Here is a 65,581-nt window from a genome sequence, read left to right as displayed (position 1 = left end):
CACACACACACATATATATATATATATACATACATACACAGTGGGTTGCAAAAGTATTTGGCCCAACTTGAAGTTTTCCACATTTTGTCACATTACTGCCACAAACATGCATACATTTTATTGGAATTCCGCGTGAAAGCCCAATACAAAGTGGTGTACATGTGAGAAGGGGATCGAAAATCATACATTAGTCGAAACATTTTTTACAAATAAATAACTGCAAAGTGGGGTGTGCGTAATTATTCGGCCCCTGAGTCAATACTTTGTACAACCACCTTTTGCTGCAATTACAGCTGCCAGTCTTTTAGGGTATGTCTCTACCAGCTTTGCACATCTAGAGACTGAAATCCTTGCCCATTCTTCTTTGCAAAACAGCTCCAGCTCAGTCAGATTAGATGGACAGCGTTTGTAAACAGCAGTTTTCAGATCTTGCCACAGATTCTCGATCGGATTTAGATCTGGACTCTGACTGGGCCATTCTAACAAATCGATATGTTTTGTTTTAAACCATTCCATTGTTGCCCTGGCTTTATGTTTAGGGTCATTGTCCTGCTGGAAGGTGAACCTCCGCCCCAGTCTCAAGTCTTTTGCAGTCTCCAAGAGGTTTTCTTCCAAGTTTGCCCTGTATTTGGTTCCATCCATCTTCCCACCAACTCTGACCACCTTCCCTGTCCCTGCTGAAGAGATGCAGTCCCGAGCATGATGCTGCCACCACCATATTTGACAGTGGGGATGGTGTGTTCAGAGTGATGTGCAGTGTTAGTTTTCTGCCACACATAGCGTTTTGCATTTTGGTCTCATCTGACCAGAGCACCTTCTTCCACATGGTTGCTGTGTCCCCCACATGGCTTGTGGCAAACTGCAAACGGGACTTCTTATGCTGTTAACAATGGCTTTCTTCTTGCACTCTTCCATAAAGGCCAACTTTGTACAGTGCATGACTAATAGTTGTCCTATGGACAGCATCTCCCACCTGAGCTGTAGATCTCTGCAGCTCGTCCAAAATCACCATGGGCCTCTTGACTGCATTTCTGATCAGCGCTCTCCTTGTTCGTCCTGTGAGTTTAGGTGGATGGCCTTGTCTTGGTAGGTTTACAGTTGTGCCATATTCCTTCCATTTCTGAATGATCGCTTGAACAGTTCTCCGTGGGATGTTCAAGGCTTTGGAAATCTTTTTGTAGCCTAAGCCTGCTTTAAAGGAGTAACTGTTAGGCAGAAAATACACAATAAGTTCTCTACTGCATGCTAATAGAGCAGTAGAAAGGATGCTAACCAGGCAATGTAAAAGTTTCAAATCATTCTTACTTTTGTAGATTTCTCTCCTCATGCCCCAGGCTCTATAAGTGTACGCAAGCCGCAGAGAGAAGTGACAGGCATGCTGAAAAAAACCTGATTGGCTGATGCCTCTGTCACTCATCTCTCTGCACTGCGATTGGCCGCCTGGTCTCCCCTTGGCTGCCTGGTCGCCGCTGCTGTTAGAGCGCACGGAGGGGGGCCAGAGGCTCTCTCCTGTCACTGTCCTCTGCCCCCCTCCTCCAGTGGCATGTCCGCGCCCCCCCCCCCCCCGCCGTTCTGCCGCCCGCCGCATTCTCCTTTTTCCCCGCACTGAGCTTTGGGGAAGGATAAAGGTGGTGCACACACACAGACTCCCGGAATAATGGTTCCAGGCGCTGCAGTATCCTACACTCTGCACTAGTGCAGAGAATAGATGGGAACGACAGCGCTTGGATCCATTATTAGGTGAGTCTGTGTGTGGCTGCTGCATTTATTCCTCCCCGCTGTGCTCAGAGTCAGTGCGGTGAGGAGGGGGATGCGGGGGGGGGGGGGGGGGGGAAGAAGATCTAGCCGGACACAAGATGGCCCCTGCCAGCAACAGGAGCCTTCTAATATATAAACATGAAAATAACAGAAATCAAAACGTGGACACTACGATACATCTGTCATGTAAGTAGAGCATGTATTTATCTACTTACATATGTGTTTTTTTGAGGGGGCATTTTAGAGCTAACAGTTGCTCTTTAAATTTCTCAATAACTTGTCTTGTGTGTTCTTTGGACTTCACTGTGTTGTTGCTCCCAATATTCTCTTAGACAACCTCTGAGGCCCTCACAGAGCAGCTGTATTTGTACTGACAGTAGATAACACACAGGTGCACTCTATTTACTCATTAGCACTCATCCGGCAATGTCTATAGGCAACTGACTGCACTCAGATCAGAGGGGGCCGAATAATTATGCACACCCCACTTTGCAGTTATTTATTTGTAAAAAATGTTTGGAATCATGTATGATTTTCGTTCCACTTCTCATGTGTACACCACTTTGTGTTGGTCTTTCATGTGGAATTCCAATAAAATTGATTCATGTTTGTGGCAGTAATATGACAGAATGTGGAAAACTTCAAGGGGGCCGAATACTTTTGCAACCCACTATATACATATATATATATTATGTTCTATTTCATGTAGGTTTTCTTGTCAAAAATCCTAAGTTAACCTAATGAGTGCAAATGTATGTCCTAAAAGACTGGCCAGTAGATGTTCATGTTCAGGCTGGCAGGGAAAGGGTTAAACAATATGTAGCCAAGCTTTCCGGCTTTAGTTGTTTTGAGTCACACACCTGTAACAAGCATGCAGCCATCTAATCTTCACAGTTTCTCGAATTACATTATGCTGCTGCTGTGTAAAAATTTGTATTTTTGTGTGGAAAAGTAAATGGTGTTCAGAGTAATGCGTTAAAAACTAGATTGCAAGTGGAAAGGCAAAGCAAACATCTTGGAGGCTGAAATGCTTACCCCCGAGCGTGAAGTTCAACTAAACTGTAGCCAAATTCTGATGCTATAGCAGCTCAAAAACCATAACACCCCCCCCCCCCCTCCAAGCTAATAATCTACACCCTCCCTCAGGCCAGGCTGATAACACCCCCCTCCAACCTGCACAGGCCAGGGCCCATATCCTAGGAGATAAAATTTCATATAAAACTTTTAAGCATTTTAAAATTGAAAAAGTACCTACAAATTTGGAGAAAAGTTTTTTTTTTAAATCAAAATTTAGAGTATTTTCTTGTTTGCTGGTGGTTTAAAAGGCATTTTATTACAAGGGCCTCAATTCATAAAAATGAGTGCGGTAGTTCAGAGACGAGCGGGAAATTACCGCTAGCGGTAAATGAGGGTTTTTGCAGTGAATTCATTAAAAAAAATTCGAGTGCGATAGCAGTCGTTAAGTGTGCGGTAAGGTGCGGAAAGCTGTCGGTAAAATTTGCTGAGTGCGGTAGTTTGCCGCTGACTTCCCAATGACAAGGTGCATGCTGGGTAGAAGTGGGCAGTTTTAGACACATGTGACTTTTAATTATATTTTTTATAAATTATATTTTTTATAAATATATATATATATATATATATATATATATATATAGATAGATAGATAGATAGATAGAGAGATAATTATTCTTATAAATTATATAACTCTGTACGATTTCTAACCCTTCCTCCTCTGTATCCTTAAAAATTCCATAACATTAACCTGCAAGGGCTCCATTTGTCACCTAAAATGCTACCGTGTAGAGCAAACTCGCCAGGTCTTTGTTGGCGATAACTAGCTGTTATTTATCGCTTCCTTACTCCCCCTTTTTTTTTCCATGAATACACTTCATTCACTTTACCGACAACGTTTACATTACCGCACCATTACCGTACTAATACCGCACTATTACATGCGGTAAACATGCGTTAAATTTTATGAATCCACTAACAAAAACATACCATGCTGTAATTTACCGCTTGGGCGATAACACATGCGGTAATGCTTTATGAATTGAGGCCCCGGTGTGAAAATATCACCTAGAAGAAAACTCAGGTGAAAAAGTGAATTGCATATGGGCCCAGGCCTACAATCAACACCCATCCCCTCCCAATAATTACCACTTCCAGATGATCGGAATGTGCTCTGGCGCTATCCCTGTAGCAGGAGCAGAGTCCCACTACAACTCCACCGCTATTTTGTGAATATCTGCATCCAAATTCACTGCTTCATATCTATCAGATTAATCCAACTGATTATTCATCCAACAATCAGTGAGTTGTATCTCATTGATTTTATAAGATCCAAAGGTCTCTCTTGAATGATGGGGGCTGCAAAATCAATATAGGCTGCTCTAGAAATGACAGGGGCAATTCCAGACAATGTAATGGGAGGTTTTTAATAAAAGCAACTGCTTCTCCTAATGACAGTTGGAGCCAGTGTATAATTGTATCACATTGTACGTTATTTTCTTCAGCAGCACAAGGCATTGTTCTAAATATAAAAAGGACTCTTTTCATACCATGCCTAAAATAAACTAGTACATTGTGTATGCACACTAGAATTTCACTATGACAAAACCACATGTGAAATTTGTTGTTGCCGCATTTGTTTATTTTGTACTTAAATAGAACGATTTGTTAAAAGGGAGTTATTTACTCCAGATGTGCAAACCCACCCCGAAGAGTATTTTATACCCATTTTTGCCTCACGTGTAATCCACTTTGAAAGAGAACTTGAGGGCTGGAACCCACTAGAGCGATTTTTTGAGCATTTAGGGAGGTTTTCAAAAGGCTAGCGATTTCCCTTTTTTTTTGATTAACGAAATCAAACGCAGGACATGCAGCATTTTTGAGCGTTAGCCTTTCTGCAATGTAAAGTATATAAACGCTGGCGTAATCGCTCATGAATATCTATACAGAGCGATTTGCTAGTGTTTTTAAAATAATTGAAAGGACCGTTCAGAATTAAAAAAACGCTAATTGCAAATCACTACACAATCGCTGATTTTTAAAATCGCTTCCAAAATCAACAGAAAATGCTAATTAAATTGCTTACAAAGACGCTCATTAAAAACACTAGCGATAGCGATTTGCAAATTGTAGTGGTTTCCAGGCCTAAAACTGCCCCCTCTACCCTGAAACATCTGTGTGGGCCTTGGCTTCAGTTTAAATTAACTGATCCTAATTTCAGGATGATCATACAGTAATCCAACTACCTTTAAAGCGGACCTGAACTCAGAACTTCCTCTCTGCTCCAAAAGATAAGCAACAGCATAATAACCTTTAAAGTAAAACATTTGTGTTACAGCTGATACAAATCATGCAATACATCTGCAGTGTGTCTACTTCCTGCTTTTATGAAGGCAGACATATTGTAAACATCCTGTGTTCCTGTGTTTACCATTTAGCTGCTCTGCCATGGCAGCCAGCTGCAAGATCAAATTAAAACTTGTTATTAGTGACAGATGGAGGGGGGGGGGGGGGATTAGACAGGCTAAACTCTAGAAATACATACAGGGGGCATTTCTCTATGCTTTCCTTCTGTCCTGTGCAAGAGTTCAGGTCCACTTTAAAGCTGTACTCGACCATTTATGTGATTGGGCAAACCCATAAACACAAACTAAAGCAAGAAGTTTTGCTTTTACTGATGGCTAACACGGTGCAATACTCAAGTGCTACGAACACCCACTAGTGGCAAATTATAGGTGAAGGGAACCTCCTGGAAAGTACACTGTAATGAGTTTCAAACCTGCCAATACACCATAAGCCCTCAAAGCAAATGATAGCTAAAAATAGCAAACAAAAAACAGAGACATGCTTTAAAATTAAATATTTTAATTTTAAATATTTCAAAAAGTTACATTTCTCAAAAGTTTACATACAGTGCATTTAGTTGAATGTTCTGTACAGGGATGAAAATGTACATATCAGCTCTTAGGACTGTGAACTCTTTTCTCAGTGCAAATTAAAGTGCTAAGAGGAGAAAGAACAGAAACACCAACTTCTGTCACTGGTTTTACTCTATGCATTGTAATTGCTTAACAGAGGAGAGATGCAAGCCTGAAATAAATAGCCAAACATTAACAAAAACACACAAAATGAAGATTGATTAAGATCAGATCATTGAGAAATGAGTTAAATATAGTATAAGGTACTATTAATGAGCAAAGGTTTAATTCAGAATTAAATCGTTACAGTTCAAACCTAGAAAACCAAACAAAGTTTCATATTTAATTGACACTTCCAAAATCAAGGGAAACAGGATTAATGAATGTCCAATATATAGTAAATTGTAAAGTGGTCACTTTTACACGGTATTGCTCTTGTGGTGCCAGTAATAATGGTACCACTACAGCTCTTGATCCTTCTGAGCATATACGGCAAGGATTAATGCGCTTTCCTCCCGAATATATATATATATATATATATATATATATATATATATATATATATATATATATATATATTATATATATATATATTTTTTATTTATTTATTTTTTAATTTGTTTTACTGCTCTGATGCAACTATATTCATAAATACCAACAAGTACCTCAAATCCCTGCTAAACCCTGCAAATAAAATGCTGTCAGGGTTTGTATGGCAAAGCTGGTCTCACTTACCATAGCTCATGTCATTGGACAACCTAACGCTAGTCAATGGAAGTTGAATATCTGCAGGCCAGATGGAAATAGTTCCCAGTGCAGTGGTTTTTCTCCCAAATAGCCACTTCTGCCTTGCTGCACTATATGAGTTGTGAAAGACTCAATGGACTATAGCAGGCAAGACCTGCTTTATTGGGCAAAAACTAGAGGGCACATCCTAGCTATGATTTGCTGCTAGAGTTTGGTATAGCTATATCTGCTTACTGCAGCTTAGCCCAGATTTGTTAAACAATTCAACTTCCCATTGTACAAATATATTGGTGAAAAATGACACTAATTTAATACAAACAAATGAGTAAAGATGGACTTCTCTACTCTCATGGCAGTCTTAATTCCATTACTATCACTATTTAGTGAAGTTCACAATGTAAATTTCTCAACCCAAAACAAGTGTTCTCAAGTGTGGCTCATACACATGTCCAATATAATACATAACCAACCGCAGAACAAGTGGTTTACACGACGAGTACATACACACGCCAACCAACTCACTCAAATACTGTGCACACAGGTAAAACGACAAGCTGCGCAACATATCCACATTCAAAACTTGTTCAAACGACCGGTACACGTGGCCAACCTGCAAGTTTGTTGTGCAGGTTGATCCGACGGATGGATCTAGCAAACCACCTGTTAACAGTTGGTTGTCTTCTTGTTTGCCAGCCGTATACACACCCAACTGTCGTCCAACAGACCAAGTTTAAATGATAGTAGGCAGATTTTTAGGACGTGTGTATGAGCCTTTAGATAGTTTTGGAACGATAAGTGCACAGATATGCTGTTAGGCTGTCTGCCAAGCAGCCTGTTTGGTGAAGTGGGGAGAACAAGTGGAAGGTACCCCACTGTGGTAACTTTGTAGTAAATTGTAGTTTGGTTGTTCATGATCCAACACAATGAATCACTTATGACCTAACAATGTCAGAGGAGAAATGTCTAATCAATCTGTAGTCAGTCTAGACTTCCACCCAAGGCAATCAGGAAAGATTGTTTCAACAAATGGAAACCTTAAAGGGGCCCATACACCTAACGATTTTCACAGTGATCGAATCGGCTGTGAAATCGCCGTGCACACCGCTGACAGAACAATCGATTTCCGTCCAAAAATCGATTGTTCCCGTCGATTCTTCCATGCGGAAGATTTCTCTCGATTGCCGGCGGGTCGGGAGTGCGTCGATAGCGGTTTTCGAATGCCCGACGGCCGACGCAATACAGCGGGTATACATAACCTGTTCCGGCCGGCACGAGTCCCATGGTCCTCGCTGTCTTCTTTCCGCGCTGGGTTCCGGACCGACTGCTACACAGAACTTCCTGTCCCGGCAGGAAGTTTAAACAGTAGAGCGCCCTCTACTGTTTAAACTTCCCCTGGACAGGAAGTTCAGTAGCTGCAGGAACGGACTGGAGCCCGGAGCAGAGAAGACGACAGCTGGGACCAGGGGACTCGCGCCGGCCGGAACAGGTAATGTATGCAGGGGGAAGGGGGGGGGGGGGCACGGAAGCAGCGGCAGCTCTACAGATTGTGATCGGTTTCAGGCTGAAATTGATTCACAATCTGTTTGCAGTAAGGTGGCCATACGATCCCTCTCTGATCAGATTCGATCAGAGAGGGATCTATCTGTTGGTCGAATCTGATGGCAAATCGACCAGTGTATGGCCACCTTAAGACTCACTTAAGGTCAGCATTTTTAATCATATAATTCCTTAGCCAACAGGCAAGCAAAATGATGCTGCATTTGCACAGCACTACACTATAAAGGCTAAGGCTGGTCACAATTACAAAACCGTGGCCAAAAAAAAGGAGGAGGAGGTGCGAATAGGTGTGTAGAATCATTGATTATCTCTGCAGTTCTGAAAAGGTACACCTTGGTTCCCACAACAAATATTTATATTTAAATCTCTACCTGTGTGGTTTTACATCAAACAGCTCAGTCAGGCTAAATAAGTCATACATTCCTCCCAATCTCCATAGGGTAGAATTTGGTCAGCAGTTAGCCAAGGATTACATACCGTATGTATAGTGTGTTTTTAAAGACTGTTTGCACTTCAAGCATGTAGTCAGCAGCCAAAGTTGTTAACTGTGGCAAATTGAGTCATGTGTAGTACAATTTTAAGTGGACTATATAACACAACTTTAAAAAAAAACAAAAAAAAAAAAAACACACTTTGGCCACAGATCAACTTTGAAAACATTCCAAATAAAAATTCCATATGCTTAATTTTTGTGTAGTACTGCATTCCCTCAAGATCAGAGGTTACACCCTCAAACATTGCAGCCTGCAGCTGAAATCTGTAACCCAACTATTCAGATATTGCCCTGTCCACAAAAAAGCTGACCACCACATTTTGTACTGTACGTCCCAATTCAGATTTCTAGCAGAAGTCTGCTTATAATCAGTCATTATGCAGTAGTTTGTAGTGTTGATACGGTACAAAATCTTTGCTCTATCACCCCAAAGCTGTTAAATTCTGAAGCTGATTACATGTAGACCATAGGCAACTGGGATAACCCTAGTAGTAGGTTTCTAATAGGAAGAGCAACACATATTAGGTAGTGTTTCTGTTTAAAGTTCAGCTTAATAGGGTAATTTATAGCACATGCACAGATCCTGGTTAGTAAGCAGAACATTCTGCTCTGTTCATCTGTGCTAACAGCGGATTTCTCTCCTCTCTGTGCTGTGAAATAAAAGCAGCCTCAGTCAGCAGCAAGTATGGTTATCTGCTGTGGAAAGTCTAGGTAAATAGACAGCTTCCTGTTTATTTACGTAAGATATCAGTACTTGCTGACAGAGCTACAGAACCCAGTTTTATCTCACAGCATGGAGAGGAGATAAATCAGCTGTTAGGACAGCTGAACATGGGAGGGCGTCACTTGCATATGCAATAAATTTCCCTATCCAGCCAACCTTTGTGAACAGAAACACTACTCAATATATGTGTTGCAGTTCCAGTACAAAAATGCTGCTAGGGTTATCCTAGTAGCCTAAATTTTGCTATATTGCCCCTTCAACTGAATGTGTCGCTGATCTGAGTCTCCATGAAGTGGTCCAATTGTCATTTTCCCTGGAAATCTTAAGAAAACAGACTGCTAAATCAATTTGTAAAATATCCTAAACAATGCATCATTTTCCATAAAGATAACAAAAATAAGACTAAAGCAATAAAACAATTCACTGACAACAAAAAGTTAGGAGATCAGTCAAGAACAAGATCACTAACCCTACTAAGAAAAGGAGGTAGCGAAGGTTGCTTTATAGCTTCTGGGAAATGTGTGCCTGGAAAGAGCAGTACCATTTCTGTATGTTGTGATAAACAAATCAAACATTAGTTTGGAAGTATTAATACAATTAACGACACACCATCATTACAAATATCACCTCTAGAAGGCAGAGTGACAAGACTAAACACCTCAGCTGTATTCAGATGATCACACAGATTTTTCAATCTACATTCAATGTTCTAGCTTGCAAATAAACTGAAGGCACATGAACATTACAGATATGGAGAACTTTAGCAGACACAAAGCCCCATACTGACATTTTATGAAGATTTTGGACCGTTATTCCCAATCTTCTGCACCCAACATATCCTAAGTAAGTGGCAGTCAGGTGGATGAGAGTGTTTGGGCCACTTGTTTTGTTGCCACCTGCAGCAGCAAGTCTCCTGCTTCTCCTCCCCAAGACACTACAAGCCACTGGGTGGAGCTAAGTACACATCTGATGAGCAGAGAAACATGGAGATCTGCACAGAGCTTTATAGAGAGTCTATGCTGTCACTGAAGTATTCGAAAAATGATGGGATCTTGATAAATGATGCCCAAACTTCTAGCATGAACTAATAAGTAATAGGTTTTATAGAAAAATGCAATAAACTATTTTGCTGAGTCACTCATATGCTCTTACTTCTAGAAGCTGAACTGCTCACACAGAACTTACAACACATTAGGACTGGAATGTCACAGGGAGGATTTACTGAAAGGGTATAAGAAAAGATATGCTGTGTTCATTACAACTATTCAGACAGGTGCAGAGAAATTCCTGCTCTATTTTTTACTCCACTGTGCTTGACTGGATTCCAGAAGATCACCTCCCCTTTAGTAAAGCCCCTCCTTCTCACAAACAACAGTAGGCAAATTTCCATTTAGGAAATGTCATTGATCTGCTAGAAAAAAAGGTCTGCAGTGTTGGGAAGAAATGAGCAAAGTTCTGCTGTAGTGCTACAGACTGACAGCCAGAGGCACAGAAAACATTTGCTCTTCCACAACCTATCATAAGTAACACATGGAAAGTACAATTTGAACATTGCTTTCAATATAACTTGAAGCCTACAGCTTCAGCAGAGAAAATTGAGTCATTCACTAAGGTGAACTTTGCATTCCGTGTTAAAAAGTGCATGTAGCATGGATCAGGCAATAGCCCTGTCTCAGCTGTACAAGGAGTATGATGTATGATGTATTTTAAGCACTGCACCAGAGGATAAACATCACTTAAAGGGAACCTTAACTGAGAGGGATATGGATGTTCCCTTTTAAACAATACCAGTTGCCTGGCAGTCCTGCTGATCTCTTTGGCTGCAGTAGTGTCTGAATCACAGACATGCTTGTTCAAGGGCTGTGGCTGAAAGTATTAGAGACACAGGATCAGCAGGAGAGTCAGGCAACTGGTATTATTTTAAAAGGAAAAATCCATAACCTTCTCAGTTTAGGTTCCCTTTAAAGATCTATAGTCCAAAACAGGCTTTGTATCTGAATACAGAAATCACATGCCTTTTACATCTGGACCCTTTCACTATCTCATATTGCCCTGTTATCCCCAATTTCAAAATGATGACCCAGTAAGGAACATGGCACCACCAACAGAAGCCTGTAAATCTGAAATACATAGTTATGCTTAAACCATCTGTTGGGAAATGTACTTATTCTACAATTAAAAAGGACAGACAAACATTTCACAGTTTTCCAGTGCATTTCACCACAGGTGATAGAATATTAAGAAGGCAATGATCAACCAAAGTACTGTAGCCCAAGTGCAGACATGCAGATGCATAAAACTGAGAATGAAGGGATGACATACCAGGCACTTTCATAACATAAAATTCATAAGTTGTGCTAACTTAATTGACCTATATGGCACAACTAGAGAAATATACAATCAACCTACCAATGGGCATACATATTTGAAATGCAGTTCTCAATAGGCCAAACTGCAGCTACAAAGCTGTAGAACGTTGGCATGGTGATCACAGGTGCCTGTACATACTCCCATGTTCTATAAAGTAAAACTGCCAATATGGAAAAAACTATGAAGCTGATCAATGATGGACTGCAGTGCACTGGCCAGTTGTGAGGTGTCCTAGCCCTAGATGAAAAAATAAAGGACTGTTAAAAAAAATGAATGCAAATACTACTCAACGACACTGCCTGCATTCAGCCAGACCTCGAGATGAACCAGGTTCTTCAAAAAACAAATCACCGTGTGGGTTTTTAACAAGAAGAAGCAGCCCAAGCTCCCCATTCCTGTTCAATAAACCTTGGAGTTTTTTCAGGATACTATAATAATGGATGCTTTTGAAGCATTATTTTTCATTTTTTTTGCAGTGGCTTTCGACTACTGTGGAAACATCAAATCAGCCACAATATTTTATATTAAGAGTCAGGGAAACTCCACCACTTGGCTACAAAAGCCAATATGATGCTCATTGGCACCAGAAGTCCTTCAGCAACAAATGAGGAGGAGAGGTTTCCCTGCCTTCACATTATAAAAGAGCAGAGATGATTGGTGTACGATCGCTGTGGAAATAAATGTAAGGCCACTCAATTCAGGGTATTTTCACACAAAACTTGGATTTCTGGCGTGGTATGCACTGAACATGCCAGTATTTAAAGCGAACCTGACACCAACCAATTCTTTGCCTGGACAGTAAGTTACTGCCACCTACAACAATCATTCAAGAACCTCCTGGTTGACCATTTAGGAATAATTGATGTACAGACATATGTTTTTCAGTACAGACATGTGGAAGAGGAAGAGCAGGAGTCTTCCCCACCTGATATACAATAACAGCAAGATGGATTAAACACAATACTAATGGTAATGTCGGTGGCATTGTGGGATACGTACTAACAACAGATTTTCAGGTTTCATCCCTGGCATTGAAAATGGAGCGTGAAATCATAGCTTAAATCTGGGGACTTTTGTAATGAAAGGGACACCATTTAATGCAGCAATTAAGTGATACCCTCCTCTGATCACACAATACCAGGTGGAGGTGCAAATGGAGTACTAAAAATCTGACTCTTTGTAACATTTTATGATTTTAACAAGTGTGGTATTAAAACTCAAGAACATAAAGCAAATAAAAAATAAAAAAGGGGGGGGGGGGGGGGGGAAGAACCCTGAATACATACATTCCCTTTAAAGTATACGTGAGGGAAAAACAGTTTAAAACTATACTTACCTAGATTACCTATAAGTTCTTCAGACATCTCCAGGCTCCTTATTGTGTTTGGCCTACCCTCAGTCTTTCAGCTGTAGACTCATTCGTAGCTCCGACTGGGACCAGTTAGGGCACGGCACATGCGCCGTCCATTTATATCGTGGTCCTGCATGGCTGTGCACTGCAGCCATTGCTTAGAGCATCCTGGGAATGCGCACTTCGGACACAGTTAGAACTGCGCATGTCCAGATCACTCAGTGTGATTGTTTATACACAAAGTCGTGCTGAAGCACCTGGATGTATTGTGCAAGCGACCACTGGAGTTCGGAATGGAGACTGGACACAATAAGGAGCCCAGAGAGCCTATAGATCATCAAGGAAAGTATATATTTTAAAATGTTCTTCCCCCTCAGGTTTTCTCTGAGGAGTCAAGGCACCTGAAGAGGCACCAAGAGACAGCATTATAGGATATTGTTTTCACTATTCTACAAATGTTGTAGGTTTGTGCCATGGAAGTCATGTCATAGTGACCAGGGAACATACAACCTCAAAGAGGAACCATAATGACATATAGTAGAATATAATAAATTATTCAGGATAGCCATGTTTACCTTAATTATCCTGGGTTCAGCATCAGAAATCTTCATATAGCCATATATTGCTGTATATTCATATGTAGCCCCCCCTCCCGTGATGTTTAGCTTAGGCAATGAAGTCATACAGCCTTCTACTCCAAAGCACTCAGAGATCAACGGATGTTCCGGTTCCCTTTACAGAGGGGGGGAAATTAAAAAAACATTCCACAGTGACTCACCTTACCAGCAATAAAAATGCCAGTGTCTCTGATACATGTAAGAATGTTACCCAAGGTATGGTAAGATTTTATAATGGGCAAAAATTTATAAAGGATTATAGTAAATAATTAGAAATTTTACTAATTAACTTAAAGTTCGTAAAGTTCCTCTAATATATTGGGGACTAGAAAAAGTTTATAATCTGAAGTCATTTTACAAACTATAGGATTTTAACTATTTACAAATTCTTAAATAAACATATGTTGAAGACCTCTTCATGAAATCACTATTAATGTGCACAGTGACTATTACAGTTTGATAGTCCATTCTCCCACCGGCTGTAAAAAATATATATCTTCTGTGTAAGTAAAGGTTGCACTATTCAGAATTTGTGTTTTCTTAATATGTCCTGTAGATCAGGGTTATGGATTAGCTGAAGTAGGTTAATACAATCATCTGGATTGGCTGCCTGCAGACGGGGCAAGGCTTGTTCCTCTTCTTCAGTTTCTTGGCACAGGTAAAGCACGCCATGAGGTGTCCTGTTCTGCCATGCACAATACACCCATTCTTTGGCCTTGTCTGGCAAATGACACAAGGGTCTATACTGGACAGCGGCAGTCTTCGTTCTGACCTATCATCATACGCTTGCTCCTGCTCATTTTCTCTACGCTCCTCCTGACTGCAGTAAGCCATACTTCCAGATGTGGAAGGCTGGGAAAAGTATTCTGTCTCCTGGGATTCTGAGCTTTGGATTCCTTCATCATCTTTTTTGTCTATTCCTTCAGCTTCTTTAATTTTTAGGCTTGACTCTTGTGAATCTGTCGTTTTTGCCTTTTTGCCATCTGGTACATCTATGCCCTCATCTTCTAGGCAATCTTCCATCTCTTTCCTCTTTATGGAGTGAGTTTTTTCCACCTTCTCATCAGGAAGCCAGTCTTGGCGGAGAGACCAGCACCTATGACAGTACCTTGGTATAGGAGGATTCATCTCATCACACTTTGAACATTTCCAATAATCCTGAAATGACATTTACAAAACATATTTACTACAGAGCAACCCAACATCGGTCCCAAGATAAAACGCTTTGAAAAGGGGCATTCTGACCGAAGGTGTAGATTTGGGTTGGACTTTATCTCAGATATAAAATTCTGTGTTCTGCCCACCAATAAGAAATATACCCATACTCATAAGTTCTAGTGGAGAAGAGTCCATACATACTTTAAAGCGGTATAAAACCCTGACATAATATTCAATAAAAACATGTTTTCCTAGTTTTTATATGCCATACGGTTATATTTGCTTTTTGCATAAGCATTATTATTCATTTAGAAATTACAAGTTCCCAAAGTACAGTTTTTTGCTCTGAGGGCGGACATTGCATTTTATTCATAACTGTTTTTTGATTTTGTAATATAAGCAGAAATGCTTTCCGAGTGTCTGACTGTGTTCAGGAGAGTCTGCAGTGTCAGAAGTATTTACTTAATTGTATCAAGTGAGCAATGTAAACCCAAGATAACATTATCTCCAGGTCGAATGCGTCCAGCTTTCTCTATAGGGAACTTGTAAGTCCTGTGTTTAACTAACTGAATGCTGTTCTAGTAAAAAAATAAAATAAAAAAAAAAGGCGGTAGTATATATGCTGTAAATCTTTTAGAGCAAAGAAGAAATGCTGGGTTTTATTCCGCTTTAACACAAATGGAGTCAAAAGTAAACAGAGAATATTTGTTGTTGAGGTATGGGCACAGCCACAGCATATCTTTCAACACCTAAAAGCTGTATGTATATAGATAGAGATAGATAGATAGAGAGATTGAGATTTTTTTTTTTAAAGCCTGGTAACAGCTCCTGTGAACATATTCAGGGGCTGCATAGATACACAAACTTCTGACCTAAAAACGAAGGCATCTCCAGCAGTGTGTACAGTGGCGGAGGTGGCGCAACCATGCAGATTCTCTAGAGATTTCATGCTGAAATCGATCCGGAACCAGCCTGTGGTTTATGGGCAGCGAACAGATCTCTCGCCCATCAGAGACAGGATGTGTCTCTTGGTCAATCTGCCCATATATAATCGCTAGATATACCTCTCCAGAGATGTCCAAGAATCCTCAGTGGCTCTACTAGAAATATATAGGAGAGAACAGAGGCGCCAAAAGGATAAAAGGAGTTTTAAATGAGCTTAAAAGGCAAACATTTGGTAATTAGAGGAGGCAGTGGTGGACTTACCTCCTCCAAGCAGCCACAACACGACTGTACATTCAGTCTATTTATTAACCAACTCCAGATAAAACAAAGCAACGCGTTTCACGGGTCAGTGCCCGCTTCCTCAGGCAATAGAAAAAGGAGTTACAGCATCTAGCAAAACAAACAACACTCAGCACCTCTGAGGTGCTAGATGCTGTAACTCCTTTTTCTATTGCCTGAGGAAGCGGGCACTGACCCGTGAAACGCGTTGCTTTGTTTTATCTGGAGTTCGTTAATAAATAGACTGAATGTGCCTCCCTTTGAGAAAGCCGGAAGTGGCCGGCGAAACATGTCAGGGCATCTGGCGTGACTCTACCGCACTGCCGCTCTGCCGGGCTTGCCCCCTGCTGCTCTCTGCCAGTCCGCTACAACCATCTCACGGTCCTGCTGTGTCCAGTGCTAGCCATTGCAAGCAGTGGCGGGAAATTACGCCTGGGAATCCGTATCTGCATCAGCAACATCTGATCTTGGTGAGACTCCTTCCTGGTTCCTCCCCTAGCCTTGGGCCCTGGCGGTGGGTTGAGGAACCTTGAGCACAAGCAGCAATCTTGGAGTGCCGTCGCCCGGAGTGGGTACAGTATATGGCTTTTTATGCAATCAATACACCTGTGAACTAAACTCAATGCTTGACCTATATGCGGATTTGCCGCTACAATCCACCCTGCTTGCTTAAGCCTTACCTATTTCTGGACCTGAACTGTATCTGGTCATCTGCTGAATCTTCTGGCTGGCAAATTAACACTCTGCATCTGTTGCTTCTACGGCACTATTTACAACTTTGCTTATGCTAACCTTCTCCGAGCAGGACACCAATCATCTGCCATATTGATACGGTTATTTTGAACTTTTTTTGGGATCCCTAACCACACTAGGTGGTTCAAGCTAGGAGTGGTGGTGTGTGGTGATGTAAGAGAGCTGCGGTGTGGCGCGTTCTGGCGAGCGGCTGATGTGTGGGCTGTTTTTAGGGGTAATTCTTTGGGGTTTTTGACAATAATTAATAAAGGTTTTGTATTTTTATAAATCTTGTGTTTATAGTGAACTTATTACACATGCCTCCCAACCCCCCTTTTCCCTTGACCTTTACGCTATTGAATGTACAGTCGTGTTGTGTCTGCTTGGAGGAGGTAAGTCCACCACTGCCTCCTCTAATTACCAAATGTTTGCCTTTTAAGCTCATTTAAAACCCCTTTTATCCTTTTGGCGCCTCTGTTCTCTCCTATATAATATTGTATCCACCCTGGGTGGAGGGTTGCGACCCTTTTCTACTATCTACAGAGAGCGACTTCTTATTCCTGAGTGGGGTCAGGATAATCTCCCCACCTGCCTTTACAGTGGTTGCCTATTGGTGACCCATGCTTGTGAGTATAACAACTATTACTCTTTGTCATGATCCCCTTTGTCAATACATACTACACTATTGGGGCTCTTGGTGTTCCTCTGTTTATCTCTACTAGAAGTAATTCAGCAAAGCCTCACCAGGATTAAATATTGTCAGCTAGGGTTGCTGAGTTTTACTAAGTAGTGGTGGGTGATGTGATTACAGCTGCATGTGGTATCTACAGTATTTTTTTAGTTAAATAAATCCAGCACAGTGAATTTATTAGAAAAACGTCTCACTGCGGGTACCTGCATAAGACTAAAAATCACACAATACCCTTCAGCTATACCTCCTGCCTCAATGTGACAGGTAAGGGCCCACTCACACTGGTGAGCTTTGAGTGATTTCCACGGTGCTTTAAATCGCTGGCAATCGCTAGCGCTTTGAAAATCGCTAGCGTAATGTATAGTATATGCAGTGATCTAACTGCAGCAATTTGCAGAAATCAGAAACACGGTGCATGCAACACCTTTCCATGAACGATGGACAGAACAGCCATCTGTCAGGTAAAGATCCAGCATGCCGGATCATTAAGAGACGTTGAGGTGTACACAATAGATTCTCAGCTAAGATAGCCTGACCAGCCACCTCGATCAAGAACACTCTAGCTTGCGTATACAAGGGTTTAGAGGTGTTTTCTATGTTGTCAAGCATCTTCGGTGTGTGAGTCTATCCCCTATCTAGGCAACTGCTAAATATATTTTAACATGGGAAATGTAAACACGTTTCATCTTGGGTTCATGCCAATGTGTAAGATGGTAAATGGCTAACTATAAACACAGCAAGCAAGAGAGGAATTTACAAGGCACGCAATGGCAGAGCAAGTCCTGTTCATTCCTCAAAAACATCATTAAATATGATCTGTTCAGTGCAGGTATGAGGTTTCAACACCATGGTATTTTAATGTAAAGCCAACAAGAGAGAAATACTTACAGCTTCTGTAATTTCTGTGTCATCTTCAAAGGAGTCAGAGTCACTTTCCTCAGCTTGGTATATGGTCACTTGATACACCTATATTTAAAAACCATAAACATTTATGAACAAGAAAGAGGATTCATTTACATGCCATCAACTGTGAACACGAAAAATAAACTGTCCTTTAGACTCCAGTCATGAAAAGGATTTAGCTCTGTTCACAGACCTACAGATTGATGGATTATGCCTGGTACACAAATGCAATTTTGAGTGGCCAATGATTGGTTAATTCTGCCAATTCCATGTAGTATGAGAGCTTATCTACACAATCTGTTTATAGTATTCAAAATGTGTCAGCACTCGTACTACATAGAGGTGGTAAAGTTGATCAGTATGTGTATGCACCCCAAGTGGCAAGCACTCTTGCAATGTAGTTTTAGAGTTCTTGGCTTGATCCCATTAAGAACAAAAAGAGCCCATTTCCAAAGTGTAAATTGGCACTAGTACTGAAAGTATTGCAGATTTTCACACTATGCATCAGTTTCCCATGTAATGAATTAGACAAAATTCTTCTTTTTACTGTTCATTTGTCTTCAGCAATATGAGCATAGGTGAAACGCCGCATTCCTGCGGCAGAACGATGTCTTTATACCCCCAAATACCCAGGGCAAAATTTGGGGATCACTTCCTGTTAGAGGCAGAGCTTTGTGCTGTAGCTCTGCCTCTGCTGAAGTCAATCTCCGCTGATCGCCGCCTCTCTCCGTTCCTCTCAGTCTTCTTTCACTGAGAGGGGTGAGGAGACGTGGAGATCAGCAGAGATCGACTCTAGCAGTGGCAGAGCTACAGCACAAAGCTCTGCCTCCCCCAGGCAGCAAAATCCACGACATGGAAAGTAGGGCTGCACGATTTTAGGAAAAAGTTGAAATTGCGATTTTTTTTCTCAAATTGCGATTTCGATTTTTTTCACGATTTTCTTCAAAATCGAGCTTTAGCACTAAATTCACAATGCCCCCAGTATAGTTTAGCCAGGTAAGCGCCTCCAGTATAGTTGCCCCAGTATAAGATCCTGCTATAAATAAAGAGCATTTTGATGACAATTGAGGCAGACTGTGTACGAGAGAACTTGTTAATCTGGCCACAGAGCTTCCAGCAGGGTAATAGTTAAAGTGCAGAGTATCATAAATAACAGTGAGAGAAGGCTGAGGAATGTGAGAAGGGCAATGAGGGGTAGGAGTAGGTGATCTATTACCTTCAGACCGTCACCCGCAGCATCGAGACAGAACACCAGCGCTGTGGCATTAAGGAAGTGTAGGGAGAGGGACAGATAACCATCACTGCTTCTATAAGCAAGTGTGCAGAGAGGGAGACATCTGTGTACGGAGCACAGAAGCGGGGCTCAGAGGTGCCAGGACAGGAAAGAGTTCGGAGCCCCTCCTAATAGTCTAACCTTACAGCGCAGCCTTTCCTCCTGGCTAGCTCTTGTCACTTTCAGCAGCAGCTGCTGTTAACACGCTGGCTCTGCCTCTTTCCCTCCCAGCAGTTCCTGGGGCCAGCTGATGAAAATATAATCCTGCATCACTGCGCTCCCCATGTTGTTGGAAGGGGGAGGCGTGGCAGAAGCTAGGACTAGCAGTGAATATTTATGATTGTTAATGAGCCGGGCAGCAGGGGGAGGGCGAGTCCAGTCCAGAGCAGCACACAGCACCACCAATCACTTTGTACCACCCTCTGTACAGCTCCGCCTACCTCCTCCGTCATACCATCTCTATCTAGCTATTGGTGGCGCTGTGTGCTGCTCTGGACTGGACTCGCCCTCCCCCTGCTGCCCGGCTCATTAACAATCATAAATATTCACTGCTAGTCGCAGCTGCTGCCAATCAGTGGCTCCCAAAACCGAAGCTACTGACGATCCTGAAATCGGCTGCACGTGAATCGCGGTTTCGGTTTAAAACCGCAAAACCGTGCAGCTATAATGGAAAGTCATGTCTTTTTGCCTCGGGATTTGGGGAGTTTAAATACATTGTTCTGCCATGGGAATGTGGTGTTTCACCTATGCTCATATTGCTAAAGATAAATTAACAGTAAAAAGAAGAATTTTGAATGGCTTCAGACTCTCTTTAAACATCGGTGGTGCAATGTTCCTGGTTATGTAGAGACGCAACGTTTCTGGAAATTATTTTGAGGATTTAGAAATGTAATGTTTTAGCTAACATTCCATATGTCATGTCCCTGATAACATTCCAGGCCAGGCGATGCAGTGATTGATGTACTTGCTGATGTAGTGGTGTCACATTGTGGTCCCTGATGATGTAGTGGGTGTAATATCCCTGCTAATTGTTCAGAAGATGTAGAGATGTCTGCCCCTGGTTGCACAGTGGTTTATGTCCTGACACTATCCCTAGTGGTGTACTGGTAATATACAGAGTGCAGGCGTTGCTGTAGATTTTAAGCACTCTTCCCACACGGGAATTCAGTCATCCTTTGCATCAGTCAATACACAAATGATAATTTCAGCTTTGTCAAGTTCTGTACGGGTCATTAGCCACAACCAATTAATTGAACAAAATTAAAAAAAAAAAACGAAACAAAAACACAATTTAAAGCATACCTGAAGTGAAAAAAAAAAAAAAAAAAAAAAAAAAAAAAAAAAAAAAAAAAACTTACCTCTGTACTAGGAGGCCTCTGGATAATCCAGAGGCTTCCCAAATCCTCCTACAGTCCAGCATTCAAACGCAAGGTCCCTTTAAGGCTAGTTTTACACTTAGAAGTTGCATTGTGTTGCCTCGCAAATCAAAAACAACATTTGAGGTGGCAAATAAGCAACTGACCTCTGCACACTTTTGACTGACAAACATTGTGCGCATCAACAAATGTGATTCTAGCAACGTACTACATGTTCTGTTCTGTGTTGTAAAAACAGAATCAGTTGCTTTCCAACTGATGGGGTATGAACAGTTCATACCCCTTGAATCGCACCACAATACAGTGCACAAAACAGCGTCCATAACAATGCAACGTGTCAGTGTCAAAGTACCCTATTCAGCAAAAGCTTGTTGAGTAGGTTTCTTGTAGCAGCAATCCAGAAGTGGATGAGTGCATCTGGACTGAGCATGCGTAAGCAGGATCCGCACATGCCCAGTAGAATGCAGTGCTTATCCATGGAGTACAGGAAAAAAAAAAAAAAAAAAAAAAAAAAGTAGTGTCTGAGCAGGTTTGCTGACATGTACAGACTTTACTCATGCATGCCCAGTCTGGATGCGCTTGTCCACAACCAGGAGCACACCCAAAAGCTGAAGGACCCTGTGCTGAAACGATGGGCTCCACAAGAATCCAGGAAGACTCTGGACCATTCAGAGGTACCTAACTACTGGAGGTAAGTATCTTTAACCGACCTCCTCATTACAGGTTTGCCTTTAAAGGATACCAGAGGCGAATAGGTATATGTAAATGGAGGCACGAGTGCCGATACTTACCGCGCTTCCCGCTCTCTTCCATCACAATCTGTTCAGCTGGAAAACGCCCTGTTATCGGCCATGACTTGGCGACTTGCGCATGCACAGTATGTCCATTTTTCGTTTTGTGGCAGCCCTCCCTGAGCTCATCCTTCCTGGCGTGAAAGGGGGGGGGGCATTGGGTAATGGACATACTGCAAATGCGCAAGTTGGCTAAGTCGCGGCCAATAACGGGCCTTTTACAGCTGAACAGAGTGTGATGGAAGAGAACAGGAGGCGTGGTAAGTATCAGCACTCACGCACATAAGCCTTCATTTACGCATACCGATTCGCCTCTGGTATCCTTTAAAAATGTCTGAGAAGTTACATACAGCATCTACTGAAAACACATGATCCAGTGGCCTACCTTGAAGACAATTAGTCTTGTAGATTGGATCTGTTGCTGGCAATCTGTGAGCTCAGTGTGTGTGGGAACAGGCAGCCCATTCAGTATACTTCTCTGCCAGCCCACTCACATCTGAACAGATGAAAAAGTTTGGAGCAATGAAGACGAGGGGCCAATCACTAAAATGCACAATACTATTCACATGCATTTCAGTGATAACAGAAGTCTCTGATCATCTTCAGTACCCAAAATACAGCAACAGACAAGGCTTTCAGCAGCCTACGGGAAGTAAAAAATGAAATACTGCTATGAAGGCATGAAGATTTCAATTGCTTTTTTAAATAAGTACATAGAGACAAACAAAAGCATACAGCTTAAAAATCATAATGCCTTCACATACAATATGCACAAGTGTCTAACTTTACAGTCTCCATTAACCTCCACAGAGGAAAACACAGATTTCTCCAAGTTAATAGAAAAATTACTAGCACCCTTCTCCCCACGTAGACACTTATCTGTACTGGCATAAAGAAGAGATCCCTTTCAAGCATAAGGCCATCTCATATGTTGCAGCAAGTGTATCTAAGAATCCTTGTTTTTTTTGTAAAAAGCTAGTAATGCATGTTTCAGTGTGCTGCAGCACAAAGTGTTAATACAATAATCAAATAGTTGCTGGGTTTTTGTTTCTGTATAGGAGAGGCATCCTGCATAAGTGCGTGCTGAAGGTTAAAAGGAAAATCTAAGTTTGTTGTGAAATCTACAATCACTTTAGTTCAGTTCTATATACTATATTGCAATAATTCATGACATAGTATTTCAGCTTAGTTTGTTTAATGTGGTTATTCCACAGTGTGTAAAAGAAAATGGCAGACAATGTCATAATATGTTGCCAGTAAATGGATTAGTGCAGGTGTTGAAAACAAGCAGCAATTGTTCCATCTTTGTGCGGCTAATTACTCTGGCAGTCTTCAATTCAAACAGCATACTGTTGCCCTTATTGCAAAGTGGTGCCATTTAAGCTTACTGTTAGTTTTGAGAACTCTCCCCGCAGACTGAAATGGGCAGATAATTTTTTTATCAACATTAAATTACTAAAAATTACTTTTGAAGCCCAGATCTGGGTTTATGGCCAATTTGTAACAAAAGTGAAGTTTCTGAAAATTTAAAAGCATTGTTTGACTAGATTGTGTCCCTATAGTACTCCATTTTATTTAAGGTCTCCAGGAGAATAAGAGTCATTGTTTGGAAGTACCTACCGGTATTAGGGGCAAGACAAAGCCTCTACTAACAATCCTGCACCTAATGCCTAAGCAGAGGTGAATGGTATTTACATGCAATACAAGTTGTGCCCCAGGAAAAAAAAACTACAGGTTGTCATTTTCCATGGTCTACTATGAGAGCAGTGGGAAAGGAGTGGGATGGATCAATATTATAACAGGTAGTACAACTTACAGATGCAACACATCCCACATAATCAGTCTCTGCATGGGCCTGTTAACCTGTCAACAGACTTTCACTAAAAAGACTTCTCCCCTTGGTATAATGACACACGAGCTTGAAAACTGCTGCAAGGTGATTTATGTTCATAGAATGCGTGATTCAGTAGCTGGAGGGCATAAGATGGTACTTGCCAAGTTTATATTTATCATATCTCTGCACAGCTAGTATGCTATTGTCCAAGTGCATGTAAAGGAAGATAAAAGGATTTCTATTTAACATACTATTATGCTAGGTAAACAAGATGCAATTTTCTGACAGATCGACTATTCCCAACATGTCCGATCTGATTTTTTCGATCAATTTTCCATTCACTTCTATAGAAAATCGATTGGAAAACAGATCGAAGTGAACGGAAAATTGATTGGAAATCAGATCGGACACGTTGGAAATCAGATCGGACACGTTGGAAATCAGATCGGACACGTTGGAAATACTGTAGTCGATCTGACAGTAAATATGTCAGAAAATTGCACACAAAAAAAAACATTTACTTTACATTGCAAGTGCACACTAAATGGCCCCTTTAGCATCTAATTACTACTTTTTTCTTATAAATGCAGAAGCTCAATACATGCGTGATTAATAACCAACCACTTAATTTTGATTGACACTGATATGTAGGGGCAATTACAGGAACGCTCATCAAAAGAAAAATAAATCACCCCAATTGGGGCATCACCAAAATGTGCAGTGTGGGAAAGGAGCAGGTGGAGGAAGAGCTGTAGACACTAGTTCTTTAATAATTTAATAAGGGAACTTTGGACTGTACAGGATTATTATAAAATCAATTCTAGATATCTGCAGTAAAGGGATCGGTGGTGGATAGCTGTACACCTAACTGGTGGTAACACTGCATATTATTCAGTCTCAGCAGCACCGGGTTACCTGTACCCCTAACTGGTGGTAGCGCTGCATAATATTCAGTCTTATCAGCACAGGGTTCTGCATCCCCATATTCTGCTGGACTCTCACAGATGCAGAAACCAGGCAGAAGTGGTGATTGAGGAAAGGAGAAATGGAGTCAGAATTTTGGTTTTTCATCCAACTTTAGGGACCAGCTCAGGAGAGCCGTTAGTGACAGCAAGCAGGGTTGCAGTGGGCACAAGACTAAATAGGTTAAAATTACAGATGTGCACTAATGGATCGCTTAAAAATGTACAGCACGAATAAGTGGAATTATGAACATTTGGAAAAGTTTATATTGCTGCAATTGACCACTTGGCTGTACTGACATTTTTTATAAGAGATTTCACAAATTAATCAAATCTCAAGCATTGGTTTCTTGCATGGTACAGGTCCAATGCTAACACCAGCAACACATCAAAACAAGCTACTGCTAATCTCTTATCTACTGCAGTGCACACATTTATTTTAGAGACTGTTTATATAGAACACATGTACAGTGACAAAGCAATTCTTGAAACCTCCTAATCACATGAATGTCACAAGCACTGCAGACATTCTATATTCTATCTAATTCTAGACCAGGCATGGGCAAACTTGGCCCTCCAGCTGTTAAAGAACTACAAATCCCACATTGCATTTTCCTTTGAGTCATGACTGTGGCTGTCAGACTCCTGCAATGCATTGTGGGACTTGTAGTTCCTCAACAGCTGGAGGGCCAAGTTTGCCCATGCCTGTTCTAGACCATAAATGACAGTATACATTATCTGAAAACCCACTTTGAATAAAGCCAAAACTGGAAGCATAACATTCACATTCTGCAGAACACTTCTTTAAAGAGACTCTGAAGTCTCTAAAAAAAGTCTTTTTATTTCATAAATGTGTTTAATACTTTAGCCCTAACTAAACCGCTGCATTCCCGCCACTATAAACTATCTAAATCCCCCCAAACTGCCCCCTCCCTTTCCCCTTAAAAATCCACGACTTTTCTTGGTCGTGGATTTTGCTGCCCTGTACACTTCCGTGTGAGCTAGGGCTATGAGCTGCAGCCCTGCCTCACACGTGTCTGTCAGCGGTGGATCTCCGCCTCTCCCCCGCCCCTCTCAGCGAAGGAAGACAGAGGGGCGGGGGAGAGGCGGCGATCCGCCGCTGACAGACGCGTGTGAGGCAGGGCTGCAGCTTATAGCCCCGCCTCACACGGAAGCGCTCTCCGTAGTGTGCCTCGGGGAGTTTGGGGTGATTTAGATAGGTTATAGCAGCGGGGATGCGGCGGTTTAGTTAGGGATAAAATATTAAACATATTTTTGAAATAAAAATAACTTTTTTTTTTTTTTTTTTAGAGACTTCATAGTCTCTTTAAAGAGACACTGAAGCGAAAAAAAAATTATGATATTATGATTTGTATGTGTAGTACAGCTAAGAAATAAAACATTAAGATCAGATACATCAGTCTAATTGTTTCCAGTACAGGAAGAGTTAAGAAACTCCAGTTATCTCTATGCAAACAAGCCATTAACTCTCCGACTAAAGGTGCGTACACACGTCAGATAAAAGTCTTTGGAAAATGAAAGATCACAGACCAATTTTACCCCCTTTCATGTAGTATGGGAACATACTCTACACAGTCTTTTCTATGGAGCTGAACTCCCCATCAGATAAAAATCCTTGCAAGATGCTGCACACAAAGACCGCTGTACACATGCAACAGATCAGTATCTGCAAAAGATCTGTTCCTGCGAAAGATCCATTCCTGCAAAACGCATTCATAGTCTATGATATCTGCAGACCTCATACACACCTTGTTTAACGGACAATTATCTGTAGATCAGATCCACCAGGTTGGATCTTAAGATCGGCAGATAATTGGCTGATCTGCAGATGAATGTCCATTAAACAAGGTGTGTATGGGATCTGCAGCTATCATAGACTATGAATGCATTTTGCAGGAATGGATCTTTTGCAGGAACAGATCTTTTGCAGATACTGATCTGTTGCATGTGTACAGCGGTCTTTGTGTGCAGCATCTTGCAAGGATTTTTATCTGATGGGGAGTTCAGCTCCATAGAATAGACTGTGTAGAGTATGGCTCTCATACTACATGAAAGGGGGTAAAATTGGTCTGTGATCTTTCATTTTCCAAAGACTTTTATCTGACGTGTGTACGCACCTTAAGTCTTAAGGCCCATACACGTCAGATTTCAGCGAACGACGGGTCGTTTGAACGTCCCGTCGTTCGCCCGCTAAATCGGGCGTGTGTACAGACTATCGTTCGTTTGATAAGAGTGAGTTAGAGCGATCCACCGGGCGGATCGCTCAAACCCACTCTTATCAAACGAACGATAGTCTGTACACACGCCTGATTTAGCGGGCGAACGACGGGACGTTCAAACGACCCGTCGTTCGCGGAAATCCGACGTGTGTATGGGCCTTTAGTCGTGGAGAGGGCGGTCATCTGACTTTTTATTATCTCAACTGTAAGTGAACTGTTTACGTTTTCTCTACTAGAGGAGAGGTCATTACTTCACAGACTGCTCTGAAAGACTCATTTTGAATGCTGAGTGTTGTGTAATCTGCACATATTATAGAATGATGCAATGTTAGAAAAAACACTATATACCTGAAAATAAAAGTATGAGAATATTTTCTTTGCTGCTAATCTTCTAGTAATTATTCATAGTACACAACCAATTCACTATATCATATTTTTTTTCGCTTCAGTGTCTCTAAGTTATTTTTATAGTGTTAGCAATTAATTGTCAGCAGTAACATGCTTTTATTAACGCATATTCCTACCTCATCATCTAGATCATCATCTTCATCATCTGAAAGACTATGTTCATCTCCACTTGGGCTATAATCTTCTGAATATATTGACTCAACTTCAAATTCAACACTGAACTGGTCAGACTCAGAATCTTGATCCAGCCAATCGGGATCATTTGAGTGTACATCCTGAAACCAAAAAGGTGAAAAATGAAATTCTGAAAAGAAGCTAAGCTTTGCAGTCTTGAGGTGGTTCAAACAAACAGAACTAGAGAGAGACAGGGCCAAAATCATACCTAAAGTGATATGTAGCATAAGGAGATAAGTATGTACATACGGTACCAATCCTACTCAGAAAGGTTAAAGGAGTACTATCGATTGAAACGACTTTTTTTTAATACTGTATATTAGTGTACACATTACCACTAGTGCTAGGGGCACTTTATTTATTCACCCAGGTCTCTCTCTCGCTATCCCTGCTTAAAAATTCATTTCTCACACAGCTCATAGTAGTTTGGGTCACCCTGAGCTGCTTGGTTACTCTGTCACACAGCTCACAAATATATTTCACTGTGTCACTCACAGCATGCAGCAGACATGAGGAGAAATAGGCTGATCTGAGGTGGTAACAGGTAACTAAATGAGCTGGAATATTGCTGGAATATAACTAGCTATAAACAATAGTCTGTGTTTACACTCAGTCTGGCTGCCTGCTTGTGGTGATTCACTCCAGGCTGCATCCACTTTACAAGCTGCTGAGAGGGGCAGACCACTGTTTACAATTAGCATTATTAGTATCTTTATCAGTCAAGAGAAGCAAAGATAATAAACACACATTGCTAGAATCTTTAACCCCTTACCACCATATCAATAAGATTCTTTCAGCAAGGTGATAATTAAACTATAAACTGAGGAGTTGATAGCAACTCCCCTGTGCAGACATGGGCTTAGCCCTCTGGGAGCCCTCAGCATATAGATACATTTGTATCAAACACTGACGGCCAAAACTGACGGAGGATTTTACAGCTGAGAGGAACAGCTGTGTGAGGAATCAAATTGCTCCTAGTACTTGTCCTAATGTGTGCTACAATATACAGCATTTAAAAATAAATGCATACATCGATAGTATTCCTTTAAAGAACAGTTCACACTATGATAGACAGGTACTGTACCAGTGCAGCACAGATAAGCGGTTTTGCTCCAGGGTCTACTGTGGGCAGGTGTGCCTTCTAAGACGAAAACAATGTGCAAAAACGTATAGAATAGATAATTCTGCATATTCATTATGGTAAATGCAGGCAAGGCGACGTTGTGAATCAGGTCTAATAATCCAAGATCGTAAATTAAAGGACAAGTGCAGTAAGAGGGATATGGAGGCTGCCATATTTATTTCCTTTTAAACAATATCAGTTGCCTAGCAACCCTGCTGATCTATTTGGTTGCAGTAGTGTCTAAATACCACCAGAAAACAAGCATGCAGCTTATCTTGTCAGATCTGACAATAATGTCTGAAACACCTGATCTGCCTATGCTTGTTCAGAGTCTATGGCTAAAAGAGGATCGGTCGAACAGCAAGGCAACTGGTATTGTTTAAAAGGAAATAAATAAAAGGAAATAAATATGGCAGCCTCCATATCCCTCGCTTCAGTTGTCCTTTAAGCTCTCCCGTCTGCGCCTTCCCCCACTCCCTCTACTTTCATTGTTGTCGCTCCCAGGACTTGCATTTCTTTGCAGCTGGGGGAAATTTGCAATAGGTAAGCAGTCCATCCTTTGGGGGGCAACGTAGACGGTCCCTCCCGGCCCTGGCCAAGCCTGGAGGTGAACTCTATGCGGCTCTCTGTTCACCCCAGGTGGACAGCTCTGGCACCTCTGGGCAGTGGATGCTCGTGGGGTGTTGCTGATGCTCGCCTTTTTCTTGGGGTACAAGGCCTACCTGTTGAGATGCAATGTGTTTTGCGTGACCCAACTCCTGGAGTGATGTAGGGAGTTAGATTAGACCTTGCATATTCTGGCATGCAGATGCTTTTAGCAAATGCTATGCCATTTTAATTAGTCAATAGACAATTAGGCAGCCAGTATATATTCAGGTGAACTTAATCGGAGCACACACTTTTTGTTCTGTATGCGCTTTAAACTTTTCTGCAGTTACAGTGATGTGAAAAACTATTTGCCTCCTTCCTGATTTCTTATTCTTTTGCATGTTTGTCACACTTAAATATTTCTGCTCATCAAAAACCGTTAACTATGAGGGCCCGTTTCCACTATCGTGGTTTCCGCCGCGATTCCGCAGAGTTTCCCCGCACATGAATCGCACGGGGAAACTCTGCCATAGGAGATAGCGGCGCCGCGGCCGAATCGCTTGTGGGAGCGATTTGGCCGGAACCCCCCGCAGAATTTGCGGCGGAAGCTGCGAATCCCATAGCCGTGCATGGCACGGCTCATGGGATTCGCCTGCGATCCCGCCCACCCGCTCAGCGCCGGCGTGCGTCTGCGAGACACACGCCGCACTAGTGGAAACGAGCCCTCAGTCAAAGATAACATAATTGAACACAAAATGCAGTTTTAAGTGATGGTTATTATTTAGTGAGGAAAAAATAACTCAAAACCTACATATCCCTGTGTGAAAAAGAAATTGTCCCCTGAACCTAATAACTGGTTGGGCCACCTTTAGCAGCAATAACTGCAATCAAGCGTTTGCGATAACTTGCAACGAGTCTTTTACAGCGCTCTGGAGGAATTTTGGCCCACTCATCTTTGCAGAATTGTTGTAATTCAGCTTTATTTGAGGGTTTTCTAGCATGAACCGCCTTTTTAAAGGTCATGCCACAACATCTCAATAGGATTTAGGTCAGGACTTTGACTAGGCCACTCCAAAGTCTTCATTTTGTTTTTCTTCAGCCATTCAGAGGTGGATTTGCTGGTGTGTTTTGGGTCATTGTCCTGCTGCAGCACCCAAGATCGCTTCAACTTGAGTTGACGAACAGATGGCCGGACATTCTCCTTCAGGATTTTTTGGTAGACAGTAGAATTCATGGTTCTATCTATCACAGCAAGCCTTCCAGGTCCTGAAGCAGCAAAACAACCCCAGACCATCACACTACCACCACCATATTTTACTGTTGGTATGATGTTCTTTTGCTGAAATGCTGTGTTACTGCTACGCCAGATGTAACGGGACATGCACCTTCCAAAAAGTTCAACTTTTGTCTCGTCGGTCCACAAGGTATTTTCCCAAAAGTCTTGGCAATCATTGAGATGTTTTTTAGCAAAATTGAGACGAGCCTTAATGTTCTTTTTGCTTAAAAGTGGTTTGCGCCTTGGATATCTGCCATGCAGCCCGTTTTTGCCCAGTCTCTTTCTTATGGTGGAGTCGTGAACACTGACCTTAACCATTTGAGGACCACAGTCTTTCTACCCCTTAAAGAGACTCCGTAACAAAAATTGCATCCTGTTTTTTATCATCCTACAAGTTACAAAAGCTATTCTAATGTGTTCTGGCTTACTGCAGCACTTTGTACTATCACAGTCTCTGTAATAAATCAACTTATCTCTCTCTTGTCAGACTTGTCAGGCCTGTGTCTGGAAGGCTGCCAAGTTCTTCAGTGTTGTGGTTCTGCTATGAACTCCCCCTTCCAGGCCGCTCTATGCACACTGCCTGTGTATTATTTAGATTAGAGCAGCTTCTCTCTTCTCTCTTATCTTTTACAAGCTGGATAAATCGTCCTCTGAGCTGGCTGGGCTTTCACATAGTGAGGAATTACAGACAAGGGCAAAGCTGTTTGCAGGAAGAAAAGAGCAGCCTGAAACTTCAGTGCATGAGAGATGCAGGGGGAAAGAAACACACAAATGATCTCTTGAGATTCAAAAGGAAGTCTGTATACAGCCTGCTTGTGTATGGATGTATTTTCTATGTGTGGACATACTGTACATCAACCTACTTCCTGTTTTGGTGGCCATTTTGTTTGTTTATAAACAAACTTTTTAAAACTGTTTTTAACCACTTTTAATGCGGCGGGGAGCGGCGAAATTGTGACAGAGGGTAATAGGAGATGTCCCCTAACGCACTGGTATGTTTACTTTTGTGTGATTTTAACAATACAGATTCTCTTTAACCAGCTGAGCGGTCTGGACGAGCTCAGCTCGTCCAACACCGCCAGCGGCTGCCGCTCAGGCCCTGCTGGGCCGATTTTAATGAAATAAAAAGCAGCACACGCAGCCGGCACTTTGCCAGCCGCGTGTGCTGCCTGATCGCCGCCGCTCTGCGGCGATTCGCCGCGAGCAGCGGCGAAAGAGGGTCCCCCCAGCCGCCTGAGCCCAGCGTAGCCGGAACAAAAAGTTCCGGCCAGCGCTAAGGGCTGGATCGGAGGCGGCTGACGTCAGGACGTCGGCTGACGTCACTCCGCTCGTCGCTATGGCGACGATATAAGCAAAACAAGGAAGGCCGCTCATTGCGGTCTTCCTTGTTTATTCTGGGCGCCGGAGGCGATCGGAAGATCGCCTCCGGAGCGCCCTCTAGTGGGCTTTCATGCAGCCAACTTTCAGTTGGCTGCATGAAATAGTTTTTTTTTTTATTTAAAAAAAAAACCCTCCCGCAGCCACCCTGGCGATTTAATCAGAACGCCAGGGTGGTTAAGGACCAGAGCCTTTTTTCCCCATTCAGACCACTGCAGATTTAACGGTTTATTGCTCGGTTATACAACCTACTATCTAAATGAATTTTCCCTCCTTTTCTTGTAACTAATACAGCTTTCTTTTGGTGCCACTTGATTGCTGCTGCGATTTTTAGTATTACATTCATCAAAAAAACATGAATTTTGTAAAAAAAAATGATTTTTTTAACTTTCTGTGATAAAATTTGTCAAATAAAGTAACATTTCTGTATACATTTTTGTCCAAATTTATTGTGCTACATGTCTTTAATAAAAAAGTGAATTTTCCCATTATGAAGCATCTCCGACTTTTCTGAGCACCTGTCATGTTTCATGAGGTGCTAAAATTCCAGGATAGAATAAATACCCCCCAAATGACCTCATTTTGGAAAGAAGACATCCCAAAGTATTCACTGAGAGGCATGGTGAGTTCATAGAAGATTTTATTTTTTGTCACAAGTTAGCGGAAAATGACACTTTGAAACAAAAATAAAACAAAACAAAAAAAAGTTTCCATTTCTGCTAACTTGTGAAAAAAAAAAATGAAATCTGCCACGGACTCACCATACCCCTCACTGAATACCTTGAAGTGTCTACTTTCCAAAATGGGGTCATTTGTGGGGTGTGTTTACTGTCCTGGCATTTTGGGGGGTGCTAAATTGTAAGCACCCCTGTAAAGCCTAAAGGTGCTCATTGGACTTTGGGCCCCTTAGCGCAGTTAGGCTGCAAAACAGTGCCACACATGTGGTATCGCCGTACTCAGAAGTAGTATAATGTGTTTTGGGGTGTATTTTTACACATACCCATGCTGGGTGGGAGAAATATCTCTGTAAATGACAATGTTTTGATTTTTTTTTTTTTTACACACAATTATTCATTTACAGAGAGATTTCTCCCCCCCAGCATGGGTATATGTAAAAATACACCACAAAACACATTATACTACTTTTCCTGAGTACGGCGGTACCACATGTGTGGCACTTTTTTGCACCCTAACTGTGCTAAGGGGCCCAAAGTCCAATGTGTACCTTTAGAATTTCACAGGTCATTTTGAGACATTTGGTTTCAAGACTACTCCTCACGGTTTAGGGCTACTAAAATGCCAGGGCAGTTTAGGAACCCCACAAGTGACCCCATTTTAGAAAGACACCACAAGGTATTCTGTTAGGAGTATGGCAAGTTCATAGAAGTTTTTTTTCTTGTCACAAGTTAGCGGAAATTGACCCTTTGTGAAAAATACCAATAAAAATCAATTTCTGCTAACTTGTGACAAAAAATAAAATCTTCTATGAACTCACCATACCCCTAACGGAATACCTTGGGGTGTCTTCTTTCTAAAATGGGGTCATTTATGGGGTGTGGGTGGGTGAGGGGCTGATTGATGGGTGGCAGTGACGGGGTGATTGATGGGTGATTGAAAGGTGATCAGTGGGTTATTACAGAGGGGATAGATGCATACAGTACATTTGGGGGGGGGGGGGGGGGGGAGTTGTCTGGGGAGAATCTGAGGGGTGGGGGGGTGATCAGGAGTCCCCAGGGGGCAGTTAGGACCTAAACTAAAAAAATAGCGTTGACAGATAGTGACGGAGTGATTGATGGGTGATTAGGGGAGTGATTAGGTGTAAACAGAGGTCTGAGGGGTGCTGTGGGCGATCAGAGGGAAAGGGGGGCAGGATCAGTGTGTTTGGTGCAGACTAGGGTGTCTGCAGCCTGTCCTGGTGGTCCCTCGGACTCTGGGACCACCAGGGCAGGAGGCAGCCTGCATAATACACTTTGTATACATTACAAAGTGTATTATACACTTTGTATGCGGCGATCGTGGGGTTAACAACCCGCCGGCGCTTCCGAACGGCCGGCGGGTTGCCGTCGTGGGTGGGCGGAGCCAGTTGCCGGGGAAGCACGAGTCACCAGTGCATGCCGCGCGCTCCCCGGGCATGCCGAAAGGACGCAACGCCGATGGGCGTATTGCGGTCCTTTCGGCGTCCACTTTGCCGCCGCCCATCGGCTGTGGGCGGTCGGCAAGTGGTTAATTGAGGCAAGTGAGGCCTGCAGTTCTTTAGATGTTGTCCTGGGGTCTTTTGTGGCCTCTCGGATGAGTTTTCTCTGCGCTCTTGGGGTAATTTTGGTCGGCCGGCCACTCCTGGGAAGGTTCATCACTGTTCCATGTTTTTGCCATTTGTGGATAATGGCTCTCACTGTGGTTCACTGGAGTCCCAAAGCTTTACAAATGGCTTTATAACCTTTACCAGACTAATAGATCTCAATTACTTTTGTTCTCATTTGTTCCTGAATTTCTTTGGATCTTGGCATGATGTCTAGCTTTTGAGGTGCTTTTGGTCTACTTCTCTGTGTCAGATAGCTCCCATTTAAGTGATTTCTTGATTGAAATAGGTGTGGCAGTAATCAGGCCTGGGGGTGACTCCAGAAATTTAACTCAGGTGTGATAAACCACAATTATTTTTTTAACAAGGGGGCAATCACTTTTTCACACAGGGCCATGTAGATTTGGAGTTTTTTTCTTCACTAAATAATAAAAATCATCATTTAAAGGGGCTCCGAGCAGTGCAGAAACTATGGAAAGATGCATATCATTTTAAAGCTCTCTTTCTCCTCTTTCCAATGATATATAAATCGCCGCCCTACGCCTTTTAGTTTTCGCTATTTTCGCGATTGAAATTGCCACGGCAGCGATTTCAATCGCAAAAATCGAGAAAACTAAAAGGCGTAGGGCGACGATTTAGGTGTCGCCAGAAAGAGGAGAAAGAGAGCTTTAAAGTGATATCCATCGTTCCTTAGTTACATTGTATTACACAGGGCAACTTTTTCCTAAAGTCAGCAGCTCTATTCTGCTGAATGGAGCTGCTGACACTGGGGAAAGTGTCGTCCTGTGTAATACAATGTAACTATGGAAAGATGGATATCATTTTAAAGCTCTCTTTCTCCGCTTTCTGGTGACACCTAAATCGTCGCCCTACACCTTTTAGTTTTCTCGATTTTCGCGATTGAAATCGCGGCCGCGGCAATTTCAATCGCGAAAATAGCGAAAACTAAAAAGGTGTAGGTCGGCGGTTTATATATCATTGGAAAGAGGAGAAAGAGCTTTAAAATGATATGCATCTTTCCATAGTTTCTGCACTGCTCGGAGTTCCTTTAAAACTGCATTTTGTACTCAATTATGTTATCTTTGACTAATAGTTAACGGTTTTTGATGAGCAGAAACATTTAAGTGTGACAAACATGCAAAAGAATAAGAAATCAGGAAGGGGGCAAATAGTTTTTCACATCACTGTAATCTCGGTTTCGCACCATACTAGAGTGGCAGTATATCTGTAGGGCATGAATACACTCTCCACTCCAGTGGTCTGGTGCGTTGTGCGCTGCATGTAGACAGGTGTGACTGGGTTCATGTTTTCCCACAGGAAAGCATGCGGTCCTTTCTGCATGCCTGTTGGTCGGCTTAGGGAAGCAGACTGGCACTGTGTGAATTCATATTTTTGCTGAAGTCACCTGCAGCTAATACTCCAATATCCAATTATAGGGGTCATAAAGCTTGTGTATGGCCAAAACAATAATTCTGTCAGCAGGGAACAGATATGACAGTGCAATAGGTCATTATTCTGCTTCTGAATAAACAAAGTGCAACAACTGCAGTGGCATAATACAGTCTTCAAACCATGGCCCCCTATTCAATTATCTTTTCTCTCACAGGAGACGTTTACACACCACCTCAATAGAACATCTTTTAATCCACCTGCATGCAAGAAAATGTTTAAAATAAGTTTGATATTACTTTAACATACTTTTTAGTATGTTTTCAGTAGATATGATGTCATAATGTATCTCCTGGACATTAATTGAATAGGGACACTAGATTTTTTTTAAAATACAAAATTAGAATAAATACAAATATTGGATTTCAGAAAAGGCCTGTTCAGGATTAGGCCTTTAGATACAACTATTAATCTCATTTTACTTTCACTCTAGGATAACTTTTAATGCATGGTTGTCAATGAGGGCAGCAAAAAAATCACATTACTAACCAATGTATCCTTTCACAAAGGATTTAGATTAGGACTTTAAAAAAATAAAATAAAAGCAGTCATAAGGCCTGGTACACACCATGCAATTTTTCCATAAGATTGACTAGAAATTTCCCATTATTCAATCATTTCCAGAATGCTGATCTGCATCCATGCACAAAATTCGATCTTTGTCTGTGTGTACCAGGCAATGCGGTGTGTGCTGCATGTTATGGAAAGTTAACGCAGTGGAGAAATCTGGACATGGTGGCAAAAGGCAGGTGCGACTGGGTCCCTGCTTTCCCACAGGAAAGCATGAGGTCCGTTCTGCATGTCTGTTGGTCGGCTTTGGGAAGAGGACTGGCACTAGATTTAGTGTGAACTACCATTTTTGCTGAAGACACCTGCAGCGAATCCTCCCCAATAACCAATTATAGGGGTCATAAAACTTGTGTATGGCCAAAACAAACATTCTGTCAGTAGGGAACAGATCTATATCAGTAGAGAAATACTTGCTCTATTTACATAACATATGTATTGCACTGTCCACATTTTGATTTTAGTGATTTTTCTATAGAGGGGGGAAAAAAAATCCTTAGGATTTTTCATTTTGATTCTGTCCATCTTGAAGCCAATCCTGACATTTCCTCCTTTACGTTGTGTGTCATTGCCCGCCCTCCTCCCAGTCTTCATACTCTCCCACCCAGCTCTGCAGCTGTAAGTGCATTGTCTCAGCATGAAAAATATTTGCCAGAGAGGAAGAGAGGTGTGGGAAGGGAAAACAGGAGGGGAATAGGCTTCAGCCAATCAGGCTGCATTAGTTATGTCTGAGGGAAAAAGTAAAGGAAAAAAAACCCCAGCATGCCTTGCAACTTCCTTTGTGCGGCAGATATACCAAATAAGAGCCAGGGAAACTGGGGAATTATCTTTTAAAGGGGAAGTTCAAGCAAAATAAAAAAAATGAGTTTCAATGCGTAAATTTTTACGCATTGAACCAGTAATGCGTAAAAATGTATGTGTTAATGTTCCTGCACTAGAGGGAATGAGTAAAAACGTACGCAATGCGGCCTGCCGACCTCCGAGGTCGGCAAGCTGCCAGCGGGGGACTGGAGCAGCAGTGAGTGACTACGAGGGCACAGGATGGCTGCATGGGGCTGGTAGAAGCCCCAGGTAAGTGAAACTCTATTTTGCTTAAACCTTCCCTTTAAGGAGAAGTAAGAGCGATTTTTAACTTTTAGATTGTCTGGTTAGCATCCTTATTACTGGTTTACCAGATAAAAATAAAGAATTGATTTTGTGCCTCAAAGTTTTGCTTTAACATTGCTCTTTTTTATCCTTTTCCACTTTATGTCCTTTCCTCCTCTCTTTTCCTATCAAAGTATACAGTTGAGGCTTATTCTTGCCTACAAAGTGCTCTCCAATGCATTGCTACATTGATCTTCAGATGCCATCCAACAAACAACCTGCACTCGACTAATGATGATCTTCATCTCATCTATCCTAGTCACAACTTAGCACTACCGCATACAGGATTTCCTGCAGCTCCACTTCTCTAGAATCCTGGGGCCATATGCAATTCTCTTTTTCACTGGAGTTTTCTCCTAGGAGATACATTTTTAATCTTTGATTTTAAATAACTTTCCAGTACTTTTCAACTTAAAAAGCACCAAAAAATTGGTACGCACTATCAAAATTATTTTGAGCATTTTCTTGCCTTCTGGGGGCTTAAAAGGCATTTTATTGACAAGTTTAAAAAATATCACCCAGGAGAAAACTCAGGTGAAAAAGAGAATTGCATACGGGTCCAGTTCTGAAATCTGTTTGGAATTTGTTCCCCTCTGAAATGAACTAATGCGGTTTAAAAAAGGAGGATCTCCTCTTCATGTAAGCAGAAAATTTGAAAAACTTGCCCTAGTCAATTTCCGCCAGTAACGGCACACCACTGTTTCCTCCTTAACTGTAGAGTGGGACACAGAGGGCCATATTCTCAAAAGTTTCGTAAAGTTGTGACACAATTAAGAAAAATAAATAAATCTCTTTCACAAGGGCTCTTAAAAGGGAAAGTGTTTATGCAAGTAGAATTAATTTCTATCGTAATTTGTACACAGAATTAATATATACAGTACCATGCTCAAACCGGTGGGTAATCACATAATCCAGGCCAAACTTTCATAAACTTCTATATGGACCACACATTTCTTATGAACAATCACACAGACAGTACCAAAACAAAAGTGCTGCATCTTAAAGACACATTCAAGATAAAACGATTATAATTCTTATCTTCCTTATGAACACAATCTACTTGCAATCAAAGCACACCAGAATGTACAGACTAGCTCAAAAACATCAGAACAGATATAGGCACACCTCTTGTCCCAGCACTCCCATAGAAGCCACAATGCTCTCAATGCACACTGTCGCCAGACACCCCTTACTGAAAAAATTACAAGTCTCTCGCACAAACTTGTTCTTAGCCAATAACCTTACTTACAGCATTAGAAGAGGTGTCTGTTGAATCACTGTTATTTTTATCACACTGTAAGCCACTTATCACCCACCACGAAAGGCTTTCATCAAAGGTTAAAGAAATACTGTCTGATTTATGACGCTTTCTTTGATGGTCTGTTGGTTGATCATTTGAAGAGCTTGCTTCTAAGCAAAGTAAAAAAATAAAAAAAAATACAAAATACAGTTTATACAATGCCAAAGCATTCTTTTGGAGGTCTGGCACATGGGTGACAAATAGTGACAATTATAATGAAAGATTTGACTATGCAGTTTTTCTTAGGCCCAGTGCACACCAAAACCGCTAGCAGATCGTCAAAACGCTAGCGGTTTTGGGAGCAGAGAGCCGATATTTGCTGGGTGCACACCGAGCGGATTTTGTATGAGATCCGCCGGCCACATCCGCGTGGCTAATGTATCTCTATGGGCTGGTGCACACCGGCGGTTTGAGGTTTTTAGCAAACCGCAAACGTGCAGCAAGAGGCACATTTGCGGCTTGGTAAAAAGCTCAAACCGCCGGTGTGCACCAGCCCATAGAGATACATTAGCTACGCAGATTTTCAGGCGGATTTGGCCGGCGGATCCGCCCGGTGTGCACTGGGCCTCACTCTGCACTGAACATTCTCTCTCTTGGGCTGAACAGGAACTTGCACAGGACTAATAGGATTCTAAAGGCTAATTATTGATACCTGTGATTTATCATTTAACAGGCAATTCTGCCTCTCCCTACAGAAGCAAAATTCAGCTCCAATTTTTAGCCCAAATCTACATGACCATCTACATGACCTGGATCTCACATCACAGCTTCATGAGTGTTCTTGCGATCAGTAAAAAAGGTGCAGCTTCAAAATGAGCTTGAAGGGCTTCTAGTGGAAACGAAAATTTAGGCCTGGAACCCACTAGCAGTATGTTACTAAGAGTTTGTGAATTTGAAAAGCTCTTGCTAATGTAATGCTATGGATGTGATCCCACTTGAGGGATATGATTTTATAAAAATCCCCCATAGCATTGCATTAGCAAGAGCTTTTCAAATCGCTAGCGCTTAGGCTGCTAGTGGGTTTGAGCCCTTGGCTATATTCACAGTGGGGTGTTGCAGTGCAATTGTAATGCAGCACCTATGCAGTCACAGTGCGGCTGGTGCTGTGCAACGTCGTGTGGTAGCCCAACGCAGTACATTACTACGCACATTAACAGTGAAGCATACTTTTCACTGACTGTATGCTACGCAATGCACGGATAATGTGATGCGCAACTATTTTGTTTCTGCTTTTACAGGTAGCACACCAACTGTTAATTTAGTCTTATAATCATCTGCCCACTCTGTATTCAGGCATCTACTGTAGCTATCCCTAGAAAACAGGTTCTGTGGGGGAAGGAAGCACAGTTCTGGGGGCAGTTAGGGTAAAATGTGCACTGGGGCTAATGTCTCTGTAGCTAAATCACTGCTTGCAGTTACTGCTAATTGCAACTCAACTCACTGAGCTAGCTGTAGTCATCTAGAATACAGTCTGTATAGATCAATTTTTACTGTGCAATGTATCACAAACTATTAAAATGTTAGTAGCTACATTGATATGGACAGCACCAAATCACCACAACATGGTCATCCATGTGCCACAGCTTTGTAGGGAATGCTAGGAACCAACTGACCCCAAAGGAACACATCAGAAATGGAGAATGTCTTACCAGATTCACCGTGGTCCTTCTTTGGGGATGATGCAGAGTCTGGAGTCAATTTTTCTTGCAGATCATAAGCTGTACCCTATTAAAGAGAAGCCGAGTTAATGGACGAACAAGTTCAACTAGGAAACCGTATAAAAAGAACTGATGGTCATTAAAGAACATAAGAGAGCCTGCAAACCTGGCCTGGACTCAGGAGGAACCGTTACATGTGAAGATTCTGCAACCATCAAATGGGCCATATCAAACCATAGAAATGATTGCTATAATGTTAGTGAATTAATAATGCAATTACAGTCCAGTACATAGAGCTGCAGTAAAAGCCTCCACAGACCACACAGCCTATACAGATAATTGAAGAAAAGCTCTACACATTACCATAGAGGTGTGGGTGCCTGTGAATTCAGGCATGTATAATCGCTATGTTCTATTAGGGGTTAAATCCGTTACGAAAATCCATCAGGACTTTAAAAAGCTATGTATCCCTTCGAACAGCTTAGATTAACAACGATTAAAACAAAAAGATGTTCTTGCAAACTACAATATTGTTTGGTGGAAGGGTAGGAAAGGAATTAAAGTGGCCTCTTATTGTCTTATTGTTTTGCCCAGTTTATGGTCATGTAAATGATAATCTGTGCCTTCTGCACAAGTCCACGTGCCTTCCACATCTGTCTCTACATAGTGCGTCTACCCCAATGCCTTTTGTATAGTATTCACCAGTCTGCCCTTTGTGTAAAGGTATTTGCTGTCTACAAAACCATAATTTTTCTGAACCCATTTGTAATCAGGCCTTTTTATTTTTTTTAAACCAACACACCTGTCAGAATCATAAATGAATCCACTTAGCTTTAAAACATACAGGGAGAACTGTACATTCATAGCAGACACTTTTAAAGTCCAGTGCAGGCATGGATAACTACTTATGTCTCCAGCCTCATTAAACCAAAGCCATGGTATTTAGATTCACCTCTGAATGTGTAACCTGCTGTACCTAGTTTTATATACTATAAGATCATTCCCAGAATTATTTTCTCAATAGAGTTCTCTGCTCTCTCCTAAGCTGCCTAGTCGTTTTGTAATGGCAAAGTAAACAAAAAAAAAAAAGAAGAAAAAAGCAAACAATCAACACCAAAGCAGAGAGTGGAATATAGAGCACAGATGAGGGCGGCTGACTTTTTCATAGAGAGGTGTTAATAGCAAAAAAAAAAAAATAAAAGAAAAAAAAAAAAATAACATTATAGACATTTCGGGTTGCAAACAGCTATTTGGAATGTGTTTTTTCACTGATAATGTTCTATTTAACTTATTAATAAAGCAGTGGAGGAAGGGTGTGAATGTTGAAAACGTCCATACAAATTCCTACCTGTTCAGGGCTCTGGTGTGATGAATAGGTATGCTTGTCTTTCTCATACAATGCCTCTCCTAATGATTCTGAAGGGGGAAAAAAAATAAAAAAGTGGTTAACATGTTGTTCAATGAATGATCTATTTCCAAAAAATGATAAATCCTACACAAAGAGTTTTACAAGTCACCCGCACTACACACAGCCATCACTGCAATTCCAGCCGCACCACACACAGCCATCCCTGCAATTCCACCCGCAGCGCACACAGCCATCACTGCAATTCCAGCCGCACCACACACAGCCATCCCTGCAATTCCACCCGCACCACACACAGCCATCACTGCAATTCCACCTGCACCACACACACACAGCCATCACTGCAATTCCACCCGCAGCACACACACAGCCATCACTGCAATTCCACCCGCACCACACACACAGCCATCACTGCAATTCCAGCCGCACCACACACAGCCATCCCTGCAATTCCACCCGCACCACACACACAGCCATCACTTCAATTCCACCCGCACAGCCATCACGGCAATTCCACCAGCACCACACACAGCCATCACTGCAATTCCACCCGCACCACACACAGCCATCCCTGCAATTCCACCCGCACCACACACACAGCCATCACTGCAATTCCAGCCGCACCACACACAGCCATCACTGCAATTCCACCCGCACCACACACACAGCCATCACTGCAATTCCAGCCGCACCACACACAGCCATCCCTGCAATTCCACCCGCAGCGCACACAGCCATCACTGCAATTCCAGCAGCACCACACACAGCCATCCCTGCAATTCCACCCGCACCACACACAGCCATCACTGCAATTCCACCTGCACCACACACACACAGCCATCACTGCAATTCCACCCGCAGCACACACACAGCCATCACTGCAATTCCACCCGCACCACACACACAGCCATCACTGCAATTCCACCCGCACCACACACACAGCCATCACTGCAATTCCACCCGCACCACACACACAGCCATCACTGCAATTCCACCCGCACCACACACACAGCCATCACTGCAATTCCACCCACACAGCCATCACTGCAATTCCACCAGCACCACACACAGCCATCACTGCAATTCCACCCGCACCACACACATAGCCATCACTTCAATTCCACCCGCACAGCCATCACGGCAATTCCACCAGCACCACACACAGCCATCACTGCAATTCCACCCGCACCACACACAGCCATCCCTGCAATTCCAGCAGCACCACACACAGCCATCCCTGCAATTCCACCCGCACCACACACAGCCATCACTGCAATTCCACCCGCACCACACACACAGCCATCACTGCAATTCCACCCGCACCACACACACAGCCATCACTGCAATTCCACCCGCACCACACACACAGCCATCACTGCAATTCCACCCGCACCACACACACACAGGCATCACTGCAATTCCAGCAGCACCACACACACAGCCATCACTGCAATTCCACCCGCACCACACACACAGCCATCACTGCAATTCCACCCGCACCACACACACAGCCATCACTGCAATTCCACCCGCACCACACACACAGCCATCACTGCAATTCCACCCGCACAGCCATCACTGCAATTCCACCAGCACCACACACAGCCATCACTGCAATTCCACCCGCACCACACACACAGCCATCACTTCAATTCCACCCGCACAGCCATCACTGCAATTCCACCAGCACCACACACAGCCATCACTGCAATTCCACCCGCACCACACACAGCCATCCCTGCAATTCCAGCAGCACCACACACACAGCCATCACTGCAATTCCACCCGCAGCACACACACAGCCATCACTGCAATTCCACCCGCAGCATACACACAGCCATCACTGCAATTCCACCCGCACCACACACACAGCCATCACTGCAATTCCAGCCGCACCACACACACAGCCATCACTGCAATTCCACCCGCACCACACACACAGCCATCACTGCAATTCCACCCGCACCACACACACAGCCATCACTGCAATTCCACCCGCACCACACACACAGCCATCACTGCAATTCCACCCGCACCACACACACAGCCATCACTGCAATTCCACCCGCACCACACACACAGCCATCACTGCAATTCCACCCGCACCACACACACAGCCATCACTGCAATTCCACCCGCACCACACACACAGCCATCACTGCAATTCCACCAGCACCACACATACAGCCATCACTGCAATTCCACCCGCACCACACACACACAGCCATCACTGCAATTCCACCCGCACCACACACACAGCCATCACTGCAATTCCACCCGCACCACACACACAGCCATCACTGCAATTCCACCAGCACCACACACACAGCCATCACTGCAATTCCACCCGCACCACACACACAGCCATCACTGCAATTCCACCCGCACCACACACACAGCCATCACTGCAATTCCACCCGCACCACACACACAGCCATCACTGCAATTCCACCCGCACCACACACACAGCCATCACTGCAATTCCACCCGCACCACACACACAGCCATCACTGCAATTCCACCCGCACCACACACACAGCCATCACTGCAATTCCACCCGCACCACACACACAGCCATCACTGCAATTCCACCCGCACCACACACACAGCCATCACTGCAATTCCACCAGCACCACACATACAGCCATCACTGCAATTCCACCCGCACCACACACACACAGCCATCACTGCAATTCCACCCGCACCACACACACAGCCATCACTGCAATTCCACCCGCACCACACACACAGCCATCACTGCAATTCCACCAGCACCACACACACAGCCATCACTGCAATTCCACCCGCACCACACACACAGCCATCACTGCAATTCCACCAGCACCACACACAGCCATCACTGCAATTCCACCCGCAGCGCACACAGCCATCACTGCAATTCCACCCACACCACACACACAGCCATCACTGCAATTCCACCAGCACCACACACAGCCATCACTGCAATTCCAGCCGCGCCACACACACAGCCATCCCTGCAATTCCACCCGCACCACACACAGCCATCCCTGCAATTCCACCCGCACCACACACACAGCCATCACTGCAATTCCACCCGCACCACACACACAGCCATCACTGCAATTCCACCCGCACCACACACACAGCCATCACTGCAATTCCACCCGCACCACACACACACAGCCATCACTGCAATTCCACCCGCACAGCCATCACTGCAATTCCACCCGCACCACACACAGCCACCACTGCAATCCCACCCACACAGCCACCACTGCAATCCCACCCACACAGCCATCACTGCAATCCCACCCACACAGCCATCACTGCAATCCCACCCACACAGCCATCACTGCAATCCCACCCACACAGCCATCACTGCAATCCCACCCACACAGCCATCACTGCAATCCCACCCACACAGCCATCACTGCAATCCCACCCACACAGCCATCACTGCAATCCCACCCACACAGCCATCACTGCAATCCCACCCACACAGCCATCACTGCAATCCCACCCACACAGCCATCACTGCAATCCCACCCACACAGCCATCACTGCAATCCCACCCACACAGCCATCACTGCAATTCCACAAGCACCATGCGTTAATAGTACATTGCTTATTTAGATTTGTTTCAACTTATATTTAATACACACAGTACTTATTATAAATACTTGGCACTACATAAACTTTCAAAAGAATTACCAAAACAAAATGTGCAGGCTGTGTTAAATAATACTGGTAGTCAGTTTTATTATTAGCCATCTGGGTTTCTGTATTTAACCGAACTTCTCCGTATCAATTGCCTAATCCTTACCAGGTTCTAAAGAAAGTGTGTCTCTGTGCAAGAACTCCAAGCAGGGTTATAATATATAGTTGGACTATAACACATGAAGATACACACATGCCCAAGTAGTGCATTTGATTCTGTATTTAAGGCCCTGCTACATTTGTGACTTAAGACTTTTCTAGGAGCAACTATTGCTAGCAACAGTGCCATAGACAATGAGAGCTTTCAATCACTGGGATAATAATAATAGTCGACCAAAGTTACTCCCTTTGCAGGTCTATTGCAAATGACCGGCAGCAGCATCTGCAAGACAGTTCTGACTAGACACAGCATCCATAGACAAGTCACAATGACTACCATATTTTCAGCCAACAAGCAGCTCCTGACCATAAGATGCACCTAGATTTAGAGGGCAAAACCTAGAGGGGAAAAAAAAATATGTATCCTGGTGTGTCGATGGTGCAGGGGCATCTTGTGGATCTTCTCCCCCATTATTATGTCCCCCTCTGCCCCCCCCCCCGTCCTCTTTTGTGTACTATACCTCGCACCAGCCATCACCTAATAGCCAGTGGGGCAGAGGTTGAGCCCCAGGACAGTGACGCTGGGAGTAAGGGCAAAGCAGGTGCAGCGATTCAATGCACCAGCTGCTCTTTTAATCATCTCAATACTTGGGCCACCCTTTAGACGCCCTGCGGCCAACTAAAGTGGGGAGCTGCCAATAGTGGGCGTCGTTCCTTTGTTGTTTAAGGAAGGCTGCCAGCAGACATCTGATAGGTCACCCCTAATGAGCTAGTGAAGGAATTGGCCCCAATGATGGAGCCATGGACCTGCTAGTTACAAAACAAGCAGCGGCTTGCAAACCGCCCCCCCCCCCCCCCGATTGACCGCAGGGCATCGGAAGGATGGCTCTCTACGTGTGGCTACTTCCGCACACACGATCAGCCACCACTCCCGGGACAGAAGGTGAGTGAGCCTCCCTAAACCACTGGCCCAAGTATTAAGACTGTTAAAGGAGCAGCCGGCGGCAGGGGGCATTGTGTTTGGTGACCACAGAAGCATGTACGTGTGGGGAAGCATGTACGTGTGTGATAGGACACCTGGCGCTGGTCCACATTCTATTATTTGGACCACAAGATGCACTGACTTCTCCCCCCCTCCCCCTTTTGGGTAGAAAAAGTGCATTACAGTCTGAAAAATTCGTTATTTTCTGCCACATGGAACACGGCTCATTCACCTATGCCTTACACCAACCTCTGCATTTCCTAACCTTGGCTTATACACCTTTAAGCCGAGAAACATAAATACCTCAGATATGATTTACCTAGGAAACTGTATCTTTATGTGAGTGCTCACACTGCTCAGTTTACCTAATGTTCTTAAATTACCTAGAAGAGAAGTCAGGTTTTTTTTCAATAACTTGCCTTGTGAATCAGCAGCTACCAGATTTTTTGAAATCATCGCATACAGCCGCCTATGGGTAAAAACACAGCAAAAAAAAAATAAAATAAAATAAATAAATTTAAAAAAAAAAAGTCAAAATTACAGTTATGCAGATTCTAAAAGTCGCTATTCGAATATTCTCATGATCAAGCTAAAGCCACCAAAATAATTTACCATGCTAGATTTTGTTTGTGGCCATGAAGGGAATTGCAGGGACAGCTACAGCTGACTATAAACAGATGGCGTATAAAAAACAATTAGGCCTCATTCACAGTCTGGCACTTTTCCCCCACGATGGCAATCAGCAAAGCACTGCTGCAGAAGTAATCCTATGGGATTACTCACACTGCAGCGATTGCAGTGCATTTTTGATTTCCGACGATTGCAAACATGCTGCATGAAGCATTTTCCTGGTGATTATGCTGTGATTCTTATTCGCTGGAATGAGAATCGCAAAACACAATTGAGAAAAGTCACCGCAATGCAAAAATCACAATTGCTATACAATTGTGATCCTGATTTGCATTGCAAAATATGAACGGGGCCTTACCTGTCCGGATTACAATCCCAGTACAGGGCGAGTAAGTATGTGACTGGATTTTTACTTATGACGCCCAGTGTCCACATAAGCACTTTATTTTGGAGGCAGTGATGAGCAGTGCAGATAAATGAAGTGAAAAATGTTAATCCAGTTATGTGCAAAGAATTTCTTTACATACTAGATTATTTGTATCAAAAAGTAGAAGTTCTCATGCATTCAATCTACTTGGTACTTTTTAATGTATAGATAAGATAGCTAGCAAACTCACTGATTAAAAGGTCCGAAAACACCCAACAAAAGTTGTGGAAGAAATGCGACTAATGCGGCAAAATCAACTTTAGCGGCAACGTTGTTGAATAAGACTTGCTGTTTCTGCACACTGATATTGCAAACAATCAATTCATGAAAACACACTTGCAAGTGGGAATGACAGTATGCACAACAAGTCTGCATTCAGTAGACCAATGTCGTTCAAACTACATTTTACACACTTGGCTAACTGCATGACATCTGTCCAACAGTTTTGTGAGTTGATCTGCCAGATGAATTGGACAAAATGCCCGATATGGGTCACTCGTTATGCCGTTTGGCTACATTTTTGGATACGATTGTTGTCCAACACAGCAACATTGGTAGTCAGTCAGATGTTTCAAAAGACTTTCCTCACCGTTTCATAAAAATAAGTCCTTCCGCCTTTTTACTCTCTCTAAAAGTCATAGGCTCCCTGTCCTAGCAAGGCAGAAACTTGTTTACTGCAAAAGCCTTTTTAAAATAAAACATCTTTTCGAACATTTTACAATGCTATTATTTACCATATATTGCAGGTACTCAGGAGTGGCTGAATATGCATACCCTTTGATCACAGAGCATTCTGAAAGCCTTTAAACCTGGGTTACTCAAGTATGCAAAGAGTGGATTTCTCAGCAAATTTGTAGTTTACCAGCACAGTTATCCCTAGTACCAAACCAGCCTGTTATATGAGGGGGCGGGGTTGTTTCACTCACAGCCAAGCTTGGAAGGGAATAAAGGCTAACAGCTAACTGCAACTTTATTCAAAAAAGTTTCAGTTTACATATCAAAATAAGGGCTGGTTCAGACAGACGTTCGGAGGCGTTGCGTTCGTTGGCGTTGCGTTCGTGATGCGTTCAGGCTTTCAGCAGCGTTCGCGTTGCGTTCGGATGCGGTCGCGTTTTTTCTTCCCCTAGGGGGACATTACCCGTCGCGGTCAACCGCCCCTGGAAGCTACATGTAGCTTCCAGGGGCTCCTTGAACGCCAAGGAAAATCGGGACCCGAACGCCGCGTTCGTGTAAACCCGCGTAAAAGCTTGGTACAAACGCTCCCATTCACCTGAATGGGAGCGTTTAACGCCAAGCCCCGAACGCTGGCGGTAGACGCTGCACAAACGTCCGTCTGAACCAGCCCTAATGTGGGTTTCAGGTCTTTCAGGGCATTCTTAGAAAAATCATGAACAAACACCTCCAGCTGACCGCCCTTCACGCTAGGCCTGAAAGATAAATCGAAATCGCGATCACCAAGATCACAATTTCGGAATCGTCAAAGAGCCAATTATCGCGATCACGTCATTTCCACATGGGGAAGTTTGAAGAAGTGGCTTCAAACTTCCCCAAAGTCCCGATGCATGTGGACCGCAGCGTTGGACAAACCTTCCGCACAAGTCTAACGCTGTCCATCCTATATCACCGACTGCTGACTCTTGTGCTTGGCAAAACTTTGGGTTCCTGTATGTTGCATGACATACAGGAAGCATTCCATGCATTAGAGCCTGCAGGAGGCGAAGTGGATAGAGGGCATCGCTGGACTTGTGCTGGAAGCTATGTCCAGAACTGATGCAGCTTGGGAGACAGAGGAGGCACAGAGAGACACAGAGGGGGCACAGACAGAGCGGGCACAAAGGGACACAGAGAAGGCATAAAGAGGCAAAGGGGGCACAAAGAGAGACAGGGGGACAGAGGAGGAACAAACAGGTAAAGAAAGGGAACAAAGCTTGATTTGAAGGAAATCGTGAATCGAAATCGCAATTTCAGACAGAAATCGCTCAATTCAATTTATTCCTAAAATCGTTCAGGCCTACTTCACGCCTAATAAAAGTTGCTGCGAATACACTTTGGACGCCAGATATATATATATATATATATATATATATATATATATATATATATATATATATATATATATATATATATATATATATATATATATATATATATATATAATACAGCTGCTGTTTAATTGTAACTTACAAAGTACTAGCATTATTTATTTTACATTTTGTAAGAAATAGGCATGTCAACTTAAGTATGGTTGTCATGCCTATATGTACTGCACAAACTAAAGTCTGTGCGGATTTCTCCTTGAATAAAGTGCTTCGAAGTTATCCTATTTCTTCCACACGGTTAAATTGACTCTCTAAACACATTACTATATCTGATAAACATGTATTTTAAAACAAAGGCAAAATCAGTAATACATGACATTACTGATCACAGCCTCATTTTAAGTTAATATAACCACACTTAAGTGAGAGTAAATTGGCAATTTAAAAAGCGTACCTGAGATGGGCACAGTAAAAGATTTTATCCTTACCTGGGGCTTCCTCCAGCTCCATGAGCACCGATGCGTCCCTCGCCGTCCTCCCAAGTGCCTCAGTTCACCTGGTATTGGCCCTGGTAATCTGTCTCAGTCCCGACAGTCGGCTCTTCTGCGCATGTGCAGAAGAGCCGGACTCTTTCAGCTGAGCCAGTTAAGCTGCCCAAATTTCTTCATATGTTCAGTTAATATTGTTTGGTGCAGTTTGTTGTCTAGTGTAGCTTTACGTATCCATGCACATGCATGCTATGCACACACACACACATAAGCTGATAGATCAAGCCAGGTGCAGAGGGTAGCCAAAATCATTAATGCGACCGATTGCTCTGTGCAACAACTTCACTTTTCCTTGCACGTTCCTTGATAAATCCGCCTCACGGAGTCCAAAGAACAAACTTTTCGGTACTTATCCGTTAGCCGGGCGCATCCAGCAGGTGGCGCTGTTGATGTTAATTCCAATCATAATTACTTCACGTAAACCTGTGAATGTAAGCGCCGGATGCGCCCGGCTTAACAGATCAAGCCATACGTAATACCTTGTAAGTGTAACCCAGCTCAATATTCGCACCAGGGAGTCAACCAGTCACCACCCGCATCCACATTGGGTGTAGCAACAGTCCAACATAAATCCAGGTGGAGACCCAGTCTGATTTCTAAGGCCCGTTGGCCACTTTTATTGTAGGTATCAGTAAAAACACACAACGTTCCGACCTCAAGGGTCTTTTTCAAGCACTTGAAAAAGACCCTTGAGGTCGAAACGTTGTGTGTTTTTACTGTGATACCTACAATAAAAGTGGCCAACGGGCCTTAAATCCAGGTGGAGACCCAGTCTGATTTCTATGTTTAACAGATCAAGCCGCCGGCTTGCTTCGTGTCTCGCTCTCCTCCCCCTCTTGCCCTCCTCTCGTATGAGCCTTGGGGAGGGGACATGCGTGTCCCCCCAGAGTCGTTCGTCGCGGCATTGCGACGAACGACTCTGGGGGGGACACGCATGTCCCCTCCCCAGTGTTCTATAGGAGAGAGGGCAAGTGGGGGAGGAGAGCGAGACACGAAGCAAGCCGGCGGCTTGATCTGTTAAGCCGGGCGCATCCGGCGTTTACATTCACAGGTTTACGTGAAGTGATTATAATTGGAATTAACATCAACAGCGCCACCTGCCGGATGCGCCCGGCTAACGGATAAGTACCAACTTTTCTTGCTGCCCACAGAAGACACCAAACCACATGACTGACTGCACAGAAAAAGTGAGCGACAAGAAAACTAGTTTGCAAAGACATAAGCAAAGGAAGCATATTTCAAGGTCAACGATCAGTTGTGAAGAACAGTGAATTTTAAAAAGGGACTGGTTTGTGATGATCAGAAACATGACAGCGTTATTAGACAGAAAGCCTCAGTTTACATCAAGATGAATGCATTACAGGGTTATCTTCAAAGTAAACGCCCTTAAAAGGGACCCTGTAGTGATGACAGACAATAAACTATAGGTGGCTGTAGGCAGGGGGATGAAGGGTACTTATGGTCCAAGTTTATTTTCCCCTCTCTTCCTCCTCATTACTATTGTGGGGATATTCCCTCCTGCAAATTATTTCATATAAGACTATCTAGCAGGTCAGAAAGAGCTGATCTGAATACAGTAACAGCCTCCTCTTGCAGAGTGTCATAAGACCCACTCACCCCTTAAGGATAGATCAACAGCCCATGAGAAGGAGGTGGGTGACATCTACATCACTTGAGGGGAGAAGCTTGGCATGGGTACGGTGTCAGAGTCAGCTCTGGCTTGTACTGCAGATTACCAGAGGAGACCTAACTGAATTATGAGGATGCAGAGGATCTCACAGAATGTAACAATCTTCCTGAAGCCACCTATATTACTTATTTTGTGGTCACTACAGCATCTCTTTAAAGAACCACCAAACAAGGTAAAGTCTAATCTGGGACAGAGGGAAAAAAAAAAAAAAAAAAGATAAGGGAGAGGGAAATTGAGAAAAATAAAAAACCCACAAAGTAACATTTACATATAGATTTATATTACCTTGGTTCTTTTACAGAGAAGTTCTGTACCCCAAATAGTTCTCCCAGAGGATCATTAGAGCAGTGGACAATATGCTGTTGCTTCTCGTCAAACAACTGCTTGGCCATAATGTACTGACCAAGATGGTAAATAACCTATAGCGCAAGTATGGAGACAATGCAATCAACTATATATTAAATAACAAGTTATAGGTAACACAAACTCAAGGTGGCCATGCACTGGTCAGTAGTAGTCAAATTATACAAGTGATCAATTAGTGATCTGTTCAGTACTGATCAATTCCCCACACTGCAGCACTGGGACTCAGATGACAAAAGAAATCTGAAGGAAAATAACCCATAGATCCAACACAGTACAAAACAGTACAAAATTTACTGTCCCTACCGATCAGATTTCTGACTGATAACCTGTCCAAAACCAATTGTAAGTGAATCAGTCAGAAAGGTGGCGGTGAACAGATTAGTGAGAGATTTGAGAACAGTGATCAAATCTGCTAGAAGTAAAAAAAAACCGGACCAGTGTATGGCAACCTTTAGTGTAGAGCAGCATACGATTGTATTCAAATATGTCACTTGCCCACCTCCTTCATTGTAAAGGTATCCTTCTGGGCACCAGCAGATTTTAACAGATGCAACAGAAGTGGATTTGGTTTAACCTGAAATATTAACCAGTTGTATTGTAAGAAATCACCTTATGCCTGACAAAAAAACAAAGTCTCATTAATAATGCAATTTTCAGCATAACTCACCAGTGTTTCTTTGTCAGACACCATGACTGGAGAGCTGTCTAAACAATCTATATTTGCTGAAGATATGTCCATATTGCACGCTTGCCTGTAAACCAAAGTAAGAAAACTGTGTAGTGAAACAGCAAACACAAAATGCAGTCAGCAAGACAACACAGGGGCAATCAGTGACAAGACAGTCTGACAGCTATGCACAAGCAGATTTACCTTGAATAACAATAAATAGAATGTAAAGTGCTATGGTGCAGGAGCTGGGCTCCCTGGTTGTAAAGTGCTGGATGCAGAGGCTCGGCGTCCTTTAATAAACACGTAATAGAGCTGCAGACAGACATGTCAGGGCTAGCTCCCAGAGGCCACACAGCGGTGCATGTCTGAGCATGATCCGCTGACTCACCACCTGTGCTCACCACTCAGCAATACCGGCTCTGCCGCTGACAGCACGCCCAGCCAGTCTAGCCACTCACCCTGACACACATCAGCCGAGCCCGGCAAGCACGAGGTTAACTTACTGGAAATGTTAGTCAGCGGCATACATCATGACAGCAATGTTCCACCCCATAGCTGCTGCAAGAGCAGCCGGAGTCCCGGAGATGCTACTTTACTATCAGAGCGCGGCGATGCCCGGACATGTCCCTCCTGATCCCTGTGATGGCACAGATGCCCGGGAAATTGCCCTGCCACCGACTGTCCTGAAACCAAGCGTAACTGCTCATATACGGAGAAATCTCCGCCATCCGTAGTGAATGCATGCTTTCTTCTGACTCTACATGTCTCCAGTAGCTGCAAAGGTTCTACAAGTCCCAGGATGGATGGATGGACCATACTTACATATCTCTACATATAGCAACATCTGGCAGCTATGCAATCAATCTAAAAGTGCCCATTAATGGTACAATTCCACAGCCAATTGTTTCCAATCGCTGCATTAATTAATCAGAAACAATCAGTCGTGCCCATTGATGGGCCATTTTTCAGATCGGATTGGTTAGCTGGTATTCCTCCGTTAATGGGCACGACCGATAGTTTGATCCATTAACGCTGCGATTAGAAACGATTGGCCGAACTGTACCATTAATGGGCTTTGCGATTCCGATTTGCAATTCCAATTTTCCCTGAATGCAATCAACAGAAAAATGGAGGGAAAAAACGCAGCATGCAGCAATGATTAAAAATCGTAATCGGATGTAAAAAACGATAATAAAAAACAAATCGGAATTGCATGCAGTGTGCAGGGAGCCTTAGGGTTTATATACAGGGAGCTCCACTCGATTTCTGACTGCATACTATCTATGTTGAAACTTGTGTTAAAAATCGGCAAAGGACACTAGCATGTGTTAGTACCTAAAGTGGATGGTCCACAGACTTCCTGGATGTACACCCCACCATTCCAGCAAAGGGTCACGCTAAACATTTCACACTTGTGACCACGCATCCTGACTGGGCATGAGTGAGTGAATTCACCGCCTGTTAGCTGCTCTCCTACATTGACCAGGCACGTGTTAGCGCTCAGTACCAGTGCAAGACAGACCCCCTCCCAATAGTCACATCTGAGCGCAGCAGCAGCGACTAGTGTTGTCTGGATCATGAACGATTCGGATCTTTGATCCGAATCATCCAAATGAGTGATTCGGATCGCAAAAGGGGCGGGGCCAGGAGCGACATGCCTCCTCTCAGCGGGCAGCGGGGTCCTGGAAGCAGAGCAGAGATGGATCGCTCTGTTGGAGGGGACTCAGGGGAGGCAGCCTTGCAGGGAGACAGGTAGAGGGGACATGGGTGCCACTGCCAGATATGTGTAGAGCACACATACTGGCTATAATGCGCTGCTGATTATAGGCTGTCTGTTCCGTAGTTGTGCACAGTGAACACATTGGAAGCTTTTGGCTCAGCTCAGCACAGCTCAGTAACTTTGCAGGCACTGTGATTGCAGGGCAATATGATCCTCCTGCACTGCTCTAAACAGCTGCACTTATCTTCTGGGAATGCTTTGGGGAATGCTTTCTTTCACTGTGCGACGTTTCCATTCAAGGTATACAGATGAACATGTAGGTGAAATACATGTACAGCATATGATTGCAGCATGTGGGTATTGTGTGCAAGCAAACATATATGCTCTCTGCTCGTCCCTCCTCTTCTCTGTCCACTCATTGCCCTCTGTCCATCTTCTCCCCTTCTCTGTGTGTCCACCCCCCTCTCCTTCTCCTGCCCTGCTAGTCATTTAACCCCCGAATGCTTCCCTTGTAAAATGATCCGAGATTCGGATCAAAGATCCGGATCTTTTCAATGATCCGATTCGAATCATCCGGATCATTGAAAAGATCCGAACTTCCCATCTCTAGCAGCGACTAGTCTACTTTAGGGTACTCAGCAGGAAACCTCATAGGGAACAGCTCTCCAATCACAGTACCCTCTTACAGCACAAAGCATTGTGATTGGCCAAATAGTGTGGGCGTAATTTACTCAACCAATTGCAAATCTAGCAGTTTGAGAGGTTGCTGTCCACCCAATCACATTAGCTGAATTTCCCTATGGGATTTCCTGCTGCGTCCCATAAAATAGACTAGTGCCGTTGAAACTTCTCAGATGTGACATGTGCGGTCCTCTGCCACTGGGTAACACCACCACGTGGCAGCGCTTGACATTTCATTTCCACTGACGGGCAGCAGACAGGATGCGGAACTGCTCAGCAAGCACACAGTTCAGTCTTACGTCTAAAAGAGTCACAAGACATAGGTATGCCCAGTAGAGCACAGCCACTTGTGAACAGCTGTTTTTCTCTGCACAAGTAATACTTTCTACCAGGCTTGCACAGACCTTAGGAGTGCATGCCCAGTCCAGATGCACTCAGCCAAGGCCAGGAGCATAGCAAAAAGAAACGTATTGGACTGGTACGTTTAGAGAGAACCTTTGCTGAACGGTGGGGTGTAATGTAAAAGAAAGAACCGAGAGCCCAATATAGTGTAGTACGTTCAGGCAATTGATATAATTAAAATGAGTAGAAATATACTCACAAACCAGGCAACCACTGTATATGCAGGTGAGGATATTGTCCTTTCCCCACTCAGGAATAATAAGTCGCTCTCTGTAGACTCAAGAAAAAATAAGGGGTAATGATGGGGATACACGGTACGTTCCTGTACCGTGTTTCGACCAGCTGATAATATTCAGCTGGCCCGATCATGCCGCTCGACCCGCGCACGCTCGATTCCCGCCAGCCGACAATGGCAGGAAATCAAGCGGCTAAGGACCGCCGGCGGGGACGAGCAGGCACGCGGCGGGGACCGATCCGGCGGCTAATCGGCCGCCGGATTGACCCATGTATGCCCAGCATAAGAGCATTTAGAAACTGGGCTATGGAGTCAGTACAAAAATCATCCTAGTTTATAAAACCACCAACTCCAGGTACCCAAAATGATTCTGACTCCTAGTCTATTTCTTAAAGAGACTCCGTAACAAAAATTACAACGTTTTTTCTACCATCCTACAAGTTCCTAAACCTATTCTAATGTGCTCTGGCTTACTACAGCACTTTGTACTATCACTGTCTCTGTAATAAATCAATGGATCTTTCCCCTGTCAGACTTGTCAGCCTGTGTTTGGAAGGCTGCCAACTCTTCCATGCTGGTCTGTTATGCACTTCCCCCTCTATGCACACTCCAGTGTGTGTGTTATTTACATTATTTACATAAGCCAGCAGCATTCTCTGCTATCTTATCAGTGATAGAAGAGAGCTGGATAAAAATCCTCCTCTGTTAGGCTGTGAAAGGAGCTGGGCTGACACAGAGGAATTACAGACAGGAAGAAAGGATCAGCCTCACAGCCTGTAACTAGTATTCAGTGCATGAGAGCTGAAGGGGACAGAAGGTAAACACACAAGTGATCTCTTGAGATACAAAAGGAAGGGTGTATACAGCCTGCTTGTGTATGGATGTATTTTCTAAGAGTGGACATACTGTACATCAACCTACTTCCTGTTTTGGTGGCCATTTTGTTTGTTTATAAACAAACTTTTTAAAACTGTTTGACTACTTTTAATGCGGCGGGGAGCGGCGAAATTGTGACAGAGGGGAATAGGAGATGTCCCTTAACACACTGGTATGTTTACTTTTGTGCGATTTTAACAATACAGATTCTCTTTAAGGCCTCGTTCACATCATTTAGCGCAGATGGCTGTGTGATCGGAACGCAATGCGTCCAATCGCACTCCTATGCGCTGCAGATCCCATTCATTACAATGAATGGGATCTGCGCTGCGATTCACAAAAATGCGAGCAGTACGCGATAGCGCAATCGCGCTGCCACGCAGTGCATATGATGGGAACGGTAGAAGGGCTGTCTATGCCCTTCTACCGTTCTTGCGTGTCGCACACTATACGCGCTGCCAAAATGCGCACGGCAGCGCGTATAGTCTGAACGAGGCCTAACAGGGCTGTGGAGCTGGTACAGAAAAAACATTTGACGCCTCAGTTTATTGAAACTATCTACTCCCACACCAGGTACCCAAAAACGACTGACTCCACAGCGCTGTCCAGGAAGCCTCTGGACCATCCACAGGCTTTCCACTAAGTATCTTTTTGTTTTTCTTTAAAAACACTTCTGGTGGTTTTGAGAAGAGAAATAAAATGGGTATAAAAACCTAACATTCCAGTGCTAAATCCCTCTAAATATATTCAACAAGAGCTTGTCGAATATGCTTCTAATGGTTGTAATTCCACAATGTACAAGCGGATCCATACTAGGCATGCTCAGATTAAAGGTGCCTGGGCACACCTTTAACTCAATGCACAAGTAGCCTTATTCTACTGGGCATGGTCAGGCCTTACTTGTGCATGCCCAGTACCAATCTCCCTACTGGAATGAAAGCATGGGCACAAGAAGAGGGTCCTTGCAGTGGTGGGGTCAAGGAGGATCTTCCCGCTACGTATATAACTTTTTTCTTCAGTTTAATTCAGTACTTGTACAGTTTTACTACATAAGCAGAGCCCTAATCTGATCAAGGGTAAGGGCTTATTTCCATTGGGTGCCACTTCCATTTCCAAGTGGGACATAGTGCAAAGCTAAATAGATATAGCTATGCCATGCATAGCTATAGGAAAATCAGACGCATGCTATGAAAAATGCTGCATGCCACCCAGAATCACACCAGCATGCGATTTGGATGGCTTAGGGCTCATTTCCACTGGCGTTTTAGATGTGAGGCGACTGTCGCATCCCTCCACAAGTACTTTCAGTTGTCTTCCGTACAGCTAGATGCGGCATCCCATCAGCGGCTATGGGGACTCAGATGCGTGATGCAGAAAACTGCACCATGCTATCCATAATTTCCCCCGCGTAGCATCGCGCCGGTAAATTCGGGTCAATGGAAACGACTCCATTGACGTCAGTTGGTTGCAGTTTCCTTGCGTTGCGATTTCCGCATAGCAACGCATCTAGTGGAAACAGGCCCTGAGGTGGTGGCAGCGTTTCCCCACCCAGCTCACATACAGGAAACACTGTGTATTTGTGTATCGTGGAAACTGGCCCTAATGCATGGAAAACTGGAACAAAGCAAAGGCAGTTAAGTGTTCTGTCAAGTTTCACTGTGCAGTGAAAAATGCATTATGATTGGATTCTCTGGGCATGTGCTCTATTACTTGGCTTCTTTATACTAAATAATTTCCAAACCCCAATATTATTTGATTGCCATAAACTGTGTCAAGTCCACACGTTATTTCCACCTATCCATTGCAGAAGCCTCCCTTTGCTGTACATTGTAGCAGATTAGTGAACTTCAAGGCGTCGGCGTAGCAGTAGCAAGCTGGTATATGTGGTCCTGGCTCTGGTCTCATTACACAGTGGGCCTGTGTGACGACTTACAGGAGGAGGCCCCGTGTACATATATAACAGCTGGCCATCCCACCCTCCCCAGCTCAGCTCACTGACAAAGCTGAGCACGTGTTGCTGCCGCCCCCTCCCCGCACCAGGCCGCAGCGGGCACAGCACTCACCTCAGCGCGCCTACACCTTCCTCCGCCTCCATTTTGTGTGGTGGATTAATTCTCCATGTTCCTCACAAAGGGTGATGCAATACCTGCAGGGCCAATGGTCAGACAGAGCGCTCCAGTGCGCATTGCGCCCTCCATACCACGGGCGGCCTAACCTAGGAAAAACATATCGGTACTATTCACGGGGAACGTAGCAAAATAAACGTTGCCGGGTATAACGCTGCGACGCGCATATACAATGCGAGCTGCACTTCAGTCAACCTTCTCTATGGCAGCAGCGCGCTAATGGGGTACTATCTGGGGCTAGAGCTGCCCCATGATAGCTTCCTGCTCAGTTACGGCTATGTTGTTCGGCTGACGCAACATAACGGAGCAAGAAGGTTGGAATCCCCAGCTTCCCTGTAGCCGTGCATGCTCCGCCTCCTCCAGCTGAGACGCGCACACATGGTGCTTGGGTTGGAACTCTGCTGTTCTATTTTACTCTGAATTACAACTATTGTATTGTGCTTCTTGTTAAAAATTATTTTGTTAATGCTGATGTAAAACAAATGCAGTACATCAAATCAAGGTGGGATATTTTGCAATTATTTATTACACAAAAAGAAGTGAATTAACTAATAAAATACTTTTAACATCTTTTACAAAATTAATGTAGGTATAAGCAAGAATTTTTAAATCAGAACTTCTTGCTTTTACTGATGGCTAACACTGTACAATACCCTACTGCTACTAATGTAGCTATATACCAATAAATACAAATACTGCGCCACAGTCCACAAGGTTCATACTGTCAAAATTTCACCCTTTCCCGGGATCGCTGCAGGGAATCCAATGGTCAGATGTAAGGGCCCGGTTCCACTATTGCGGTGCGGAATCGCCGCATATCCCCGCTGACAAAATCGCATGCGGATGCGATTCCGCATGCGGTTTTTGCCGCGATTTCGCATAGGCAGGGTATATGCGATTTTAACCATGTCACTGCCTGTGTCAATTTACATTACTTTCAATGCGAAATTGCACGCGAAATCGCGGGAAAAACCGCAGGCAAAAAACGCATGCGATTTCCCTATTAAATACATTGCCTGCGATTTGCCTGCATTCCACACGCAGGCGAATTCTGCAGGGTCTACCGTGCAGAAAAATCCTGCACAGAAAAACGCAAATGAAAACTGACAAGTGGAAACAGTCCCATCCACTTGTATTGCCTATGCGAATCCGCATGCGTTATCTGCATGCGGATTCGCGCTAGTGCTAACGGGCCCTTATAGTTCAATGTTACTGCTGCACTCTCCAGACTCTGAAATGCATATAAAAACTCCATAGGGTAATAACGTTCAGTACTGTCCTTTTCCGTGAATACACCTCTTAAAGGGAACCTGTACTGAGTAAAATGATTTAAAATAAACACGAGGTAACTTCAAATGAACAATACATAGTTACCTTGCCAGCAGTTCCTCTCAGAAGCTCTCCGTTTCCTTCTGACAATGATCCCTTCCAGTTCTGACAACATTTTGTTTATCAGTAGCTGTCAGTTACAGCTGAGAGGAGAACTGATGTGTCCATGTTTCCCTATGGCTCAAGTGGGCGATGTTACAGTTTAACAGTGTGCTGACCAGAAAGCTGTTATGGTGTAATGGCCATTTTCAAAATGGAGGACGGAGAATTCCATTGATCACAGTGAACGAACAGGACGCAGGAGAGGAAAAAGATTGAGGAGTAGACTACACAGGAGGCAAGTATGACTTGTGTATGTTTATTTTGACTTTTAATTTTCAGTTCAGGTTTTCTGTAAGTGCCTGTGTGCCTCATGACTCCCCAAAAAAGCCACTCTCCCGTGTGCACCCTCGTCCCCTCACTAATTGCTCACCAGATATGAGCCACTTCAGCTTCCAGGTGGATCTTTCGCATTGCTTGTGAGCAGCTCACTTATGTTCCTGATTCACAAGTTCTCTCTGAGTCTTGTCTCTGCAAAAAAAAGACACCTCCACATAGAGTAGTATTGTTCCAATAGCCACACAATATACATAGGGCTCGATTCACAAAGCGGTGATAACCCAGTTATCACGCCTAAAAGACTTTAGGCGTGATAACCTTTGCACTAGCAAAGTTATCACCGCTTTGTGCTCTAACTCACGCGAAGCTACCGCGCGTACGCGCGCAAAGTCCCATAGGGCTTAATGGGAGCTTTGCGCGAAGCGTCGGGTGCTGCGCGCGCGCTCAACACTTTGCGCGCGGAATATTCGCGCGAGTTTCTTATTATCATGCCTAAACTGAGTTTAGGCGTGATAAAGGGGTTTTCACTGGCGTGCAAACACTTTGCACCGCTTTGTGAATCAGGCCCATTGTCTCTGTGATATCACTCAGTGTTTGCCAATTCACACATTACCATGCCAGACTGCTCACCAGATGCTGCCCACCTTTCTCTACAGGTGGATAATGCGCTTAAGGTATCTCCAATCAGAAAACCATGGCACTTGTCAACTTTAGCTGCCTCTTTTGAGGTCTCCTTTTATTCCAGTAAAAATCTCTTCCCCTTCTGTGTGCGCACACTGCTTAGTGATGGCGAGCCTTTTCTGTCCTAGTGATTGCCACCTGCTGGCCCCCCGCATTACCTGCTCCGCCAGCGCGTGTCCCCGCTGTCACCTTCTCCGCTGGGCTCCTGGTTCCGGCTGGCTTCACGTCTTTCTTTCCGGGGAAGTTTAAACAGTAGAGGGCGCTCTACTGTTTAAACTTCCTGCCGGGACAGGAAGAAGTGACGCCTGCTGGTCTCGGAGTCCAGCGCGGAGACGGAGCACCGGTGACCAGGGGATTCGCGACGGTGGAATAGGTAATGTATTGCCGTTGTATTGCGTCAGTCGTCGGGCATTCGAACGCGGCTATCGCACTCCCGACCCGCCGGCGATCAAGCAAAATCTTCCGCACGGATGGCTCGACGGGAACTATTCATTTAGGACGGAAATCAATCATTTGCGTTTGCGCAACGATTTCACAGCAGATTCGATCACAGTGATCGAATCTGCTGTATATCGGCGGGAAAATCGTTAGGTGTATGGGCCCCTTTATCCTTAATTCCTAACCTCCCCAACGTTAAATCCTTAACTGCAAACCCGTAAAACCCCTCCCCACCAAAACAAGTTAAGACCTTCCAGATGCCTGATCACCACACTAACAAAATTCTCTCCCTCACATAGGTACAGACTAACCAACAAGTTAATGGTGAACCAGAACTCATTGGAGGTGTGAGGGGCTACAATGGTCCAAAAAGCCCCCTTACTAAAATGTATGGAAAACAAAAAGTTTTCTTCCTTAAAGGGATACTGTAGAGGGGTCGGGGGAAAATGAGTTGAACTTACCCGGGGCTTCTAATGGTCCCCCGCAGACATCCTGTACCCGCGCAGCCGCTCACCGATGCTCCGGCCCCGCCTCTGGTTCACTTCTGAAATTTCAGACTTTAAAGTCTGAAAACCACTGCGCCTGCGCAGCTGCATCCTCGCTCCCGCTGATGTCACCAGGAGTGTATTGCACAAGTCCAGTATGGTCTTTGGTCTGCGCAGTATGCTCCTGGTGCCATCAGCGGGAGCGAGGACACGGCAATGCAGGCGCAGTGGTTTTCTGACTTTAAAGTCAGAAATTCCAGAAGTGAACTGGAGGCGGGGCCGGAGCATCGGTGAGTGGCTGCGCGGGCACAGGATGTCTGCGGGGGACCATTAGAAGCCCCGGGTAACTTTAACTCATTTTCCCCCCGACCCCCCTACAGTATCCCTTTAAAACAAAGTATTTGCGATAATTATAATAATTAATAACCTCCAGATCCGCTTGTAATTAGTACAGAGCCATAATAATCCAACATGCATACAGTCTGTCTGCATGTTGTATTATGGCTCTGTACTGATTACAAGCTGACACATCATTGCATTCCAGCGGATCAGGAGGTGTGTTTATCTTCCAAGGACGACACTGGTTAATTTGCATATATTCAGCAGGGTTGCACTGAGAGACATCCCGGAGCTCACTCCAACCTGAATTATCGCAAATACTTTCTGTTTTAAGAAAGCAAGCTCTTGTTTTCCATACATTTTAGTAAGGGGGCTTTTTGGACCATTGTAGCCCCTTACACATTCCAATGAGTTCTGGTTCACCATGATCTTGTTGGTTAGTCTGTTCCTCTGGGTTTTTCAAGTCCTACTCTAAAGAGCCAAATTAATTCAAGCCATACATTGATGAGGATCAACCAATGCGAAACAGTGTGTATCATGTTGGATTATTATGGCTCTGTACTAATTACAAGCTGACACATCATTGTATTCCAGCGGAGCTGGAGGTGTGTTTAGCTTCTAAGGGCAACAATGGTTAATTTGCATATATTCAGCAGCGATGCACTGGGAGACATCTTGGAGCTCACTCCATCCTGAATTATCACAAATACTTTGTTTTAAGAAAGCAAACTTATTTTCCACCCATTTTAGTAAGGGGGCTTTTTGGACCATTGTAGCCCCTTACACACTCCAATGAGTTCTGGCTCACCATGAGCTTGTTGGTTAGTCTGTACAATTGTCTTCCTCACATCTAACCACCCCATGGTACAGTTTTTGATGACCCCTCAACCGAGAATGTGTAAATACAGCAGGATTGTCACCATAAAAATCAAATTTCAACAGCAACTGGTCTGAGTGTATTAAGTGATAAAGATGCTAATCCTGCATTCAAAACTGTTTCTGCAGTTATGGTTTGGAGTTATCACATACCTTAGGAGCACTGGCCCTTTAATTGCCATTGCCAAACAGTTGCATGCTGGGGGGTCTTTTTATCTATAATATATTCCTCCTATTCCCTTTATTCCCCCCTCCCTTTTAATAATATAAGAAAGTGCATTTCCTAGTATAGACCTCAGTGTCTGAAGACTCTGGGAGGAGAGCGGGTAACGAATAAACAATTATAGAGCCCATACATGATACAATATAAACGTTTGATTTTCCCATTTATTTAACCAAAATGATCGAATTAAATGAAAAGTCAAATATAATCTATTTTTCGATCAAGAAAAACGAACGATTAACCCATTTTTCCAATAAAACTCCGATCGGACATGTTGGAAAAATCTGTATATTCGATTTAACGGAATAATCTAACTAAATTTAATCGAACAAAATGAAAACATTGTACCATGTATGGGCACCATTAGCTAGAGAGGAAAGGAAAAAAAGAGCGAGGGAGGAAATTATATCAGGAGGTTAAAGGTTACCAAGATGGAAACTCTAGGATTCTCTGCTTTTCCTTTATAAAATTCACAGGAATCATTACGTGGATAGTACAATAACAGAAAATTGTTACTTACCTATCGGTAATGTTCTTTTCCCGATGCTTACATGTCATCAACACGTGGGTAGATGTCCCGCCCACTCTACCCCATAGGACCTCCTTATTATAAATTTCGAGAGTTACCGCCCCCCCCCCTTCAGTCTATGTAAGCCTCGAGCTCACCGAAGCCCACAAGAAGGAAGGGATCGTGTGATGACATGTAAGCATCGGGAAAGAAAATTACCGATAGGTAAGTAACAATTTTCTGTTTTCCCAATGCTTCCATGTCATCAACACGTGGGACCTAACTAGGAAAAAATGAAGGGAGGGAACATGCCAGTTGCAAACACACAAAATTTATTTATACAATTAACTTCCAGTCAAAACTGTTTTACCAAACACAAGAGAGCTTTGGTTAGACAAATCAACTCTATAATAGCGCATAAAAGTATGAATATTGGACCAGTTAGCCGCTTGGCAAATCTTGTCTGCCGGCACTTTATTATACACGGCCCACGAGGTAGCCATGCTACGAGTAGAGTGCGCCAAGATCTGTTGTGGAGGATCTTGATTAAGAGTTCTATATGCTGCCTGTATAGTCTTTACTAACCAGGAGGCTATAGTCCTAGCAGATGCGGCTTGTCCTCTCCTATAACCTGAAGGGACTACCCATAGCCTATCCGTTTGTCTGAACTCAGAAGTGATCTCCAGATAAGTCTTTAACGCCTGTACCACATCCAAAGGATGCGCCTCGTTGCTGTCCTCTACTTGGAAAGAAGGTAAAGTCCAGTCTTGGTTGAGGTGAAAGGTGGAGGCCACCTTAGGTATGAACTCCTGGATTGGTCTTAATATAACCCAAACCGGGTATAGGCATAAATATGGTTCTTTTGCTCCTAATGCCTGCAATTCAGAGACTCGTCTGGCTGACGAAATAGCCACTAAGAATACAGTCTTTAGGGTAGTGTACCAAATCGTGCTGTTTTCGGTTGGATAGAATGGTTCTTTAGCAAGGGCGTCCAGCACGAGAGGCAGATCCCATTTAGGAAATAAATTCTTTTTAGGTGGTTTAATTCTGAGAGCACCCCTAACGAACTGCTTCACCAACGGATGTGTTGCCCATGAAGTTCCTGTGACAGCCAATAATGCCGATATGTGGCTCTTAATTGTATAATATGCCAGGCCTTTCGTAAGTCCCCTCTGCAGGAAATCTAACACCTCTTTAGGTTCTGGATCTATAGGATTAAATTTTTTCTCTCTAGCAAATTGAAGAAAACTGTTCCATACTCTTTGGTAAGTTGCCCTTGTAGTAGGCTTTCTTGCGCTCAGTAATGTGCTAATTACATCATTAGAACATCCTGCCAGTTTTAACCTCTCCCCTTCAATGTCCATGCCATAAGTTTCAATCTCTGGGGATTCTGGTGTAGTATTGTTCCCTGCGATAGGAGATCCTTCCTGTGTGGGAGAGGAATTGGAGATCGTAACCTCATCTCCCACAATAGGGGGAACCATGGTCGTCTCGGCCAATATGGAATGACAGCTATAAGTGTGGTCTTCTCCCTGAATAGCTTTTGGAGTAACGGCCTGATCATTGGGGTTGGTGGAAAAACATAAGCCAGTGTAAAGTTCCATTGGATAGACAGGGCATCTGTTCCCTCCGATTGTTTGTACGGGTATCTGGAAAAAAATCTTTGGCACTTG

General features: G+C 43.5%; 1 protein-coding gene across 3 annotated transcripts; it reads right to left on the bottom strand.

The window, feature by feature from the left end:
- Positions 1–6,280: 6,280 nt before the first annotated feature.
- On the bottom strand, positions 6,281–58,984 carry MDM2 (MDM2 proto-oncogene). 3 transcript variants are annotated; one of them, XM_068276700.1, is made up of 11 exons: positions 58,589–58,984; positions 52,609–52,693; positions 52,441–52,515; positions 51,861–51,994; positions 46,661–46,710; positions 41,444–41,511; positions 40,087–40,162; positions 38,387–38,547; positions 27,255–27,413; positions 18,240–18,317; positions 6,281–14,704 (listed from the first exon to the last, which is right to left on the bottom strand). In XM_068276700.1, exons 1-11 carry the CDS (start codon positions 58,618–58,620, stop codon positions 14,117–14,119), a joined length of 1,506 nt encoding a protein of 501 aa, XP_068132801.1. In that variant the 5' UTR covers positions 58,621–58,984; the 3' UTR covers positions 6,281–14,116. The 3 variants fall into 3 exon arrangements, with proteins under 3 accessions (XP_068132801.1, XP_068132800.1, XP_068132799.1); XM_068276699.1 differs by lacking the exon at positions 58,589–58,984 and adding an exon at positions 52,813–53,301 and having other exon boundaries at positions 38,387–38,544; XM_068276698.1 differs by lacking the exon at positions 58,589–58,984 and adding an exon at positions 52,813–53,297.
- Positions 58,985–65,581: the final 6,597 nt, after the last annotated feature.

The sequence above is a fragment of the Hyperolius riggenbachi genome, chromosome 3 (assembly GCF_040937935.1).
Source record: "Hyperolius riggenbachi isolate aHypRig1 chromosome 3, aHypRig1.pri, whole genome shotgun sequence".
In the NCBI taxonomy this organism is placed as follows: domain Eukaryota; kingdom Metazoa; phylum Chordata; class Amphibia; order Anura; family Hyperoliidae; genus Hyperolius; species Hyperolius riggenbachi.
The sequence above is the reverse complement of the archived record's forward strand: the minus strand, read 5'-3'. Positions and strand labels throughout refer to the sequence as shown.

What these genes read in the sequence shown, in the direction of transcription:
- MDM2 (XM_068276698.1), bottom strand. Translation starts at nt 52,937, where the DNA reads ATGTCTGTCTGCAGCTCTATTACGTGTTTATTAAAGGACGCCGAGCCT. An exon ending in ATACCTTTACAATGAAGGAG is followed by an intron (nt 51,995 to 52,440) that starts GTGGGCAAGTGA and finishes CTTGCGCTATAG; the next exon opens with GTTATTTACCATCTTGGTCA. An exon ending in GAAGGACCACGGTGAATCTG is followed by an intron (nt 38,548 to 40,086) that starts GTAAGACATTCT and finishes TACTTTGCTTAG; the next exon opens with AAGCAAGCTCTTCAAATGAT.